At 35.1% G+C, this 72089-nt stretch overlaps 1 pseudogene; it reads right to left on the bottom strand.

Annotated features, from left to right (window-relative positions):
* Nucleotides 1–26053: 26053 nt before the first annotated feature.
* On the bottom strand, nt 26054–26605 carry LOC130850198 (chromobox protein homolog 3-like; annotated as a pseudogene).
* Nucleotides 26606–72089: the final 45484 nt, after the last annotated feature.

The following is a 72089-nucleotide window of genomic DNA, read 5'->3' on the forward strand; positions in this document are numbered from 1 at the left end:
ATTAAATGTTGATAGTGGTCATAATAAGGATACAATAGTTATAAATGTATATTCTTTGAACTCATTTTAATAATATACTACTTTAATAAGACATATATATTAAATAGAATAATTATATAAGCATATGTAGTTAATTCTTTTTTTCTCTCTATATTTTTGTAAACAATTATGCTGTTTTAAAACTATGTCTATTTAAAACTTCCATGCAGATGTTATTAACATTAACTTTTTATTTATTTATTTATTTATTTATTTTCATTTATTGGCTGCATTGGATCTTCATTGCTGAGTGCGGGCTTCTTCTAATTGTAGAGAGTGGGGGCTACTCTTCATGGCGGTGTGTAGGCTTCTTATTGCGGTGTCTTCTCTTGTAGTGGAGCATGGGCTCTCGGCACGCGCAGCTTCAGGCTTCAGTAATTGTGGCGGGTCAGCTCAGCAGCTGTGGCTTGCAGGCTCTAGAGCGCAGGCTCAGTAGTTGCTCCCCGGCATGTGGGATCTTCCCGGCCTAGGGATTGAACCCATGTCCCTTGCTTTGGCAGGCAGAGTCTTAATCACCGCGCCACCAGGGAAACCCAACATTAACTCTTAAATCCAGTAGACCCAACAATCATAAATAGTGAATTAAGTGTAACCTTAAATTTTGTAAATATTTAAGTATTTTATTTAACGCTTATTTTACTTTACTATTCATTAAATAAAACTTTTTTAGGAAATTGCCAGCATTAACTGTGGAATTGTTTTAAAACAATAGTGTAAGTGACCAAAGTAAGAACAGAATATTTTTATGTTGGAGTCATGAGATTTGTTTTATTGAAAAGATAGGCATAATCTATAATTAGTATAAAATATAAATCATTTAGGTAAACTTTATGAAAATGGGTAATTTAGAGAATTTGATATTAGTATCTTTCTTTAAAGGGATTAAATTAAATATTAAATATTAAAAAAACATTTCATCTTTAAAGGGATTAAATATTCTCTTGGTCAGATTTTTATATCACTACTTTGTTACATATCATAGCTTTAAAAGTTTGTTTCATTCATGGTGCTAAGTTTAATATTAGGCTACTACATGATTAAATTGTCACAATATGGGAAATACTTAAGTTGATATTAAGATTTCATTATATGTACCATATCAGAAAATCTCAAAATAAAGTGGTAAGATTTTAAATTTCCACCTTCTCTGAGTTCAAAAATCAACATATTCATGGATTCAGGAACATATTCATGTAAGTTACATTTACATGAACTTTCTAAAAAAGTATTAGAGACTTCAACATTTTAGTGCAGACATCTGTTGAGATCACACATAATTAAGTTGATGGCACTCCCGAAAGAGCCATAAATAGAAATGCTATTCAATAACTGTTTTCAAGTTCATATGTTTAAAAAGACATAGAATTGTCTTTTAGTTCTGTGATTTCAGTGAGAGCCTCAGAGATCAATGGTTACATGCTGTTCTAAGTGTCACGTTGCAGATTCTGAATGGTATTTCCAAGAGCAACCAGAAGAGAGCATCCATATCTCAGAGACTCATGTGGCAAAATGAGTAAGACACACAAGGGCTACCTCACATCTTAAGCCACCTCTTTTTGGGGAAATTATGATGAATTTCCTGTGATCATGCTCAAATGGCTTAGGAAATGACTGGAGGGTAGTTGATATTCCAAGATTCAAGCGTCTGGTGTTCGAATAAACCCAATTTAACTGTGTCCTAGTTCTACAAATTTGTTGTCAGGACAATTTAGGCTAAGCAGTATAGTCATGTACTTATTCCAGAGCACAACAGTCCACTAATCTAATTACAAATGGGTTCTAAGAAGAAGAAAATTAAATTAAGAAAAATTGTTTTGCATAGGGGTGATTTATAGCCTACTTTACTCCCCAAACTAGTCAAAAGTGTGAAATTCAAGACTTTCATAATATGATTTTAATAGTAAAAGGGCAAAAATTAGTATGAAGAAAAGGGGAAAAAAGGCTCATCAAACTAAAAGCAGAAGCTGTACACCTACTACTTTTTATAGTAGTATTTGAATAATAATGCTTCTTTATTCTAGTAAATAAAAAATCCATTATTTTTCAAATGTAGCTGACAGTTCAGTTTCCCTTTTTTAGTGGAGTATAATTTTAACTTCTTGTGTATGAACAATATTTATGTATTGCTGATGTGATTTTTCCTATTATGTATTCATTTCCAAGTCCTGATTATTTAAACTCCTCTGTGCTTCCTAATCCATGAAATTAGTCTTTGGTACTTGAATCAGAGTAGAATGTTCTTTCATATATCTCACCTAAATTAGATCAGGTTATGTCATCATAATACTGCATGCTAAGCTATAACTATATTAAATACATAAATCAAAAAGTGGTTAACTGTAAGTTGCAACATTTTCAGGCTTAAAGCATATTATAGATACTATTGGAATTAGAGTTTCACATACTTTTCACTGAAGGGATTTTAAATCAAGGAGTCCTACAAAATGTGAGATCAATAAATGATTTCATAATAGAGTAAATTATTTGGAAAGCTATTTTTCACATTCTATCATAGTGTCAATCTAAATCAATCCTTCCTACCTTCCTTCCTTCCTTCCTTCCTTCCTTCCTTCCTTCCTTCCTCTTTTCTCCAAATCTAATATCCAGAGATTCCAATTTCCTGTAAAGTAGTTATGGGCTTCATTGCCCCAACCAAGTGCAATACTACTTCCTAAATATATATTTTTGGTCAAATTCTCTCTGATGATCTGATGAAAACTATGTAGACTCTTCACAGAAAAAAAGCACGTGAACATAAAATTATTTTACAATTTTATAGAATTACAAGATTGCTCATCCAAACCCAAATATAGACAGCACAGTGACTGATTCTTGAATCGTTTTTTTAAAAAAAGCTTGTGTGAGTATATTATTTGAAATAATTTAAAATGAACTTAACTTCTCAAGGCAAAAGCTACCCCACTGTATTCCATAGGAGACAAATAGGCTCAAATTTTATTTTAACTAGAAATAAACCCTGACTTCCAACCTACTGAATTATATGCATATTATGTAGAATCATGATTCATCCAAAAATTGTTTTTCAAAAGTTGTTCATTTACTGAATAACTGAACTACAATGGAACAGGCATTGATTTTACACAAAGAGTACGATTATGAAAAAAAAAGGAAGGTAAATCGTCAGTTCCATGCAATCATCACCTCTTTTCTATATAATTATAACATGTAGCATGAGGGTATTAATATCTGTCTCATGAAATATTTCAACAGTGGTAGTAATAATAGATATTAGTTTTTGAGCACTGGTACCAATCATGCTAAGTTCTTCACATGTATTGCCTCATTTAATTTTGAGTACTGAGAGTATAAAAATAATACTGTAATAAAATAATAATACTGCAATTAAAATACATTACAAAGTATAAAGTACAAGTAAATCTGCAAACTTTTCCATAGAAAAAGCCTATGATCTGGAATAGTAAACTTGATCCCTGGATGGTTCGAAGATATTAAATGAAATAACACTTTGTGAGTAGCACGTTTTAAAAATGTTCATGTTTTTGTCTCCCTAAGGGCTTACTTCTCTGCGGGCTGATCCCTGAGGTATAGAAATGCCACTTTAGCTCTGCTTCCCACAGAAGCCGCTTTCCTAGAACCTACAGACCCATTCTTGCCTGGAGCCTTGCAGCTTCTTTCCAGGATCTATGAAAGTAAAAGAAACTACTGCCTGGTCAAGGTTGGCCAACCTCCTTGAAAAGGCTGAGCAAATGCCCAGGATGCCAGGCACCTATATGGGATTGGGAGGGCCCACTCTCTTACCATGGAGCAGCAGGGGGATGGTGAGGAAGTCAAACATACCCAAGATTTGATTGTAAAGATGCTCTGCAGCCCTGAGGGAGAGTACAGTTGCCTCCTTTCAAACTAGCACTTTGGTTGCCTGGCCCTGAAATACTATCAATAGATCTCACCCACTTCTGTCTATCTCACAGCTAGGTGGTACCCAGTCTTCAGCATCTTTGTGCGGTCCAGCAGAGGGGGCCGCTTTTCCATAAGCGAGACCAGACTGGGGAAAGAGTTCCCTCAGGACACCAGAGTGCGCACTTGAGGGTTGTCACTCTGCTCGCAGCCTGCATCTGACACCCCATAACTCCACTGTCACCATCAGCCCTTTTGCAGGTCCTCCCCATGGTGTCAGAAACTACCCCAGAGAGTAGATTCAGCTCTTTCCCAGCCTCCTGTGCAGTGAGCCACTCTCCAGAGAAAGAGAGCAGAAGCAGGAGGGGCAGGAGAAACCTTGGACTGGAATCCCATTGTGACTTTTGGAATAGACCTTTCATCTTTCACCCAGAGGTATTTCTTGGGTGCCAAATGCTGTGCTAGGAAGCTACAACCATGAACAGACACACATGACCCTGCTTTCATGGAAATTACAGTCCAGTGGAGTAGGCAAAAAAATAAACGAGTAAGCAAAGTCACGAAATAACGTATTTTATTGTAATGAGTGCTCAGAAGGAAATAAACAGTTACTGTGATAGAAAAAAAAGTTTTGTCATTTAAGTAAATCACAAGAATATTTGGATTATATTCTTCAATGTATTGCAATATGGAAAAATGTATTTGCTGCCAGGTAAGTTAACTATCTTATATCAAGTATTTGAATAAAAATGTCTCTCCAAGAAAATATACTGTTTTTATTACAACCCTTTACAAAATCCTGGCACTTCGTCAAGTACCCCAGTAGGAGATGAATGTATTCTGAAGTGTAACCAATCTGGAATCCATAGGAATAGCCTTTATCCCACTCGGAATATTCATGTCTTCCTTGCTCTAGCTGTGCTCGCGTGTGTGTACAAGTGTGTACCCATATACACACATGCACACACACACCAGTTCTGGGGGAGAGCCAAAGTGGCAAATTGCCAGAGGCAAAGGGAAGTAGAAAACAAGAAGGGGCAGATAAATCCCCAGGGCCAAAATAGTCTACCTCTCTACCACTTGTTCATCCATTGATTCTTAGCTACAAAATTTATCCCATAGGTAGTATACTCAGGACCTATTTTATATCTCCACTTCCAGTCTCTAAGAAATAAATAGTTCCTGGCATATTACTGTAAAACAGCTTATGAGAATGCAGGATTTAGAAACAAGATATTCAGATTTGTATCCTGCTCAGGTCCTTGGTGGCAATATGAAACTTGCCCAATCTATGGACATAGTCATAGCAATATATAATTTTTCAGGTTGCCTTGCGGATTAGATGAGATAGTAAATATAAAAACATTTTTTATCTTATATATTGCTATAATAGATATTAATTGTAGACATGAAAATTTTGTGTTCTCTATACAAATCTTGAGTAATTTAGGTAAAACTTAGTGAAACACTTGTTTTTAGCCTGAAATATACTCAAAGATCCTCTATTATAATCCACATAGTCCCTTGTTTCCCATACAAAATCTAGAGGATGTAGAGAAAGAACTAGGCTCTTAAAAAAAATCCATATGCAATAATAATTACTTAGGCATATGATTCCAGAATGTTTGGTTATTGTTACATACACATAGTAGTTAGTGCATATAGAGTTTTTTTTTAAAGTCTTCTTCTTTCCCAACATCCTTTCAATGGGCAAAATGAATTATTTTCCATGGAAGACCAGGAAAAGAAATAAAAATTGACTCAAAATGTTGACACACAAGAGGCCAGGCGAACTCGGATGGATTGCATTAAGAAAAAAAAAAAAGAGTATGAAAGCAAGTAGGTCTGCAATAAAACATATCCACAGAGAATAGTATAAATAGGATATCTCATAGCTGATTCTGCTTCCCCTTACCACTTGAGAGACATCTAAGTTTCTCAGCTTCACTTTCAAGGGGATCCAACCTAAATGTTCACACCTTATTTCTCAGGACACCCCTACACAAAATCTATAATCAGCTAAAATTCTAATTGTAACCAAATATACATTGGACAGTTATACTCCTTTATCGTGTGTTTATTCTAGGACCATGTGTTAGTTTTTCATTGCTGCTGTAATAAATTACTGTAAACTTAGTGGCTTAAACAACACAAATTTAATACCTTACTGTTCTGAAAGTCAGAAGTCTGAAATACATCCCAATGGCTGAAAAAAAAAAAAGAAAGAAAGAAAGAAAGAAGGAAAAATGGTGTCCATTGTGTTGTGTTTTCTCTGGAAGGTCTAGGGGAGATTTCATTGTCTTGCCTTTCCTAGCTCCTTGAGCTGCCTGCATCCTTGCTCGTGGCCCCTCTCTGCATCTTAAAAACCAGCAGTGTAGGATCTTCTTATCTCTCTCTATTTCCACAATCTCACTTTATATGATCCTTATTAATATATTGCATCCACTTGGATAATCCAGGGTAATCTCCTTATTTTACAGTTATCTGATTAGTAATCTTAATTTTCCTTTGCCAGACAACATAACATACTTACAGGTTTAGGATTAAGATTTGGACATTTTTGGGTGGCCATCATTCTGCCTTCCACAGATTCTACTCCAAACTAATCTCTCATATTCTCAAACTCAGAACAATATTTTCTGTAGCAATTGCTTATTATCTAACCATGAATTGTTTTGCAGTATTATTTTTATTGTTACTTGTTTATCTTTTATACTTCCAGACAACAATCTTAGTATGTTAGATTTTGTATCTTCTTTTCAGGGCTTGCTGCACTGAGGGGCCAGTCTAGCACTCCAAATCCAAGGATACTTTCATTTCCCCTGTAAGGAATTCTTTGAAAAGTCTAAAATGAAAACATTCACTTTAATCATTTGAGATATTGCACCTCAGGAAACTCATCTGGTTATGTGATGCTTCTTAACAATCCACACATACACTTTGATAGTTCATCAGGAATTCTTAACAAAAGAGGATCTGTGCTGATACAACAGTCAAGGGCAAACAGACATAGTTTATTCTGATGCTGCATTTGTCAGACTTAGTTGCAAAGTTAAGCAGGTTCTTTGTGAAGTATTCAGGCACTGGGAAGTAAGTAGAAGGGAAAAGGTCTTGCTGATACCGGCTTCTACTCCTGCTGGCTTGCATTGCCCAAGTACTCTTGCAGAGATCATCCCTAATTTCAGTAGTTGAATTAAGCGGCACACCTATGTGCACATGGAGATAGCCCATCTGGAGGAAATCCTGAGAGTGGATCCAAACCTGTGCCAAAGTAAATGTTGCATCTAAATGGTCCTCCTCACATGCTTGCCACCGCTGATACAGGCCCAGCCACACACTGAGCTAGACTGACAGAGAATGCAAATTATCTTCATTTATTTGTTGAGTAAAAATGGAGTGTTCATATGTAGCTTGCTTACGACGACATTTCCAAATTCGTTTTCCCTGGAGAGTCTAAATGCTCATGTATATTTAAAATTGAAAGCAATAATATTTCCCAGTTTTAATGTATGATTTATCATTTTTGGAGGGATTTAAAAGCTCACAAATATCACAGAATTAATTTTAGATTTATTTTAGGTAGCAAATGTCGCATTCTGCTCCTTCCCTTTGTCCCTCACATATGTTTTCTCTCTCTAGATATTTAGAATATTTTGCACTTTGTGAACTTAAACTTCCGTTGCAGAAGTGTAGGTTACTAACCATTTTGTTACTACAAATTATGAGATTTTAAACTCTTATGCATGTCATCATATCTTGCTATCCACTGAATCTGTAGGTGTGATATTGCCAAATAGAAGAAGAACTATATAAAAGTGGGTCCATTCAGTTTGGCTCACTCTTCAGGGAGATGACATAGTGTATCCTAGACAAAACAAAGAGGCATATTTGGCACTCGGCTTATTTTATATCAAAAAACACTATTTTTATGTAATTGTCTTTTGTTAATTTTTTTCTTTTTTTCAACAGGGAGGCGGTATTAAGATTAAACATACATATTTTTATCCAGTTTGGCAATCAGCATTAATAGCATTGAGTTCTTTGAAAGTTAATATGTATTTTTATTGATTTATTTATAAATATATAAACATATATATATTTATTTATCTGACAGATGCAACTCCACTGACCCTGGCTGAGTAAAATTATGCTTTAACTAAGACTTAATTGGTCAGAATAAAGGGTTTACATGAGTTCTAGAATAATGGTGCTAGCCACTGTGCACTTTTCAATGTAATCTTGTATTGTGCTTTTCTTTTTTCTGGTGTTATGCATATGTTCGTATACAGATGTAAATAAAATACATCTCTATAATTTTCTTGAAATGCTGGTAGTTCAGCATTTCAGTTTCACTTGAGTTATTATTTTATTGTGCAGGTGTTCTGCTGTATCAGTGGTGAGAGAGGGTCCTGTCTTGATGGGCTAGGTGCTGAGAGGGAGCACACAGGACACCAAATATCCAAAATTCTGTCCTACAGGATGAAATGTAAATGTTTCCCTCTAATATTTAATGAGTGCTTACTATCATAGCCATAGCTCTCAGCCTATATGTGCTCTGTATTATTTAAGTCTAACTTAAAAATAGGTAGTACTATATTAGTTTCCTGTTGCCATTGCAGCAAATGATCACAACCTTAGTGACTTAAAACAACAAAACTTTATTATCTTACAGTTCTGGAAGTCAGAAGTCCATGCAAAATCAGTTTTACTGGGCTAAAATCAACTTGTTGGCAAGACTGTTGCCTACTGGAGGCTGTGAGAGGTTAGCCCACTTTTTCACATTTGGCTTCTATGGCTGCCATTAGTCTTTGGCTGCTGGCCGCTTCCTTCTACAACATGCATTAATCCAATCTCTGCACCTGCTATGCACTACCGTTTTATCTTCAGTAGTCAAAAATCCCTCTGCCCCCCTTTATGCGGACAACCATAATTACATTTAGGGCCCATAGGGAGAATAATCTCCCCATCCCACGATCATTACTTATTTTATCTTAATATCAATTTAATCACATCTGCAAAGTCCCTTTTGCCATTTAAGGTAATATTTATAGCTTCTGAGGGTTAGGACTTGGATATTTTGGGGGCACATTTTTTAGCCTAACACAGGTATTATTATCCCCCTCCCCCGAAGATTTAAAAAATGAGACACACTTACTTAACTTGGTTAAGGTCTCAAATGTTAAAGGGTACAGAATTAGCCAAACCTATAGTCTTAACCATAAAAGTAATAATATAATAGTAGGAAGATCCTTTCCATATTACTGAAAATTTCAAACAGAAGATGTATGAAGAACTGTCAAGGATGCTGTAGGTGTGATTTCTTTATAACCAAGACACTCTGCATATTGTGGTTCACAGACGTCTGGCTTTCAAGAGAAATATTTGTGACTAATAAGACATAGGATACCTAATAGAGAAAAATCTATTTTTGATAATGTTATCATAATTTTATAAAGGATGTTATTTCAGTACTTACTAGGAATGAATAATGTGTGCCAGATAGCTTCTGAAATGGTTCAGCCCTTGATTTTTGGTTTCCATAATGATGTCATTGGAAACAAGCATTAAATAACCCACATGCTCAGTAGTTTTTGCTCAATGGAAAAATGAAAACGTCAGAACACAAAATGAGTGTATTATACTGCTGAGTTAGTAACAACCAGTCCAGAGACGACAGGCAAGCCAGTTTTGCATGTAGAACCAAATTCACTATTTTGAAATTCACTACTCTTCTTCAGAAAGAAACATTCTATGAGTTCAGAACCAGACTTTAAACAAATTACATTCTTGTTTGCAGTAATAACTGATTAAACTCATTGTTTCAAACTGGGTTCCCGAGAGCCAAAACCTGAAACATAAATTTGCTGCATATGCTTATAGAGGGAACACCCTCAAGAAAAAGGGAAGAAGATAAAGATGTGTCTCAGAGACTGCAGCTGTGGTCTAATCCCTCAGAGAGTTCTGGAGCATGAATTACATACACCACAGAGTTGGTCCCTTGAGGCAACAGAGTCTAGCTTGCTGTAGTCTTGGGAGTCAGTCATTGGTGGCAGACTGTGTCTGAGGTTGGGGGTAGAGGTGTGCAACTTACCTGACAACCTGACTCCCAGTCAACATTCAGCCAAGAGCCAGTCTTCAGAGAGGAGTCAGCTGCAAGCTGTTAGGATCTAATGCCCACAGCAATTTGGCTGGGCACCAAAAAATGTCCCCTATATCTCTAGGGTTACAATCCTGAACTATTTTTTATTAAAATATTTATGTCTTTGGAAAATCACTTAATTATTGTATGTCTTATCTCTCCCCTCACTCCAAACACTGTAAATTTCTCTGGTTTCCATAATGACTTATGGCTATGTGTACATAATTTAATCAGTGTGGCTGAAAAGGGTAAAGTTAATGAATGAATGAATGAATTAAAACAATTCAGTCTATCAAATTGTTCGGCTTCATATTATTGACAAATATCCTGTATTAAATTGTCTCTATACAAATAGTGGGTAACTGAAATACTAGTACTGTGTTTTTAAATATCATCCTACTTCGCTTCACAAGATTGGACTACAAAATATTGGACATGGGAAACATTAATCATTTTGTGGTTTCAAAATACCAATTATTATATATTGAATATGTAATAACAGTTTTTATTTCCAATATTATTCATATAAAATTATGACCTGTCAAAAACTGTGGTCACTGGCTGACCCACTTCATAAATAACAGTTTTTTATGCTTACTCCTACATTAGACCATGAAACTTGAAATAACTTTTACCAAGTAAGTTTGTTAGATAAATGATTTTCCTACTAAGTTAATTTCTCAGTGATCCATGACCTCAAAGAAAACAGAGGTGGCACATCAACTACTTGCTATGCATCAGAAGAAAAACTATGGCTACAAGTTCACCATACTTGTAATTAGCAATCTGAAAAAGATTTCAAATGATCCCTTATAAATAGAAAGCTGTGACATTCTCACACTGCAGGCCACCAAGGGCACAGGCATTATTTGATATATTGTTAAGAAAGAAGCCCTGCTTTTAAATGTGCAATATAATATTTGGTTGATAAGCTGCCATAAGCCTATCCAGTATAGGAAATGAAGAAATGAAAAGAAAAAGGTTCTTTTTGATGTCACAAAAAATACTGCATTACTTATTTCCCTAGCTTCATCAATGAAGTAGAGATGACCAGCGAAAGATCCCAGAGAAATCCTACAGACTTCACTATCTAAATTTATATATAATGTTTTGCAAATATATAATGACAAAGCCAGACGTACATTTCTCATGTTTTTCTTCTTGTCCTGATCTCAGTTCCATTTTCCTTTCTAATGTTTCCTTTTTCATTGCAAACATATATGCACATTTGCCAACTCAATACTCTTCAGTTCTCAAAAAATCCATTACTTCTTTTCTTTCTTCATTCCGAGACCAGATTTGGTAACACAAATACGTAGGAGGGAGAAGCAGAAGTTTTGAACACTATCATCCTCAAATTCACCACTGGATCAGAAAAGTATAAAATGCTTCGAATTAATTTCACTCTCAAATCAATCTTTCCCAACATTATGCAAAGAAAATGTGATTTTCCTCTTCCTGATTTTCTAAGTCTCTGGTTGTTTGTATGGATGAAGCAAATATAAATGTACATAAATTATATAAAGAAGCTGCATATAGAAGTTCACATAAATCAATTAAGAAAATTACATGTTGCAATGATTTATATAACCTTAAAATGATTAAATAGAGCTTTGGATTCTCATCTAAATAACAATATCCATTAACAGTCTTCTGTCTTACTTAATCCTCTGACACTCCCAACCTTTCAGCAGTCCAAGACCATAACTCCTGCAAGTACACATATTTTACTCAATTTTCAATACTGTGGGGCCCATCAGTATATTAAGTACTGATTACATGTATATACACTTTTTTTTCTAAGTCAAAGAGCAACTCTGATCCCTAGACAAGTTACCTAATCTTGCCCTAGCTCACTATCTTTATCTGTAAAATGGAAAAAAACATCTGAATCTCAGTGTTTAAGAGGAAAGTCAGACACGATACTTAGAAAGAGATAAACACTGGATAAAAATTGTCCCTGGTTAAAACTTACTTTGGATATTGTTCAAAAGCTAAATTAAAGCAAGAATTAAAGTAACCTCATATTCATATTCTATAAACTTCTGCCACTGATACTACACTCCCTAATTTGCTGCAGCTTTTAAAAATTTGTGTATTTTATTAAAGATTTTATATTGTGTTACATAACTGTTTCATATTATAGTGGAAGAAAGTTTTAAATCCCTCCTCTTTATCTTTCTCAACCATTCCAGGGAAGAAATATGACTAATAGAATTGTTTATGTTTAGAGGTCATTGATAAGGTCATGATTTCTAATGGGCAGGGTAGGCATTTTTTAAAAGGTTCATTTGCTTATATGTGATTTTCTCGCTTCTAATTCCACATTTTTAGTCTTTGGAGAAATAAACTCAAGTATTTGACAATGGTAATTTTTCCAGCTCTTTATATGCATGTATGATGACTACTGATGGATATTTTTTATAGCACGGAGCCATACAAAGCATGAAAAAAAGACTTGGATTTGGAGATAAGCAGAAGGACATTCTTCTATCACTTACCTAAGCCAGGTGCTCCTGTGAATCTTTACCCATTTTCTGCATTTGGGTTTATCAGGCTCTAGCTTAGTGATGCATTAATTGCCTCATGTTACTCATATATAGCTTCCTTAAGAGCTCTCTAAGTGGGAGAGGGATACCAAAGAGAGGTAAAGGTGATTGAAAAAGAAGAATTTGGATAAAATACCATCTACACACAATTCCAGACCTCCTCTTACTCCTAACATATGTGTATGGCTTAAATGCCCAGATCTTGCATCAGTTAAGGTTTAATGGCAGATGACAACGGCCAGGTTCGCTAGTTAGTGTGAAGGGATTTAATATTGAAAAATAGATTTTTGCTGAACAAGGCACAGAGAAGTGGGCTACACACTAGCCTGCCAGAAATGATCCCTGGAACAATCCACAGAACTGACTCAAAATTGTAATTTCTGTCATGACAGGAAGTTGAGGACTTGGGAATTTTCTGCTTGAACTTCTGGGTATAGACCACACCACCATCCCTCCCATGATCTAGGAATCTGAATCAGGAAGCCAATCTCAAAAATATTGGCCCCAGGTACAGACTGCTTCAGCCATAATCCAGGATAGCAAAAGGGGTGCCCGTGCTCTGCCTCTCACCACCCATGTAATCTGTTAAGATTCGACTCTCATCATTGATAGAAAAACAAAAACCACATCACAACAAAGCAAACCACTTACTCCATGATAAAGCTTGCTAGCAAGAACATCGCCTCTTTCCCCACCTAGCAGCATGCATAAGACACAAAGGAGTATGCTGCTTCCTGCTCACCAAGTCCAAACATTATAATGTCATCAATTTATTGTACTCGTGTAAAGTGCCCTGGGATGGTGAGATCATTAAAGTTTCTCCAGACTAAATTACAGCATCAAGTGAGATAGGTGTTGTAGTTCACAAAAGTAGTGAAAGCATACTGCTTCCCAGTCAGTTACAAACAAGCAGATTCTATTATGCACAAAGTAGTAATACCCAGAAAATATGACACTTTCTTCATTATCTATAGTCATGTATTAGAAGTGATCACCAGTGAAAAGATCATGTCTCTAAAAGAGCAACCACTATTGGTGTCACCATCTGACCACATGTCCTATAATCTATATTTCATTCTTTAGGTTCCATCTGTCTTATGTATACATGAGGAGGTGAAAGTTATCAACACCCCTGAATCGTTCAGATTTTTGATAGTGAGATTAATCTCTCTAGTGGCCCTGGAGATTATGCTTTAGTTTATTCTTTCTATAAGGAGAAGAAACTTTAGGGGCTTCTTCTTGGCTCCTCTCACTATAATAAACTTTGTGAAATAATTGTGAAATAAAATATTTTCATGAATAAGAAAGACAATGTGACAATTCTGCCTATGCCAATTATAAATATGCCAACTACAGAATCAGGAATATAGGCTATATTCAAGGAACCACTGTCCTTACTACACTTTGAGACAGACTCAGACCCAAATTCCTTTTACCCTCTGACCTCCCCAATCCCCCAAACTGGTGGGTGGGCCACATTGGTATTATGGATGCTTAGAGAATACTGTCAGCCTAACACCAGTATCTAGAGACACCTAAGTGGTCTTGTGTAAACATATCCCTTTCCCCGGTACAAACATTTCCTGTAAAATGGCTACAGAGCTCTTTGGGGGAAGGCTAGGAAGAAGATGTATGCTTGTGAATTGGCAGTCCTTTCTCATGTGTACCCACACTCTCCATTCAAGGTCTCAGAACTGTGAACTGACTAATGTCTCAGAACTTGGAAAGGAGCTATGAACCTACAGTGGAGGTTTACATCAAAACTCTGCTCAATTAGACCTAGTGAAGTTTTTTGTTTTTTGTTTTCTATATAACTCAAATTTGAATATGAGAGCTGCCAGGCTATTTTACAGACAAAGACTGATCAACTAACCCCTGTCAAAAATCCATGTGGGTCAAACTATTATGATACTTATGCTGGCCTGATATCTATTATAGGAGATTTTCTACCTTGCCAGGGGGGTAAGTGCTATTACTTGTCCACTTAAGCACTTTGCGTATTGAATTGTTCACCTAGAAAATGAAAGAAATTATTATCCTTATTTTTAAGTTAAAGATATAAGTACATATACATGAGTAAATTTAATATAAATTTATAAAAACAATGAGGACAACGAGTGCATTTCAGACCATGGAAGAGATACACAGGAGACGGTGAGAGGTACATGCTTCAAAAAGAAAGGGAATGCCAAGAGAATCCTGACAAAATCATTTACATGAAAGGTGTACAAGTGAATGTCAAGAATACTTCAATTATAGAGTCAAATGAGATAAAACTTTAGTAACTAACAAAGCAAACCTGCACCACTCTGAGGAGAGAAGTCCTTCCGGCTAATGCTTATGCTGCAGGAAAGATGCAAAGGTCGTAGCTGAGTTTCTTTTGCAATTAGTTCTCATACAGTGGTAAACTGATGTTGATGCTTCATAGGCTGGAGTGGAGGCAATGATTGTAGAAATAATGCATGTCTTGCAAGTCACAAACTTCTGGAAATTAACCAAGTCACCTCTAGTGACAGCCAGGAGAGCATGCTGACTACCCCAAGAAAACCTGTGACCCTTTCCCATAATGCACCATATTTTTAAAGACCTTTGTCTTCAGCAACTTCAAGGCATGCTGTTCAGTGTTCACTGGAGCTTGTAATTATATTACCTTGTCACCTTTAGTTTGCCAGACCCTGACTTACATAACTGTTAAACAATATCTTGTTAAAATCGGAGGATTTGATATCCCTGAAAACAATAGGAAGCAATTGAGGGAAATCTGGTAAAGGATAAAAACATGATCCAACATGTATATTAATAAAGATCATTTTGGCAGAGTGTGGCATGACGGATTCCAGGTGGACACAAAAAGGCTGAACATATGGAATCGCTTAGAAGCTAACAAGGGTAATCTAAGTAAGAGATTAAGTCCTGACAAAGAAGGGATGGACTTGAAAAACACTTAATAGGTTGCTTTAGTAGATTTAATGAGTGACTGAAATGCCAACTTTTGAAAAGAGGAATCTAGGATGATTACCAATTTACCCTCTAAATAACTGGGATGATGGTGGTGACATTTATGAAGATTGGTAATATGATAAACATAAAGAGAAATACTTCTTAATTTGTTCTTTTCCCCTCTGCAACCTCCACTGTGTGTTTGTTTCCATTCATATACACAGAGATTAATTGAGTGGGAAAACTGGACGGAGCTTTACTGAGGAAGGAGCTAAGTGATAAGGATTCAGTTTAGAGGAGAATTAAACAACTTTTGCCCATGACACTGGAACTTGAAATAGTTTTGAGCTTCTTGGAGAAAGTGTATAGGCAAAGAACCCTGGAGAATCTATAAGCCTTGAGCACAAGAAAAGATATTTTATGGACTCTGGTAGCCCAGTGAGGCACAGGGTTGGGAGAAGATGCCCCATCTCACCACACCTCACCAGTACCATTTATGTCAGGAGGACTGAAACATTTGGTAGCACTGGAGAAAGGATTGTAATAATTATACTGCCAATTTCATGGTGGGCAGGGGCAACTATGACTCCCCAAATAGCTTTGTAGGCATCTCCCAAGAAGAATGATCACATGTGTTTGTGGGAGCTGCAAGACATAGAATAAAATTGTAGACATTTATAAAAAGTTTCTTGGTCTATTTACAGAAAATACTTAGGGTATAGGACTGATATTGAATATATAAAGATTTGTAAAAAACTAAAGGAAGGTGAGGACTTCAGATTTTTCATATGATATTAAGATAAGAGCAGATTATTTAAGTGGAGATCTTTAGTATGCATGAGGATATATGGATCTGAATAATTTTTAAATTACTTGAAGCATTTTTTTCCTTTATAAGCATCAATTAAGTTTTTAGCTACAGTGTGTTTGGCCTTTTTAACAATGTGTGAGATGAATTTGTAGCAAGTCTTCCAAATATAAGTTAGGGGTATTTCTAGGACCCAGGAAATCTGAGATTTAGTGCCTCCTTGGAGATCTAGATCTGGAAAGGTTCCCATTTAAAATGGAAATGAGAATGAAAATCATATGTTGTGATCTGCCTCTTTCTCTCTCTCCTCATTTATTTCTCCTCCCTTTGTTCCCACTGCTACCCCTCTCCACACACGTGCAAAAATGCTCATTACACTTAGTCTCTCGCTTTGGGGAATTTGGAAAATTCCAGGTGCCTAGACTGGCTTTGTATGCATGATTTCCAAATCACAGAATAGATAGATCCCTAAAATTAATTTAGCATAAAACAAATTTTTTTTTAAGTATAGACCGGCTTGATACAAATATCTCTGGAGGTGTGCACATAGGGCCTAAGCATGTGATTATATGCAGACTGATACCAGAATGCAGATTTGGCTTGAGAGAGTTTGCCAAAGAATAGTCAAATAAGTTGTTTTGACATACTTCAAAATAATACAGTTATTCCCAGATATTCATTGGCACTGTCAAAAAATATTAGAACATCTTCTGAGAAAGGGGAGGAAGGATAGTAATTAAATTACCATTCTTTATAGAGGCCACTGAAAATCTAGAACTATCCTGAATATTAGGCAGATTTTAGTCTGCAGGTTGAAGCAGTTTATTTCAACTCACTTAACTTCTAAGGGATATTTGATGAATTAGCTGGGCACTCCTAAGGAGTATTTTGAAGATAATCTTCAACTTACATAATATTTTGCAGTTAAAGAAAATCTACATTTGAGTTTCTTTTTGTGGGTGGCCAAACATATCGAGTATATGTGAAGTTTTTAATCCAGTTTCACATTCCAAAAGATAAAGCTTGAAAACGACCAAAGGCTCCTCAGATCTATTTCCTCTCTGCTGTGCTGTGGTTAAGAACTCAGTCCCTGGAGTCAGACCACAGTTGAATCCTAGTCTCATCACTTGTTAGTAGATCTTGTTTAGGAAAGCCTCTTAACCTTTCTGTTTTTTAAACCTGTAAAATAAAAATAAAACTGGTATCTCAAATTACTATAGTGAAGTTTGAAACATAAAATTGTCACACTCTGCATGTATCAAGCATTCAATAAATGTGAACTATCATTGTCAACAACATTTCCTATTCTGCTTTTATTTTCTAGATTCACAATTTGCTATAAGGATTATTTCACAGATGTCATGGTTCTGAATCTGAGTTCAGGGAAAAAGGAAAAATACATAAATAAAAGGTAGAAGGCAACTGAGGAAGATATCAACAGGAAAATGTGGCAATGGATTAAAGTATATAACTTGCAAAAAAAGTCATTTTAATTGAAAATTAGGCATATTTGAAATTATCTAGAGTATAACTTTTCCACTAAAAGATGGAAATAGTCAATGATGTCAGGAAACTAGCTCTCAGAAACCTGTCATATCAAACTGACATAATTATACTTTAAAATATTTCATTTTTCATGTGTTAACATGAAAATCTTATACTAATGTACTTCTTTTTCCATATACATGTCCTATTTCTACTACATGAAAAAGAAATAATGCAATATTCAGTTTATATCTTAACATCTTTAGTCTAATTTCAAGCCCTAGTGTGGAGAGTTTAAAATTAAAATAGAAAAGTACTGCTTTTCTTGTTTCTTCTTTTGGGTGGACAAAAATGGTGTATTTTTAGTGCATCTTATTTGAGCAAGTTCCTTTGTAGGACATTGATAATTCTCACATACAGTCTTAAGCACAAAGATAGTTCAAAAGAATTTTTTTTTAATGTTCTATGGTTTTTGACACAGTTTGGAATAATCTAAAAAATAGTAACTATGTGGCCTCTTTCAGCAAAGTTGCATGCTGTATGCAAATGGTTATAAAGGTAGTCGAAAATAAGTCCTTTGATAGAAATTGTCATATTTTAAAGGAATTGAGCATAGGGGAAACTTTATACTCTCTTTTACCTGCAACTTAATATCTAGAATCATCTATATCCATCACGATCATTATGTTTTCCCTTCCTAGCTGGTTGCCATTCAAGTATGCCTCACAGAAAATTCTCATGCAGTTATATTTTCTGCGGGAAGGCACTATAAAACCGTTATCTTCTGCAACTAAATTCCCTTTTCAAAAGCTTGAATTATTTCCTCTTTCCTTTCTTTAGTTGTGCTTCTTGAACACTGTCTCCATAAGAGAAGTCAAACCTATCATAAAGCACTTTGTTTATGCCTATCAAAATACACAATCTAGAAGGAGTCATGACCTTGGCAAGTCTGCCCCTTTTTTGTTCTGCATGTGTCTTCAACTCAGGTTTTATTTTTTTCCCCTAAAGATTTACCATAACTTATGTTTTTATTTTGTTTTCTTTTTTATTATTTAGAACTTGGTTACCATGGCTTTGTTGTTGGACCAGTGGCATGTGGATGGAATTTTGCTTATTCTAGAAGGTAAGTACAGACAACATTCATCTTCTGTTTAAGAACTCCAAGATGATGAAAACTCCGTAACTTCTGCTGGTTTTTTTTTAACATATTTCTGTCCAGGATTCCATGTTTTATGTGACACTATTTTACTTTCATTTTTTAGTATGTTTGCTCTCTGATAATTATCTTATTCCATTAACATTTTTTTGATTCTGCCAATCTGAGAATCTTTTGTTTGTACCATTGGAAATGATGACATCATCATCGGATTGTGTGATGATTCTTTTATGTCTATCTTGTCTGTCATATGCTTTCCCTCATCATTTACTTTCCTTACACACGAGTTATCCTGTAAGCAATGATAACACTACAACATTTTTTCCTTGGCCCTGAGTCTTTAAGTATCATTATCACTATTCTAACTTTCCCTGAAAGAGTAATTAACATGAAGCAAAGTTTTTAAGATGTGCTATTAAATCAATTTAGTAAAAACAAGGTTATGGTTCTAATAATTTTCTCAGTATCTTGAAAATTTCTCATCTTGCATGTAAAACACAGGAATCTATATTTTATGAAAGAAGCAACATTGACTTTGTAGTAACTTTGAACAACTGATTCAGTTTTTTTCTGTCTCTGATTTCATATCTGCCCACATGCAATAACATAAGGCTGCATAAGAAACTCATTCACATTCAGTGCTGTAAAAAATTGGGAGAGTTCGGAGACAAATTGGGCTAATCTGTTTCTTTAATTTGAGGGGAAATTTCCAGTAACTGCCCAAAATAAACACTTCAATGAAACCTCTAATTAGATCAATATTATTTTACCATTGATGAACTACTGCTTAAATGTACAGATTTATATTGTATTTTCCAACTAAGGTTTGTTCTTTCTTGGGTTTGATATGAGATAAATTACCTCATTCATCAATTGAAAAGAGTTTAAATCCTAAATTCTAATGACAATTATCATGTTAAAGTACAGAAAAAAATTAGAGAAATCTATAAAAATAGTTTTCCACTTCCTTGCCTTTAACTATGTAACAACCTCAGTAATAACTTACTGCATATTTATTTTATTATAATTATAAATGCTGATTTTAATGTTTAAACTATGAAGGAAACTAAAAAGCATTTGCAATCTCACCAAATGTCACTGAATATTTATGACAGGAAATTAGAAGTCACATTAATTTCTCTCTCTGTGCTGTTTCTGCCCACAGTAATAACATGAATAATGCTCTTAAACTGAATTATTTTATTAACTCTTACAATAATGACTAAAAATAACTGGCTCAAATGGAACTTTCCATTAAACTGAGTACTTATTTATTTGTTTGTTTTTTATTCAGTCATTCACCAGTTACTTATTGGACCCTGATCATAAGCCAAACATTGAAATAGAAAATGGGAATAGAAAAATATATGGATGTTATTCCTACACTCAAATTGCTCATATTCCATTGGGTCAACATAAATACATACAAAACTCATACTGTGATGAGTGTTCTAATACCAGTGTGATAGAAACATAATAATGTATTCCAAAGGAGGAGTGTTATCATAGAGAAGTTGATATTTATTCTGGACTTTATTAAATAAGTAAAATTTTACCAGGCAGAAAAGAGTAATAGCACAGGACAGAGTAATAGCACAGAATTCTAATGGATGTGGTAAATTTGAGTGCTATAAGCATTGACACCCACAACATGCATGGTGGTGTTTAACAGAGGATGAGGCTGGAAAAGAAGATTGAGATAATACTGTTCAAGGGATTGAATATATTGCTTAAAATTTTTAGATTTTGTTTTGCTGAAAATGAGAAGACAATAGGATATTGTTCAGATTCTCAGGAGAGCATGCAATACACTCAAGATTTGACTCCTGACACCCTCTTCAATCTAATTGCCTAGATTCACCAATAAGTAGTTTATATTTTAGCCATCTTTGAGTATAGCTCTCCAGCACATCTGTGGCTTTATATTTTCTATGACTGGGACATATTTTCCTTTCTCTCTCTGGCCCTCCTTCACTTGGCTAATTCCTACTCTGTCTTCAAACCTCAGATTATACATCACCCCCTCCAGGAAATGTTGACTAATTTTAATAGATTGTTAGATTTTCTAGTTAAGTGCTTAAACAATAACCATATCTTTATCAAATTCCTGATATATTTATGTTTTTTTCCTCTCCTATGATACAGTGAGCTAGTTGAGGACAAGAACCATGACTGTGTTCCCTTTTCTCGACACCCTCTCCAGCATTTATTGTTTCTAGATTTTTTGATGATGGCCATTCTGAGTGGTGTGAGGTGATGCCTCTCTGTGGTTTTGATTTGCATTTATCTAATGATTAGTGATGTTGAGCATCTTTTCATGTTTTTGTTGGCCATCTGTATGTCTTCTTTGGAGAAATGTCTGTTTAGGTCTTCCACCCATTTTTGGATTGGGTTGTTTGTTTTTTTGATATTGAGATGCATAAGCTGCTCCTGTATTTTGGAGATTAATCCTTTGTTTGTTGCTTCCTTTGCAAATATTTTCTCCCATTCTGAGGGTTATCTCTTTGTCTTGTTTATGGTTTCCTTTGCCTTGCAAAAGCTTTTAAGTTTCATTAGGTCCCATTTGTTTATTTTTGTTTTTATTTCCATTATTCTGGGAGGTGGGATAGCTAGTGGGAAGCTGCTGCAGAGCTCAGGGAGATCAGCTCCATGCTTTGTGAAGACCTAAAAGGGTGGGATTGGGAGCGTGGGAGGGAGGCTCAAGAGGGAGCGGATATAGGGGTATATGTATACATATAGCTGATTCACTTTGTTGTACAGCAGAAACTAACACAATATTGTGAAGCAATTATACTCCAATAAAGATGAAAAAATTGAAGGAAGAAAAAAAAAAAAAAGAAAGAACCATGACTGGTATAAAAACTCATACAATGAACAAACCTGAACTATTATCTTCACCATGTGGTCAGGAGTAACATGACCAGTAATATGGCATATAGATGTTGTGCACCCCATAATAGGATAACTGAGAAGGGCACATCACTTTTCTGATACCCTTGCAAAAATGCGTTACCTAATCTAATCATGAAAAACCATAAACAAACCCAAATTAAGAGGCATTCTGCAAAACAACTGATCTTCAAAATGTTCAGGTCATGAAAAACAAGGAAATACTAAGGAGTTTTCACAGATTGGAGGAGGCTAAGGAGATATAAAAACTACATGCAATGTGGGGTCCTGGATTGGATCCTGGAACAGAAAAAGCTATGTATATTAGTGGGAAAACTGGTAAAATCTGAATAAAGTCAGTAGTTTAGTTTATAATATTGTACCAATATTAATTCCTCAGTTATGTACTATGATTATGTAAGATAATTACAGTATAGAAAGCTGGTTGAAGGGTATACAAGAACTTTGTACTATTTTTGCAACTTTTCTGCAAGTCTAAAATTATATCAAAACAAAAAGGTAAAAGGAGCTCCTTAAATATTTGTTAAATAGATAAGTTATTGAGGCATGGTGTTCTGAACTGTAAATCACTATTTCCTCTTCTATATTTCCAAGTAGATTTACTGAATACCGATACCAACTGTAAAATAGATAGCCAGTGGGAAGTTGTTGTATAACAAAGGGAGTTCAACTCGAGGATGGAAGATGCCTTAGAGGACTGGGATGGGGAGGATGGGGAGGGACTCGAGGGAGGCTTGGGGGGGGAGTTGAGGGAGGGAGGGAATACGGGGATATGTGTATAAAAACAGATGATTGAACTTGGTGTACCCCCAAAAAATAATAAATAAATAAATAAAATTTTTAAAAAAATATTGAATACTGAGCCTACAACTTGTACTATGTTAGGACTCAGAAATCTCTTAATAAAAGATGAATAATAACCACTAAACCTGCACTTTAATGTGCTGTTACCAAAAACTTTTTAATTAAATGTAGTTTAATATAGTGTTAATTATATATATAAGTGTATAATCCATTTGCACACATTTTAATTTCCCAGGGAGTTTTTTGGTGTGTCAAAGTGCTGCATATGTAGTATTACTTTAGTAATCTTTATTAATATCAAATTAGTAAATGTTGCATAATATCAGGTAGCAACAAAGGAGCTATAATACCATGAAAAGATTCAATTTCTCATAGAATGAGCTACGTTGGGTAGCTTTTGAAGATCAAAGGACAAATTTCCTCATGAATGTCAGTCATGAAAGTTCTCAACAAAAAATTCAATATAATCAAACCATTGCGTGGGAAACAAACGAAAGACACAGTTACAGTCTTCAAAGACGTTATTTTTTAAAGCAATCGTCCAAAATATACTATAGGTACACAGAGTTTTTGAAAATTATCCTCAGGGGGGAGTAAAAAGAATGTCTTGTGATATGTAGTAAATCAGAACTTCAGATTAAAAATGCGCTTGTAAAATGTCTGCAAATATAAAGTTCAGATTTATTACTAATTCCCTCTTATTCTAGACTAGTTGGATATTTGGGGGTTTTGTGACTATAATACGTGTAACCCAGCTTATAGAAGCTAAAGGTCACTCTCTGTGTTGTTTCATTTTCACAGACTTGCTGACAAATAAAATATTGTACACAGATTTAAATATTCCATTAGATGTGACAGAAAAAAAGAGGTTAACATAAGCATTTTAGAAGTAAAAAAAAGGTTGAAATTACTAAGATCATCTTTTGATATATCATAAATTGTTAAGATCAGTGTATATTTCATCTCACTTCCACTTCTGCTCCTCTTAAGGTTTTAAACTTTATTTTTAAAACTATATATCACTCACAATTTGGTATTTGCCTACAATCTAAAATTTGCTCAAATTAAGGTCCATCCTATTTATGCGGGACAGAAATTGGGAGACAGTGCTTTCCATGGACACTCCCTGTCTCAGTTTGTGACTCCTTATGAAAGGACCCAATGTCTCCAGAAGTGATCTCTCAAAGTTAAAGGCTGTGCTTAGCTTCTATGAAAGTCAAACCTCCTTCTGATATAACTGTTTGAATATCACAATTTTTGTCACTCTACAAGTGTCCCTGTTTCTTTGTTTAAATTTGATTTTATTATTGTAAGAACACTTAATATTAGATCTACTATCTTAAAAAACATTTAAATATACAATATGTTATTGCTAACTATAGGTACAATGTGGTACAGCAGATCTTACAAACTATTTATCTTGCTTAACTAAAACTTCATGCCTGTTTTTTAGAAGCTTGACATTTCCCCCTCCTGCCAGATTTGATTCTATGACTTTGACTATTTTAGAGACCTCAAATACATAGAATCACACAGTATGTATCTTTCTGTGACTGGCTTATTTCACTTAGCATAATGTCCTCAAGGTTCATCCACTTTGTCACATTTTGCGTAACTTCCTCACTTTTATAAGATTGAATAATATTCCATTGTATGTATATGCCACATTTTCTTTTCTTTTCTTTTTTTTTAATTATTTATTTATTGGCTGTGTTGGGTCTTTGTTGCTGCACACAGGCTTTCTCAAGTTGTGGCAAGCGGGGGCTGCTCTTCATTGCGGTGTGCAGGCTCCTCATTGCAGTGGCTTCTCTTGTTGCAGAGCATGGGCTCTAAGCATGTGGGCTTCAGTAGTTGCAGCACACAGGCTCAATAGTTGTGGCGCACGGGCTTAGTTGCTCTGCAGCATGTGGGATCTTCCTGGAGCAGGGATCGAACCTGTGTCCCCTGCATTGGCAGGTGGATTCTTAACCACTGTGCCACCTAAGAAGTCCCTGCCACATTTTCTTTAACCATATATCTGTTGACAGTCATTTAGACTGTTTCCACATCTTCGCTACTGTGAACAGTTGTGCAGTGAACATGGGAGTGCTAATATCTCTTTGAGATCTTGATTTCAATTATTTTATTTTTTTATTTTATTTATTTATTTATTTTTAACAAATATAAAACTATTTATTGACCACTGTTCACCAGTATTTACAATGAAGTAAACAATATACAGTTGAATAACATTCTGATTACTACAAAGTTATTGTTTTTCCTGGCTTCTGCTGAACCAGTAACCCCAAATACTGAGAAGACTGAGCGTACACGTAAGAAATGGGTTGGGGTAAAGTTTGAGAAAAACATGCAGATCAAGTTTAGATCAGAAAAGTTTGTTTACTCATTTATTCCTGCAGATCCTATATTGCCAACATCTCTAACCATCTGATTAGCTTTCCATGAACAAGTCTGAGACATTACATGTATCACAGCCTTTCAGTAAATATAGCACAGGGATTTCAACTTCTTGTAAAACGATTCACCAAAAGGAACCTTTAAATGTCCGGTTAACTAAGTCTTGCTTGGCTAATTAAAACATACCAGATATTTGCTAGTTTTTTCATTTGGGTGGGGAGGTTGTTGATAGTGATAAAATTTTCCTTTTAGGGGTTTTGCATATAAAAGTACATTTATATGACTGTAGATATGGATGCAGATTCTGATAGGACTGCTTTAAAAAATTATCCAATTTAAATTGTTTACATTAATTTGTCTACTTAATTTCAAAATTATTTAATTTGAAAGGTTAAGACTTAAATTTTTCATTTTAAGTTGAAGTGATTTCTTATACTGCTCAAAATGATGGAATCCCAGAAACATGGGCTTATTCATGGTTGTGAAAAGCTGTTTTTGTTTTGGTAAATGTATTTAAACAACAACAAAAAACCCCAAACCATTTACATATATATTTTATGTATACACATTCAAAAAACGCAGAATGGTCCTTAGGCATATATGAGTTAAATGCAAATTCTAAATTCTGATTGAGTAATGACTATGGAGACTTCCCCCAACATTTAGAAAAGCTGTTCTCTAATGCAGAGGAAATAACATACCGTGGTATCAAATATTCTTTTCTGCTAAAGGAAGCAACTACAGAAAGCTTTTATTTGTTCAAAGTAACCAGTGCTACAGATGCAAAAAAACAAACAAAAACCCAACAACTTCCCCAATACTGCTTCAAAAGAACATATCAAACTTGATTTTCATTAGAATGTAGTTATTTCTTCACACTAATAAATAAAAAAACCAAGACACAGATTTTATATATATATATAAATATATATAAAAAGCAATGCTAACAATTATTGAGGTTCATCTTCTGGACAAGAATGCCAAGTTAGTCTCTCTTCATAAAAAGCAATTACAATTTGAAGACACTTCATATTTGCCTCCTTTGCCAGCACCAAGTCTGCCTCATCTGAATCCTTCCATTTCATGAGAAACATCAATTCTCCACTGCTGTCTGTGGCACCAATTATTCATTCTGGATCAAGACCTCTGGCAAAACCTCTTGGTTTATCAGCAGCATCTCTTTTCTTCTTTGATTTGCTATCATCAGATTCACTGTTAGATAAAGATTTTCTTTTTGTTCCATCTTTTTCTTTACCAGCATTTTGAGAATTAAGAAATGCTTCAATTAACTCTAGACAATCTAAATTTTCTTCAGGTTCCCAAGTATTGTCTGCATCTGTAAATCCCTTCCACTTCAGGAAATACTCCACCTTCCCATTCACTACATGTCTGTCCAGTACTTTTTCTACTACAAATTCTTCAGGTTCTGCCTCTTCAGCTTTTTTACTCTTCCCATTCTGATTCTTCCCCATTTTTTGCAATGTAGTTTTATTGGAGGCCATTTTTTATTGCAGATTTGAAGAGCTATTATTCACCACTTCCGAGCTGCTCTGGTCCCGGATCTGCGGCGTCTCGGGCCCTGCGCCACTCAAGCTCCAGCCACATCCGAGCGGGAGGGGGCTGGGGAACTGCGCTCGGGGCCGCCGCGGGGTGGGGGGGGGGGGAGGGGAAGGTGGCACCACCCATGCCAGGCGGCCACGAGGGGCCTCAATTATTTTAGGTAAATATCCAGAAGTTAGAAATCGAGATCATAACAGTAGTTCTACTAGATGACAGAATAAGTTTTAAAAAATTAGTGTAAAATAATAGCTTTAGTTAGTATGTTACTACCTTATAAAACACAATAATCGTCTAATATGGGTAACTTATGTAAATCCCATTCTGTGGTGTATGTGACCTTCCTAGAATAATGAAAAACTGGAGAAAATATTGGAGCTATAAAGATGTTTTAGTTTTGTTTCCTCTAATTTTATTTGGCTGTTGGTTTATTTTAAGTGTATAAAGGGACATCATAATTATACATTTTATATTCCAGGCTAATTAAAAAGGAACTTTGAAATCTTGCTGTTCTATAGTGGGTTTGAATAAGTTACTAAACAGCATAATTAAACGCACTGATAAAATAATTTATATAAATCTAAAATTCAATTGTTACCTTGTTTTTACTTCCCTGAATAATTTCTCAGTGATGTTTAATATACAATTATCCACAATGTAAAAAAATAAAAATTCCTCCATAGTCTTAAATTCACACATATGCAAATCCTCTTTTAACAATATTAAAAAGTGTGATTGACGACGGACAACATCTCCTAACCACAAAATAGGAAAGACACCTATATTTAACTGAAAAGAAAAACTCTCAGATTTTGAAGAACATGGAACATCTGCAGGGATTTATTCCATTCAACAGCACAATTTCTCCAAGACCCCAGTTCTCTGGGAACATAATAACACATTCTTTGCACTTTGAAGCTCCTGTCTCTTTGTGTTTCCTGCCTGTCCCACATTCCTTATATTCTCTGAAGCATCTAATAGGGGCACACAGTTGGAAACACACCAAATCAAAAATTACCTAATTTAAAATTTTTCTAATTATTTAATATGAAAGCAAGGAAGTGTGTGTCACTTTTCTGGGGTAAGATTTGGTTTTCGGTAATAAGTGACTGTGATAAACATGAAATGCCTGAAGAAGCAGAACCTGCTAATTCTCTAAGTGCAGAAAACAAAACAAAACAAAACAAAATATGGGCCTGATTAGACAAAGACCCATCTGATAGAAGTTATCCTTAATTATCCTTTTCCTTTCTTTTCAAGGGACATTTTTGGAAATAAGTGCTTTAATGTCTACTTGATGTGATGAAGGACACAAAAACTTGAGGACATCATAACTTTGTTTATTTTCCTAGTATGCTGATGTTTCTCCATATCCAGTTTTTATTTTCCATCTTCTAATAAGCTGGAGAAAAAAACACTATGAGTGAGAGTTCTCCAAGAGCTACAAAAAAAAAAAAAAAAAAAAAAAAGAAAGAAAGAAAGAAAAGAAAAGAGAGAGAGAATTTAAAACTCTAATTTACAAAGGTATTGCTATTTTCTAAATAAATCTCCTTTTATTTAAGGCAAACATCTTGGCAAATAGCAAGAGTAAATACATTTATACACTTAATATATTTTGCTTCCTTAAATTAAATAACTTAAGATTGTTAGAGTGCTAAATATTGTATTTCCATTAGCACAAAAATGATTTTAGGAGTAAAAAGGTAGCACACCAGAAACACACACACACACACACACACACACACACACACACGCCCCCTCTGACGATGACTTCAAAGTTTGGAAATGTTTACATCTCTATATCTTTCAATGATTTGTTCTGTCTTCCTAGCTGAATGAGATAGAAATTCATAGAGAACACTCAATGCAAATACCCCTGTCTCTCTCTCTTTCTGTTTTTCCTGTGGTGCTGTATGCCATGGAAGTTAACCTTCCATATCTGACATTTTACATATAAAAAGCATACCAACTTTTACAAAGTGCAAGAGGAAAATATTGTCCAAGTCCTTAACTAGGTCATGGAACCTAGTCAGTGAGCTTCTGTAGGTTTTGACAGCTGTTCCTGGCTGTAGCTCTGCTGTGTGCATAGGGGCTGCACCTCTCTCCAGATGCCAAGTAGCAGAACAGCAGGGTGCTGATGGCAGTTAGAGCTGTGACAGTCAGCCAGCTTGGTAAATTTCCCCAATTGGAAGGCTACTGTCTTCAAAAGTTAGCTTTGGGTACTGCTTTCTCTTATGTTTACAAGAAGACCACAGCCAAATGCCTCGCCTGCCCATCTGTGCCATATTAGACATCTGGACAAATTTGGCCCTTGTACACACATCAGTGTGACGGCTCGCAGATTTGTTTTGTCAACATTCACAGACCACTGGTCAAGATATGGTTCTCAAAGAAAAGTCTCCTTACTTGTATTTCTATGAAGCCCTTTGCTTTGGATATGACTCATAAATTGGATACAAGAGCAGGTTTATGTCACGGAGCTTTTGGAAAGTCTGTTCACCCTAAAAATTCCCTTGATTACTCAATTTGCCAACATTTAAGTGCCTTCCCTTAGCCATTACATTAATTGTTGTAAGCAGTACCTCATTGCACTAAGTCTCTATAGCCATTTACAAATCACACAACATAATTTCAGGTGGAAATTCTTGAGGATGAGATTTTTGCCCCTCAGCCATTTTATGAAATCTTACTAAGAAGCATTTAACAAAATAAACATAAATAAATGTTTTATATAAATATTTTCACTTCAGTGCTCTCTTGTCCTCTGTCTTTTCAATCCACAACCCCTTTCCTCACCCCTTCTCCTGTACCAGCCAGCATTGACGTTATAAGCAATTTACTACAGGTTCTGGACTCACGGTTGAAAATGACCTCCCACTTTCCAGTACTCTTCTGATTCAGAAGCACTTGGCATGCTTAGCCACACCTTCTCTTTGCAGCTCTTTTTTCTTATTTGTGCCTATGACACTTGAAGTAGCTAGTTCTCACCTTTTCCAGTGTTAGTCTATTTTACTAGCGCCTCTCTTCTCCTCACACTTGAGACTGGCATTTTCAAAGTTCTGGCTCTGTCTTCTTTGCTATCTTATTCTGTTCTTGACTCTCTCTTGCCCTTATCAGGGGGTTTCACACAGTGGAGGCGTAATTTGTCTCCAATCCTTAAACCTCCTAAACTCAAGTAATGATAAACTACGTACTAAACACGTCATGTAGTACATGTAGATGGCTTCCTCAGTGTTTAAAAAATATTTTAGCATGTAATGTGTATTCAGTTAATTTTTAGTTCTCTTATTACCTTTTGTGTTAGTTTACTATTGCTGCTGAAACAAATTACTGTAAATATAGCCATTTAAAATTATTAAATATTATTTAAAATTATTAAATAACTTTTTTAAATGATTTAAAATAAAATTACTTTACAATTTTATGGTTCAGAAGTTCAAAGTGGGTCTCAGTGAACTAAAATCAAAGCTTCAGCCTGAGTATATTCTTTTCTGGAAGCTCTATGGGATAACTGATTGCTCACAGTTTTCAGATTCTAGAGGCCGCACTCATTCCTTGGCTTGTGGGCCTCTTTCTCTAGCTCCAAGGTGAGCAACAGCAAGTCAAGTCATTCTGACATCATAACACTCTGACCTTCCCTTCTGACTCCCTCTTTCATTTTTAAGGACCCTGAGGTAACATTGGGTCCACCAAGATAATCCAGGATAGTGTCCTTATTTAAGGTCCGTGGATTAGCAACCTGAATTCTCTCTGCAACATTTTTTCCTTTGCCATCTGACCTAAGATATTCACAGGTTCTGAGGATTAGGACATGAACATTTTTGTGGGAGGTATTATTCTGTCCAGCACACTTTATCGTCTTTTTGCCTACACTATTACTTTAGTGTAAAATTTTCTTGATCTAATCTGTAAAAATTTAGTATAAAAATATTTGGAATTTTATCTCTGAATCTTGGGACTGGGGAGATTTTGGAGGGTAAAAATTTCACTTTTTGGGACCCTTCTGAGTCTTTGTGCTATGCTGAGTGTGTGACACTGCTGCTGGTGATGAGTATAAAATGAAGAAAGTGCTGTATGGAGGGAGCATGGGCACCGCTGGTCCTGACTACAAAGTGAACTAGATAATGCTTCAAGGGAATGGGGGTGGGAATAAAAGTTTCTGACTTCTGTGGGAACTTCCATAATAAATATAGGCTCTTTCTTCATAGTTTCATGTTCAACATAATCATCTACTGACAGCTTTATGAAATTAGAAGTTATAATGACATTGCTTTCATTAGATGTATATATTATGTATGTGTGTGAGGATTGTGTTTTTAAATGTTTAGAAAATATTCATTTAGAGCTTACTCTGTTTAAAGCTTACTAACAATTTCAAAGGATGCTAAGATGATAGGACACAGCTACTGCTCTGCCCTCCAGAGGGAAGAGAAAGACACAGAGTAAGAGAGTCCCAATGGAGCAAATGAGGAGAGCAGCAGCTCTACAAAGGTAACACTCTTCTTAGAAGAGTGAAATATATGACAGTACTTTCTGCCTTTAATCTTCCCTGCCCTCCATAGGAAGAGAAACAGAAGAACTCCTACAAAAATAGTTTAGACTCTATCATCTGTTTCATCTTGCCCTTGGTTCCTTCCTTATCTTGTTTTCTAGTTCTGTTAGTCAGGATCTCCCTTAAGTATTGGGATTAAGGTTCTGCCTTGTTTTTTTGGGTTTTGAAATGAGATTTCAACCCTTATATGCTAGTCTTCATAGTTGTTCACCCCATCATTCATAGCTTGTCCACAGAAAAATTACTCTCTAGGGTATTGTCTACTGTTTGGTCCCTCAGTTCAGATATTTAACTGCTAAGATTTCTGTGTATTCTTTGTTATTGACTTTCCTGATTGTCTGCCTTAGCCTAATGAGATTGTTTTCGTTTCTGATTATCAGCCATTTCTGCTAGCAAAGCCTTGGTTCTGACCGGAACTATTCTTTTTTTTTTTTTTAATAAAGTACTGGTCTTTATTTATTTTTTTTTTATTGGCTCACGGGCTTAGTTGCTCCGTGGCATGTGGGATCTTCCTGGAGCTGGGATCGAACCCGTGACCTCTGCATTGGCAGGCGGATTCTTAACCACTGCGCCACCTAGGAAGCCCTGACGGGAACTATTCTTAATACAGTATGTTTGTTTATTTTTGGTATAGAATGTGTCTTTTCATATTAACAGGTCTCCCGTGTACCAAGTATTCACATAACACATTTAACATTACTGCAGAAGATAGAATATTTGTTAGTAGAAACAAAGGATGCTAGAAATACTTTCCTCTGTACCATTTTTCTAGATTCCACATATATGCATTAACATACGATATTTGTTTCTCTCTTTCTGACTTACTTCACTCTATATGACAATCTCTAGGTCCATCCACATCTCTGCAAATGGTACAATTTTGTTCCTTCTTATGGCTGAGTAATATTCCATTGTATATATGTATCACAATTTCTTTACCCATTCCTCTGTTGATGGACATTTAGGTTGCTTCCATGTGTTAGCTATTGTAAATAGTGCTGCAATGAACATTGGGGTGCATGTATCTTTAGGAATTATGATTTTCTCCAGGTATATGCCCAGGAGTGGGATTGCTGGGTCATATGGTAGTTTTACTTTTAGTTTTTTAAGGAACCTGCATACTGTTGTCTCCATAGTGGCTGTATCAATCTACATTCCCACCAACAGTGCAAGAGGGTTCCCTTTTCTCCATACCCTCTCCAGCATTTATTGTTTGTAGATTCTTTTGATGATGGCTATTCTGACTGGTGTAAGGTGATACTTCATTGTAGTTTTGATTTGCATTTCTTTAATAATTAGTGATGCTGGGTTGTCTTTTGGTCTTTTTTATGGTATCTTTTGCTGTGGAAAAGCTTTTAAGTTTCATTGGGTCCCATTTGTCTATTTTTGTTTTTATTTCCATTACTCTAGGAGGTGGGTCAAAAAGCAATTGCTGCAATTTATGTCAAAGAGTGTTCTGCCTATGTTTTCCTCCAGGAGTTTTATAGTGTCTGGCCTTACATTTAGGTCTTTAATCCACTTTGATTTTATTTTTGTGTATGGTGTTATGGAGTGTTATAATTTCATTCTTTTGCATGTAGCTGTCCAGTTTTCCCAACACCACTTATTGAAGACACTGTCTTTTCTCCATTGTACATTCTTGCCTCCTTTGTCATAGATGAGGTGACCATAGGTGCATGGGTTTATCCCAAAGATTCTTCAACGTATGCAAATCAATCAATGTGATAGACCATATTAACAAATTGAAAAATAAAAGCCATATGAGCTTCACAATAGATACTGAAAAAGCTTTTGACAAAATTCAAGACTCATGTATGATAAAAACTCTCCAGAAAGTGGGCATAGAGAGAACCTGCCTCAACATAATAAAGGCCATATATGACAAACCCACAGGAAACATCATTCTCAATGGTGAAAAAATGAAATCATTCCCTCTAATATCAGGAACAAGACAAGGTTGTCCATTCTCACCACTATTATTCAACATAGTTTTGGAAGTCCTAGCCATGGCAATCATAGAAGAAAAAGAAATAAAAGGAATCCAAATTGGAAAAGAAAAAGTATACCGTCACTGTTTGCAAACATAATACTATACATAGAGAATCCTAAAGATGCCACCAGAAGACTTTTAGAGTTAATCAATGAATATAGTAAAGTTGCAGGATACAAAATTAATACACAGAAATTTCTTGCATTCCCATACACTAATAATGAAAAATCAGAAAGAGAAATTAAGGAAACAATCTCATTTACCAATTTCAACAAAAAAAATTAAATCTTAGGAATAAACCTATGTAAGGAGGAAAAAACCTGTACTCAGAAAACTATAAGATACTATTGAAATAAATCAAAGACGACACAATCAGATGGAAAGATATACCATGTTCTTGGATTCGTTTGACTTTCAAAACACAGTATAGTATTGGTTCCATAATACCACAATGACTGCTCCTTCTCTTTTGTCTTTTGATGATTCTTCCTTTTTTGCTCAATCTTGAAGCATTGAGCTTTTTATCCTTATTTGCTCTATCATATACTATCTATAGACCAACAACTTCAATATTGACATCTTTATGCTAGACCTTTTCCCCAGATTCAGAGAGAGTCCCATGTGTAATAGACATTTCAAATTTAATACTCACAAACTTGAGATTTGATCTCTGCCCCTCAATCCTTCTCCTGCTTTAGTCTTTCGCATTTCAATTAACGGCAAATTTTTCTTCAAAACTGCCCAAACTGAAAGAACGTGGAGCCATTCTTGATTCTTTTCTTTTTTTCTTATACCACACCTAGAGCTTCACTAAATTCTGTTGCATATACCCCATCACCTCTATTGCTATTATTCCAATCTAGGTTACAATCTTCTCTTATCTGGATTCTTGAACACTGTGTCCTCCTAACTGATCTTAACACTTCTGCCCTTATCCTTCAGTCTATTTTAAATATAGCATTTAAAAGTGGAACCATATTTTTCCTGATAAGTAGTAAGTCAAATTTTATTATTTCTCTCTTCAAAAGCTTTCAATGGCTTTTTAACATGTTAAAAATGAAACCCAAAATCCTGATAATTGTTTACAAGGCCTTAAGGTATCTGAGTCCTGTTCACCATCTCATCTTATACCCTGTACTCTCCCCTCACTCATCCTGTTCCAGCTACGCTGACTTCTGCTTCCCTTTAAGACCGCAGAACTTCTTCCTCCACAGGACCTTTCATTTGCTCTTTCTGAAATTCCTGATGCCTTCCACAAATACCAACAAGGATCTGCCTATCATGTTTGTCTTTTATGAGCCTCTATATTCAAGAAAAAAAGGATGAAGTCTAAACTTAGCTTGCTTAAATTTTTAAAAATCTGCCATCTTACACTGTATTTTTTCTAACACACTTTAAATCTGTGGCTTTAGCAAGCTGCACTATTTATTATCTCTCATTTCTTTTTGCATTTAGTGTGATAATTAAAAGAGGTAGACTTGGGCTTCCCTAGTGGTGCAGTGGTTATGAATCAGCCTACCAGTGCAGGGGACATGAATTCGATCTCTGGTCCTGGAAGATCCCACATGCCATGGAGCAACTAAGCCAGTGCACCACCACTACTGAGCCTCCGCTCTAGAGCCCACGAGCCACAACTATTGAGCCCATGTGCCACAACTACTGAAGTCCGTGCACCTAGAGCCCGTGCTCCACAAGAGAAGCCACTACAATAAGCCTGCAACCTCAAAGAAAAGTAGCCTCCACTCACCGCAATTAGAGAAAGCCCGCACACAGCAATGAAGACCTAAAGCAGCCAATAAATAAATAAATAAATAAATAAATAAATAGATTTATATTAAAAATTATTTTAAATAAATAAATAAAAGAGGTAGGCTTGCATAATGGTAAAGAACATGTCTGCTGAGGTGAGACTTCTTGAGTTTGACTCCTTGATCTCTGCTACTTAATAGTGTGATACTTTAAACAGGATACTTTTACTCTCTTTTTTCCAATTTACTTATTTGAAAAATGAAGAAAACATAATACCTAGTTCATAGGGTTATTGAAATAAGTGAGTTAAAACATAAACAACTTAGATCAATATCTAGCAGTTAGGTAGGCATTAAGTGTGCATCTGTACCTACCAACCATTTTGACTGATGGGAGGAATCACATTCATGTGTCAAATTTGCATTATAATACAGATTGAGTTGTTTTATATCTAAGTGACTCCATGCTGATTTCTTAAATTCTGTGAGTCTCATTTTCCATATTCAAAAGTGAAGGTAGTGTTGTCCTCTCTGCTTACTTACCAAAGTGGTTATGAGCAGCAAGTTTGTGAAATGACTTTGAATTCCTACAACTACCCCTTGCCATTAAACCAATTATCAATTCTACTTTCATGAGTATGTATTTTTTTATTTATGTAAGAATAAAAATGACTACTGTGAATCATCGATATCCTATTTTTAGTAACATTAATCACTTTTATCAGATACAATATTAAGTGTGTAAAACCTTATTGAATACCAGATGTAAAGACATGGTACCCCTGACCTCAAGGAATCTAAAATCTAACTGAGTTATGAGATATAATTATAGTAAAAAAATAAAAATTCAGGGTAAAAATAATAAACACCAGTTGGAATGTAGCTTTAAGCATTTATAGGAAAAAACACATTTTATTCATTGATACTAAACACAATGCCTGACAAAATTTATTCTTTAACTTTTAAATTAATGAATGAACTAAAAATGCAATTCAATGGATTTTAAAACTATGAATATCGAATTCAGTCCAAGGAGGGAGAGATCATTTTCTCTTTAACTTTCAGGAAAGCCTTATTTTAGACATTCAATTTGATCTACATCATGAAGTATAGTATTTATATTAACTGAAAATGAATTATCAGTGAGGGGGAAAATGTGAACCAAAGAAGGTGTACAAGAAAGAATAAAGTTTATTAAGAAGTTAAGCAGATGAAATGGAAAGGCAATGATTTATTTTTTTTAAAGAGTGAGCACAATGGTGTCAGAAGACCTTTTTTTTTTTTCTTTAAGCTCTTTATTGGAGTATAGTTGCTTTACACTGTTGTGCCAATTTCTGCTGCACAACAAAAGGAATCAGCTGTATTTATATATATATCCCCATATCTCCTCCCTCCCATGATTCCTTCCTGGAAACTACTTATTCTCCTTGTTCAGCAAATTGGAACAACTTGAGCAAGTGATTTGACCTCTGTGAAGTTGGTAAGTAGTGGCTGATGATCCTTAGTTCATACAGCTAACATAAAAATGAATGAATACTATGTAAAAAAGATTGTGAACTGTGAAACTCAAAACAATTTTAATATTAGCAAGAACTAAATTCCCCCTAAAAGTAAACGCATAGATAGAATGACATAAAAATGAAAAGATAGATTTAGACCACATATAATCAGTTTAGATTATTGAATATTCAGGAAGTTACTTTTTTATTAAAGTATAGTTGATTTACAATGTTGTGCCAATGGAAGTTACTTTCTAAAGAAAATATGACTAAACTGATTTTGTTGTTGTCATTTAACAATAATTAAGCTAACTGGAGATACTGGAGGATTGAGTGAAGTAAAATATTTGAATAAGAAGACCAGTTAAATAGTCCTTGCAATAATCCTTGCGTTAGATGATAAATAGCTGTAGTGTTATTAGGCACAATGAATTTATGAAATATGGAAAGGATAAACGTATATAATATTTCAATACTGCTTTGTATATAAGAACCAGGTAAACTGAATATTACACAGTGATAATTTGGTACAGGAGTAAATGAGAAAGTAAGCAAGATGAGGGTGAAGTTAGTTTGAGATCTGGGTAAGAGTCTGAGATGAAGAAAATTTAAGTTGAGATAACAGAAAAATTCAAAGGAAATAATAAGCAGCTCCTAAAGCAAGAGAAGGTCAGGTTTGAGAGAAAGGTGTCCCAATAAAGTATTGAGGGTATTAGTCAAAATATAATTTTAAGATGAAGTTCATTTACAAGGAGGTGTATTCAATTCTTTGGGTTTTCCTTATCTTGACCCTTGTTACACCTCCTCCTTAAGAAATTACTCTTTTCTCTCTGATGGCAGCACTCAGATTCATTTTCTCTATTTCCCAGGATGTCCTTTACACTTTGTCACAGATCTTATGAGCAAAACTGGTAAGTACTAATTACAAGAATTCAGAGATTTTTAGAATAGTTCTGTTTTATCGCTACCAAGAGAAATAGCCATAAAGGATCAAAGGCATCCAAGGTACAATTGAGTGAATCAAATCAATTCAGTACATCATAGAGTAAAGTCAACAGCCCAAGGCTCTTTGATAATTAACACCAGAAGCTGTAAAATTACAATTCACATCATGATCAAACAAGGCATATTTTATAATCAATCAAATATGCCAATATGATTATGAAAATACACATGATATCATAAGCAAGTACAAGATGTATCCAAATTAAATTTGACAACCTCAGATGTTACTTGTCTTTTTCTTTCTTCCTTCCTTTCTTTCTTGCTTTCTTTCTTTCTTTCTCTCTCTTTCTTTTTCTTTTTTTTAAAAATTTATGCCCACATTTTTCTTCCAGGTTGAAAGTACACCTTTCAAATGTGGAAAAAATTTTTTGTTAAAAAAACAAAAATAAACAAACAACAATGACAGCAAAAATGTCAAACCTTTGTTAAATTTCAAATGTTTATAAAATTGAAAACCCCAGGTCTTTCTGGATTTGTGTTTATTGTGGCTGTTTTCTTCACAGAGCCACCTGCAAGATCAGCTTCCAAAATGTTCCCAGTTGAAATTTTGACATTATTATGAGGGCTAAAACTGCAATTTTTACAGAGAATTACTGCTCTAACTTCTTCGAGTGCATTAATAGAACAGACAAGAAATTGAGTCTTTAGGCTAAAGAGAAAAAAATCAGATGCCTTTCTTTCCCCTTATAATTCAAGCCTGCATAATAATGATGATAATTACAAGGTGATAGTGAATTAAATACTCATTTGAGCTGGAACTTACAAGAATAACACAGAGCAAGAATGTTTTAATAATGTTTTTTAAAAAATTATGCAAATCAAGGGTCATAAAACTTCTTAAAGTAATTTTAACTTAATAAACTATTTCATTCATTCCATGATGATAAGATAGTTTACATTCACTACATACAATTTTTAAAAGAATTTGAACATTTTACTATTCATCATAGGTTGGTTCCCCAGAAATCAAGTCAGACAAAGATTGGTGTACAAAAGGTTTATTGGGGAGTGCTCTTAGGATCAACAGCTGAGGAAGATGACAAAAAGAAAGAAGCAAGACGAGAAGTTGAGCTGCAATGCAATTTCAAAGAATGTTTCAAATAATCCAGAGGGTCTGAAGCTAGGATGGCCCTTCAGAACTTTTTCTAAGTGAACTAAGGGATGGGACCTTTTTATCCTGAGTCAAATAGCCATTGAACATGGGCTTTTCTGAAAGGGGGGAATGATTTCTAGCACTGTGGCTGTTCTTTGCCAAGGCAATGTGAAGGGGGACTGTCTGCTGGTACCATTTACAGCAGCTGGGAATATGCCTTCATCATGAATTGGTGATCAGGGAGGCAAATCCGGGCATTCACAAAAGCCCAGCTCTTGACACCTGGGGTACACATTTTTACATAGGTTCTGGGAGCAGCTCCTCCAGGAGGATTCTGGGTGGCCGCTTTCCTTTGAGGAAACTGATAAGAGAAAGTTAGTGGGATGAACTACAGCTCTGCTGCTGCCACTGGTCTTGGGACCACTGATAATCATTATTTCCTCCTTTTCTTTACATTCAAGACTCCCCTCACTCTCAGCACTTCTTATGATTTTAGAGGTCTGCCTGGTGGCAGGAAACAGGCCTTCATCAGTGAGAGGTCTGAACTTCTGGTCATTATGCTCTTTTTAGCCTGTTGCTGCTGCCTTTTTTCCATTTAGTGTCAAAATTGTTCAAGAGAGCACCTGAAATAGAACCCATTATGGCAGTGCTATCGGCTTCTGATGATTAGGGTCAATTATCCCAGCTTAGTGGGTGACTTTTTTTCTTCTCTGCTGGCTCCTTGGCACGAGGACTCTGAAGCCTATAGTTAGTGGAACTTTCCCTGTGTCCTCCTTTGGGAACCAGTGCCTCTAAAGCCACATAGAACAGATTTGCAGGGTTAATTACTAATTTTGGCCCTGGATTCTTAGATCCAGTTGTTTTACCTGTTAGAAGTACTTTTTTTCCTGCTTAACATCCATATAGAGTCTCAGAGATTGGTGCTTCAGCCTCACAAGGTCCTGTCTGTGAGTGGGTGATACATCTGTACCTTCAACAGGCTGCCATTCTATCAGGCCAGCAACTTCTGACTCATACAATATGTGTGTCCAATTTGCCCAGTGGATCCAGTGATCTTATACCCATTCCTATTCACCCTTTGCTTTGTTAGTCACTTGGTCTAACTTGATGTTATGTGGGCTCCTGTGCAAGTGGGTCAAAAACACTGTAACTCCTTGAGTTATGATGTTGGTTGAGTCTTGTGAGCAGAAAGAGAAAAACTGTATGTAGAATATGTGTACATCCCTGTCCAGATTCTTTGCTGCTAGTGTTGGGAAGCAAGGAGTCCAACCTGCCATCAAGTAGCTGTTGGTGTCCTCAAGGGATGCTGCTATATCAGGGACTTGGCATTGGTCTCTATTTCTGGCAGGTTGGATGCTTGGCAACAGCAATAGCCATATTAGCCTTGTAAGTGGAGTCTGGCCCATGCATAATCTCCATCCATGCCATTATAACTACTCTTTTAAGGCTCAGATGAGTAGGGATCACTTCTGCTGCCACCCCTGGATCCTTGGACACAGATATTTTACTTTTAGTGATGATATAATACCCAGTGGCAAAAGCTGAATGAAGTCAAATGTCTGAGTAATTTTGACTACCTGATTGTTTAATCTATTTTCCATGGAATATACTCTTTGGTGGTGGTGCAATATAAAGATTTTCACACACAGTTCCCACTTCCATATTTATATCTACATGCTTCTTCTCCAGACTGCTGATTTACCAGTCATTTTTACCCAGGACCCATGCCCAGCTAGTCAAACCATTTTTTTCATTGTTCATGAGTCCATTTATATTCTAATTTTGGCCACTTCTCTTTCCTCACAAATGGATCGCCAAATAACTGTCCAGAACTCTACACTTTAGGAGACTTTTATCCTACCACCGTCTTTGAGGGCCACACTTGACTGAGACTCTGGTACAGCTAACCATTCATTTATAGTTTGCACTCACATACTGAGCTGATCCATTTGTAAACTAAGCTTGGGCTTCTCCTTTATCTGTTATCTAGCCTTAGGTGCTTACCAAGAGAGAAATGCTCGTGCAAAAGTGGTGAATAATATGGGAATCTGGGCTACCTGCTCATGCAAATTGCTGTACCCCCAGCCCTGCTCACGCTTAATCCTCTCATTTTAAGACAGATGACTGTAGAGCTTCTTGACTTTATGAATTGTTGAGTCTAAAATAAATCATCATTAGATGATCAATTATAGGCTCAAGTCTCATGGGCACATGTTACCTCAGGGCCAGTCTCTGCACATCTTTAAGAGCCCAAAGTACATCAAGGCCTGTTTTTCCAAAGGAGTAACAGTCGTCACTGAAAGGGACATGGTCTTCTTCCAGAACCTTAGGGTTTGTCCTTGTGATTCACTCATCAGGACTGGCCTTAAGCTCCACATGGTGTTTTCCCCATCATTGATACTCATAATACCATAAGAGTTACTTACATCACAGCCCAGACCTCCTGCTAAGCACTTTCCTGTTATAGGCCCCCTCAAAACTGGAAGCCTTTTGTGTCACCCAGTTTGTGGTTCAGACAGTATTTTCAGGTGTGGAATATGGCACTCTCAGTGTCTGAAGAGATGTATTCGGTGGTCAGCTTCCTTTGTGTGTGTGTAGTTAGCGTACCTTGTCAGGGATATCCCAATGTGTTTCAGATCACTGAACCCGTGAGAACTTTTCAGATATACCAGGCCCCTAAATACTCATGAGGTCTGTCACCCACCCTGTGGACCACATGTGTCTTACTAAGACCTCTAATATACTAGACACTAATTGCTCATATTGTTCAGTTAGCGTGATGCCATTGACAGAGTGGATCCATGTGATGTTCTATAGGATGTCTAGACTGTCCAGGTCTCATTGGACTCTATTATTACAGAGGATGGGAAAGCTAACAATCCTGATACATCCAGGTGAGAACAAACAATCTCTAATCCTTTTTTTCTGATAGGAAAACACACACACACACACACACACACACACTCTCATCCCATGTATCAAAGACCATATGAATCTAGTCTGGCAAAGAGACAATATCTGCTACAACAGATACAACTGGATGAGGTTGTTGTAGGTCAATGTCATCCTCCAAAATCCATCTTGTTTTTATAGGTGCCAGATTGCTGAATCAAATAGTGAGAACCACCACTTCTTCATTCTTTAGGTTTTCAAAGGTGGCACTAAATTCTACCATTCCCCTCGGAATGCAATATTGTGATTTACTACCTTGGCCTGGGTAGAGGCTATTTCAGAGCCTTCCAGGTGGCTTTTCTGAGTACAATTGACTTTCCTTCATAAAGCAGGAAACCAATGTAATAGTTATACTGACTCCTAAATATATTTGTTCCAATTTTGCACTTGGGGAACAAGAAAGAACAGAGAGTGAGTCCATTGACTCACTGTGAACTAGACTTGGGTCAGGACTTTGTGTATTATCCAATTCCTATGAACCTTCACTCTAAGAGGGGACTCAGTCCTCAGATATCAATGTTAATTAAGATCTTGTGTCCAAAATTCCTAAAATATGTGGGTATTCCCTTTCCTAGTGTATGGTTTCCCAAATAGATGGCTATGGGATCATTTCAGGAAGGACTACAGAATACATTATATATACTTCTTGCAATGTTGCACCTTCTATTAGAAGACCTAGATTCTCCTTCAGTCTATGTGTCTGAAGTCCATTGGAATAGATCCAGAAACTGGATCACATTTAAAAAATTTTTTAATTAATTAAATATATTACTTTTATATTGAGGTATAGTTGATTTATAATATTATATAATTTTCAGGTGACAACACAGTGGTTCACAATTTTTAGAGGTTATACTCTATTTATAGTTATTATAAAATATTGGCCATATTCCCTGTGTTGTACAATGTATCTTAGTAACTTATTTATTTTATACATAAGTTTGTACCTCTTAATCCTCTACTCCATTCTGTCAAATCTATACCAATTTGATAGACTTTCTCTTATCCAACCTATGTTCTATAACCGTTGCTCCTCAAAATACAGCCCCATATTTGTTTTCCCAGCTTGGGCCAGTATAGGCAGACTACAGTCTGTGGGTCCTTTGGACTATAGTTGCCTTCTTTCCTTGTGAAACTCAGCACATCTACAGTCACATTATACTGCTGTTTCATTCTAGGTATTGTCCTTGTGGCCAAAAGTGAATTTTCAGAAGACTTCCTGTTGTATTAGAGAGGAGCGGCCCCTGGATCATTTTCAACAATTTGGGGAAGGCAAGAGTCCTAATGGGGGAAGGTTGGGACACTTCTGTATATTCAAAGGATTCAAGGAGACTTGAGGATTCAAAAGTTTGGGGTGCATCAACCCAGATTTCCCTAGCCCATTGGCAGGGCCATATTTTTTCTCCACCTGGGCCTTTATCTTAGCACAATGGATCTGCCAAAATTTGAGGGGCTTTAATACCTTTATGCTTAAGTCTTAGACCTTGTCTACAGTCGTTCATGACATTTTGCACTATGAAATGAATACCACTTTCTGTGCTACTAAAGAGGCTTTCTGAACTTCCTACTGAGCATTTAACTACCAATTTATGGTCCTCAACCTTTATTCTACTCCAAAATGTCAATTGAGCTTAGTGACAGCAGTCCAATTCCACTATCTTTTTTTTTTTTTAGCATTATCTTTATATTTATTCTTTCGTCTGTATTCTCCAAACTCTTGGTGCATCATGCCAGATAGTGTATTCCTTTTTACTGGTAGCTCATCTCAATTTGCCACTAATAAAAGATTTAACAATTGAACTGCAGACTTGTGCTAGATGTCAGTTACAGTCCCCTTATAAACAGCATTGGAGTTTTTATTGCCATGTTGACCTAAAACAAATAGACTGTCATATGTTTCTCCAGCAAAGCTGGGTTTATTTGGGATCAACAGAAAATTGCAGTTTGGGGTCTGCAACCATAGTGAGCCACATGCCAGTCCAAGACCGCAAGGAAAAGGAAAAGGAAAAGGAAATTGGGAAGGCTGTAATAAACAAAGAGTCCATGGTTTTTCATTGACAGGAAAGAAGAGGAGTCTTTCTTCTTGTTGGGATCTGCTGTCCTCCCTGCAAGTGAGAGCTCTCCCTTCTGGTCTCCCAACTCTATTTGATCGAGGTTTCTGTTTATTAATATTTTACAGCCATCTGGGTGGCAGATGATCCAGCTTCAAAATTCCATCTAAGTTTGTACTCACTTGGGTCACTTCCAGAACCACCTGTTGTAGATTAGAATCTACTATAAACAAACTCTGATATACAAATTAGTGAGGAGGAATCACAAGCTAGGTAAAAGAAAGAAAGGAAGTATAATTGAAAAGAGGGAGAAGTTGGGCTGTGATACCATCTCAACAAAGACCTCAGCTGATCCTGTAGGGAGCTCTGACTCTAGGATTATCCTTCAGATTTGTCCTGGGTTACAATGAGATCTTTATATCCTTTGTTGAACATTCATTTGATTCAGGCCTCCTTGGAAAGGAGATGACTTTAGGTGACATGGCTCTTGTCAGCCAAGATAGCTGCGAAGGGGGTTAACAACCAACGCGATCTGCCAGCAGCACTTCCAGCAGTGAGGGTAATAAGGTCTCTGAGTCCTGAAGGGAGACTTGCACACCACATCCAAATGCAAATCTGTAGTTCAAACTCTCAATGCCACTACACTCTTCAATTAGGATTAATCACATGTTAGTATCATCAGAGTTTAATAGAGTTACTGTCTTTCATTGTTTTCATTTCATCAAAGTCCATTCACTTCCCTACCCATTATATGTGGTTTCTGCCCCAAATATTTGCCCTGACCTATTTTTGCATAGGGTAATTGAAATGGTTAAATAAAGTTGTGTCTTGAAAATAACATTGAAATTTCAAAAAATATGTATAGAGGTATATTACTGCTATTTACCTCTAACCATATTTGTTCTTATTTTTTGCTCTACTTAATTTTCTTTTATAACACATCAGATGTCTAACCTAATAAAATGCATGTCTTGTCTATACAATTTTAGTTAGTTTGAAAGGGACTTTGAAGGCTTAGAATTAATTTTCTTTTCTTCCAAGTGGACTCTAGGAAATATAAATACAATCAACATTATTTTCTTTTCATTCTTATAATTCCTGACAATGAAAATGAGGTCAGTGATTTTACTTTCATGAGCATGAACCACTTTTGTCTTTGATTAGAAACCTGAATCTTCTCTTTGGCCCCACAGGAATTACCATAAGTAGTGTACTTAGCATATTTGACACCTGGAGCAGATTATTTTTTTAACACCTTACTTACTTCTCTATATGGCAAAATTATTTTCAGTAATAATCATGACATAAGATGAATAATAATAATGGGCAGGAAAGAAATACTAACAGGGAAAATTTATTGGAATTGAACTTTATATTTATATGTGTTGAACTTTATATATATAATTATATAAAATAAAAATAGTATGCAATAAAAATTATGAACTTTTTTAAAAGTAATAGTGTATTTTTCTAACAGGGAAAAATAAATATATACCTACATGTTGGTTTGTCATAGTAATGAATAATGACTACAGTTTCTATTTTTGAGCTATAACCTCTGGAAATTTGAGAATGACCTCATCAAGATTGACCTCTTCACATAATCATGTTCAGTAGATAGTATAGCCAGATTTGTCAATCTAGCTTTGCTCATAGTTGACTGAAGAATGCTTATTATTAATTTTTATTTCAAAAAGTTTCACATGAAGAAACAGATATGCAAATAGTTTTGAAAAGTCTTAATGATGTTTGGCAGAAATTTATAAAAATCCCATTTCATAATGAATTTTAGAAATGGGAATTTTAAGTCTTTGTTTCTTCAGGATCAGTTATTGCAACTTTCAAATGTCTCTGTAGAAAAAATATGGAGAGAGAGAGAAACACTAAAAGGAAAAAATAAATAAAAACTCCAAGTAGTCACATTGAATGACAGCATGAATTTAACTTGTGTTCTTTTCTGTCTTTTTTTTTTTTTTTTTAATTTTTAGCTGGTTGGGTCTTTGTTGCCATGCATGGGCTTTTCTCTAGTTGTGGCGAGCAGGGGCTGCTCTTCGTTGCGGTGAATTGGCTTCTCAGTGCAGTGGCTTCTCTTGTTGCAGAGCATGGGCTCAATAGTCATGGTGTGTTGGGTTCTAGGGCACTCAGGCTCAGTAGTTGTGGTTCATGGGCTCTAGAGTGCAGCTCAGTAGTTGTGGTGCATGAGCTTAGTTGCTCCTTACTCCTCGGCATGTGGGATCTTCCTGGTCCAGGGCTTGAACCCATGTCCCCTACATTGGCAAGCAGGTTCTTAACCACTGCGCCACCAGGGTAGTTCCTATGATCTTTTCTTTTGTCCTTGAAATCATTGTGCTATCATCATTTATTTTGAATTAACAGTTTAATACCTGAAATATGTAGCAGTGGAAAAGTTAGAGACTTGACTCCCAAAGTGAGCTTAAACAATCCCAAATCTTAATGAATTTCAAAACAAATGCACATAGTTGAATCCACAAGAGTTGAGGGAAAACTGTAAAACTCAATTTAATTTCCACATAAAATATGTTTAGTAAATAATAAATATTAGGTATGTGCTAAGTTGAAAATTGCATATATATATAAACATGCAAATATAAATATATGTTTAAAACAACAACTGCAGCAATTGCTTAAGGAGCATTTTATCACTAATGTAGTTTAGAATTGCTAGCACATGTATGTAATAAAAAGCCACCCATGTTTAATTGATTTTACTGTTATTTTAAAATTATTGTCAATCATAAGACCATCCAATACAGTCAACCCGGTGGCCAGAACAATTCACATCTTTCTCATGTGCAAATACATTCATCTCTTCCCCAAGAGTCTCCTTCCATTATATCACCAACTTGAAGTCCAGGATTTTATTGTCTGCATCAAGATTGAATGCAAATGAAGCTCCTGAGGTATGGCTCTTTTCCAACTGAAGATCTCTAAACCAAAGAGAGAAGTTATTGCTCCCAAACACCCAGCACCAGCATCATTGGTGAAAGAGGAATGGGATTAACACATTAGCTACTGCCATATGAAATGGGAAGAAATAAGAGGTGCTAGGCCATAGCTGGACCAATGTTGTCAGAGTTCCTGGAAGGGCTTCTCTGAAGCTCTCAGCTTCACCTTCCAAGCTCTTTGTCCCAACCCCACCCACGTTCCCACCCTTGCCAATCTTCCTCTTTTTTTTATTAAGAAATTGCCCAGATTTGCAGTTGAAGGACTTTTTCAGTTGGCCTCCTATAAATAGAAGTTGAGTCTCAGAGGCTTGTATTCATTTGGTCTCTTTCTTTTGCATTTTTGTTGCAAAGTGGACCACTTTAAATTATTTGAGACATTTTTATATAACCATTTATAACTCACTCCTTTAGACAAAAGCTACTACACAAGTTCCTTGTGGTAAGCTTCGCTTTACTTTGGGCTATAAGTCCGATGCTGTGGGAAAATATCTTTATGACTCTCAACAAACACTTTTTGTTTAGCTAAGAAGGTCTACAGGCCCTGTTTTGAATCATTCAGAGGTCTTAACAAAGGTTTCTTACAGGCACGTTTTTGATATGATGTTTAACCTAAAAGAGAATTTTTACTGGCAACACACTGAAGCCACTTCTTACATTAAGAATCATTTGCCCTATGGAGAGGCTGAGAACAAAACCGTATGTTTTTAACCCAGCAAGCTCTGGTTTAAAATATTTTCTTTAAATAGAACTTGAAATATGAATATTTCCTGATTTTGGTACATTAATCTCTTGCAACACCTTATCATGTTAAATAAAACTAATCAGTACTTTCAGAGTTCTTCCTAGAAACCTTTTTAGTCAGATCCACAATTAAACTAAATTATCTTTTCTGTTTTCCGAGACCATAAGCAATATTCTTACTAGTTATTCTTCATTATCTCTCTCTTTATTCTCCACTGGCAGTGTCCTTATTTCCCTTCCAGCTTCTACTTACGGCTGACTCCCAAAGCCCACACTCCATGTTTTAGGAGTTTGTTACAGCAGCACTCCACTTCAAGTTATCTAGCTGCCAGTCTCTGAATGAATTATCAATTGCTATAGTCAACCATAATTTAAGCCAAAGTCAGAGACTACTTATTGCATATATTTAACTTAATTATCCCAACAATTTAAGAAGCAGATTTTATTACACTGCTTAAATTAAGTAAGGAAATCTGTCTACCTAGTTCTAGGGCTGAATTTTAGTAACTCCAAAATCTCTTATGGGTAGAAAAGCTGACATTTTCTTCTCTATCTGCTCATTTTGTTTATATCTTTTGAAAAATTAATTTAGAAATTAAATACATCGGTTATTAGTCCTCTCAAACCACAGCTTGAACCTCATTAATTTACCATATGTATCCAAAACACATAACAATGCCAAGAATATAGTGGTCTTTCAATAAATATTTAGGTGAAAAAATTCTGAATGCACGCTAAAATATGAAGACTCCTTGGAGACATCCTCAAGAAAGGATATCTGCAAACCAGACAAGATATTTCTCCCAACATTTCCCAAACACTGTCCTTTAAATTTCTCTGAAACTCATGGTTGTGCATCTAAAACCAAATAATTCACTATACAAAATAAATTTTATTGTCTATGACATATGAACCTTGGTGTATTTATATGAATCTATTCTTAAAACGCATTTCAACATACATTCGGGAAAATCTTATAATTAGGGATCTTAACTGTATCTTAAAGTCGGGGCAAGATATGAAGTCTAGCAGATAGATTCCACTGCTTCTCCTTTAGCAACAGCAACCCCTAACGAACAGTCCAATTAACTTTTCAAAATGTAATGGTTGAAAATCAAAGCAGCTTGAAAGTAAAAAATTGTATTTTTTTTTTCAGAATAACAATGGAATGTTGCCCTTGATTCAGCCTTCTAGATCCTAGAAAATGCTAGTCATCTTTTTTTAAGATTACCTCCAATAACAAAAACATATATACACATATACTGAAATAATATTCAAATTAATATCTAATTTTGAAAAGGAGAAGTAATTACGAATTTTTTGGTGATTAGCTACATAGGAAAAATGACAGGTCTATACATATGGAATGTTGAAATTAAAGCAAATTGAATATATGTGGTTTTGATAACAAACCAATAGACTTAATAGGAAGGGCTTAGAATATGTGGGTTTGGTTAACAGCACTATTTTGAATGAAAGTCAGTATAAAATTTGGAATTTCATAAAATTACTAATTTATATACATATATAAATAATTGTGCTTATTTATTTTTTCTCTGAACATTTATCATGGCATATGTACAAGTTTAAAAATACATGTCTTGGAAAATAAATTCTACTTTTCCTTTTATGTATATGCCCATTTTGTCTAATGGTTATATCCATGAGCAGGCAGATTCCAAGATGGCCCTCAAGATTTCCACCTCCTACTGTGAAAAGTCTTGTATAAGCTCCTCCGTTCATGTGTGGGCAGGACCTGTGGTTATCATGCACCTTTCTCCCTTGGTATGTTATATTATATGGGGAAGGTGAATAGATATTGCTGATCCAAATATCAGTAATTAGCATGACTTTGGTTTAATTAGAAGGGCTTTGGCAGGGGGTGGGGGGTGGGACGTGGCCCTGACCCAGTCAAGGTGAACATTTAAAAGAGATCTTACTCCTTCCTTGAGATGAGAGAAATTCTCCTTCTGACCTTAAAAAGTATCTACCATGAGTTCTACAGTTTCAAGGAAATGAATTGTGCCAACAACCACCTGAGATTTTAAGAGGATTCAGAGCTTCAGAAAGGAACGCACCACGGAGTGATGTCATCAAAAAAAAAAAAAAGGCGGCAAAGGAGACTGCAGCCACTATCCCCCAACAAAGATCAACAGTTAGACAGCTGTCAGCAAACAAAAGCAGTTCTAGAGCTCTGAAGTCCAGTTAAGAAACTTCAGCAACACAGTGAAACAAAAAAATCTGAAAATAACCACATACACAAAAAGAAGGAAAACAGCTTCATTTTGCCTCTATCACCCATTCCTAAAGCTGACATTGCTCACTGCCAAGAGAGAACTCCCCAGCTAGAAAGAGTTCCTCTCGCCAGGAAAGGAAGCACAGGATGAGCAACAAGCTTCCCACACAACAAACTCAAATCACATAAAACTATTTTGGGTTCGTGGCAGTCTGCTTCATCTATTCAGAAGATGAGTATATGTGGCTGAACTTAGTCTTAAGCTATGAGGGCTTATGTTAAAATACAGAGAAAATAAAATTTTAAATACATTACATTTTAAAACAAAAGAGAGGAATAGATTGAAGAAGAATGACGCTACCAGAAAGTCTAGGCAGAGTAAAGTTACTGCAATTGAGAGTAAACCTTAATTCTAAATTTCTAACTAGTCTGTCAATATTATCATCAAAAGAGAAAAATATTTTCTTGGATCTGAGTCTTTAATCTGTAAGTTTCATAGAACTAATTTGTTCTATGGTATAAATTAGAGTTCTGATTATTTTCATCGATTAAATTGATTACTTTAATCATCAAGTCCCATAGGCATATATTTCTCTAGGTCTAATTTAGATTAGGCAGTCTCTGAGGCATATATTCACATACATCGTGGAAGCTCTAGCATTCTGTGTTTCGGTCTTCTCCAGTTCAACACAGCCTCATAAAATAGTTCTACATGTGAGAAATGAGAAGGATTCAGATTACCAAAGAGAGCTGCACATGGCCACAGAGTAGATACCCTTGACCCCATCCCACACTGCTGGTCCAGTATATTTCAGAAAAATCCTATGATAAAAGGGAAGATATCTAGCTTTTCTTCAGGGCTGATTCTTCTACATGTGTTCCTACCTTCATTTTCATTTTTCTTATCCCCACTGGTATCTTGTTCCATCAGTAATTTCAACTTCTGCCTACATTGTAAGCACCACCTGTTTAAAAAAATTATTCCTCTTCCAGTATTTATGAACATGCTCTCCTATTGTAAAATAAAATAAAATCTTTCATTTGACCCTCCCTTTCTCCTCTAGTTTCTACCACATCTTTCTTCTTCTCTTCACTTCCAATCCCCTAGAGTAGAGATGGGAATGGAGAGTACAAATTCTGTTAACACTCTCTTATTTTGCTGGCACTTTTTTCTTTTCAAGTAAGAGTTTATATTTCCTCTTCTCATGCCTAAATCTGTCCAAATGCACATACCATTGCTTCCATAGCTTCCTGACTTAGCATTTTCTTGTTTTCATAACTATATCTTCCACTAGATTTTAAAATTCTTAAGAGTAAGAACATTTACTCATATGAATATCATCCCCATCTACCCCAGTGCTTCTTACAAGGTGAGCACCAAGCCAATACTTTAAAATAAAATTTGATGAAAATACAGTTTTCCTGTATGTATATTCTATATGTTTAGAGCTGCTGAATTTTCACAAGTTGGGCACATCTTTGTTGTCAGGACCCAGACTAATAGAACATTGCCATCATACCAGAAGCTCCCTCATTCTATTTGTAGTCACAAATTCACCTTTCCACACTAACAATTACCCTGACTTTTAACAGCATAGATTAGTTTCAATAAGTTTTGCAGCTTATAAAAATGGAAATAAATTGTTTAAACTCTTTTGCATATAAAGTCTTTTATTCAACACTGGTTTGTGAAATTCATTCCTATTGTTGCTTATAGTTATAAATCACCCATGCGTTAATATATTACATAATATTAATCTAATTAAATATTGATGAACATTTAGGCATTTTTTACTTTGGAGCAATAAAGAAAAGTGCTGCTAGAAACATTTTAGCAAATGGCTTTATGTATATATACACACATCCATATATATATATATAGTTGGATATATATCTAGAAAATAATTGTTGGTTCATAATGTGTGTATATATCCAGCTTTAATAGACAAAGCCAAATGTTTTCAAAGTGGTTGTAACATAAATGTAACAACATACTTTCTTGACTTACTAGACACTAATACACATTACTTTTACCATTTCCCCAATACCACTAGAACTTTAAATCTTTAAACTCCATTTACCCATTTCTCATATTTCATGTTATTGTTGTCAAGCGTAATAGTTCTACATGTAATTTAAACTCCATGTGTTGCTTTCTCTGCAGTCTTGTGAGACTCTGAATAGAGGACTGTGCCTGAATTCCTGACCCTTAGAAACTTTGAGATAATAAATACGTTTTAAGTCCTTAAATGTATGGCAGTTTGATGTACTGCCTAGAAAGGTATCAGACAACTGTGTTCTCAACTGGAGGCTCAATTAAGTAAGAATCCACGGTCAAGCTAGTTAGGTTGTTGGTGGAATTAATTTCCTTGCAGGAGAAGTACTGAGGACCCAGACTTCTTGCTGGCTGGGGACTGGAGGCCACCATCAGCTCCTAGAGGCCCCTATAAGCTCCACAAACCTGACCACAGCTCCTCAAGATTGGCTGCTATTCCTTGCCACATGCCACAGGCACTTCATTAAACCAACCAGGGGCGTCCTTAGAGCAAGTGTGCTTGGAAGAAGGAGGCTTACATAACATAGCATGATCTTGAGAGTGACGTCCCTTCCTTTTGCCATATTTTCTTGTTTGGAGGCAACTCAAAGATCCTGCAAGGGGATGGCATTATACAAGGACATGAATACTAGAAAGTAAGGAACTTTAAGTATAGCCTTAGGGTCTGACACATTTTACAAGACAACAAATATTGTTTAGCATTTTCCATAGTCAATTTATTTATTTATTTATTTATTTATTTATTTATTTATTAGCTGCGTTGGGTCTTCATTGCTGTGCAAGGGCTTTCCCTAGTTGCAGTTAGTGGAGGCTACTCTTCGTTGTGGTGCACGGGCTTCTCATTGTGGTGGTTTCTCTTGTTGTTGAGCACAGGCCTTAGGTGCGTGGGCTTCAGTAGTTGTGGCACGTGGACTCAATAGTTGTGGCTCACGGGTTGTAGAGAGCAGGCTCAGTAGTTGTGGTGCACAGGCTTAGTTGCTCCATGGCATGTGGGATCTTCCCGGCCCAGGGATTGAACCCATGTCCTCTGCATTGACAGGTGAGTTCTTAACCACTGCACTGCCAGGGAAGCCCTCCATAGTCAATTTTATTTACCCTTTCTGATGTTCTTTCCTTCCTGCATTTTCATATTTCTTGGTTTTTTTCTTTTCTTCCAGGAGAATTACTTTTTGTTATTTAGGTTTTTAATTGTTTCGCTCCTATTCAGGTGTGCTTATCAAAAAAATTATCTTTGCACTTGTCTAAAACTATTTTTAGTCTCCATTTTAAGATTATTTTTTGCTGTAGTATAGAATTCTATAATGCAGTTATTTTCTTTTAGTGATTTAAAGATATCATTCCACCACCTTCAGACTTCCATTATTTTGCCCAAGAAGTCAAAGTCAGGTCATCATTCCTTTGAATGTAATGTTTCTTTTCTCTAACTGCTTTTTAAATTTTACTGAATGTCTTCTGTTTTGTTCTCTGTTGCCATTATTTTTACTCTCCATGCTTCAGTTGGAGTATTTCAAATTCAACAATTCTGTGTTGAGCTTTGTCCAAACTGCTTTCATTATTTCAGATAATATATGTTTTTATACCTCTAAGGTCAAGTTGATACTATTTCAATGATTTGCTCAAATCATCTGTTTTTTTTTTTTTCTATTTTCCCATTTTCCTTCCTTATTTTCTTAAGCATATTAATAAATGTTATTTTAATGTAGCTATCTGCTAACTCCAATATCTGGATAAAATGGGAGTCTACTTTCTGCTTTTCTATTAATTTTTGGTCATATGTGTTACCTATTTTCGTATCTAGTAGTGTTGAATTGTATTCTGACCATGTGAAAGAAAAAAAAATTACAGGGGCTCCAGATGATATCTCCATTCAGAGAAGCTTTCACCTTCCAGTTGAGGGACTGGTCAGTTCAATCCTATCAGAAATTAATCTGGATTGAGACTGGGTACAATTTCAGTAAAACCAAGTCTACCTGTCATACACTCCTGTTCTTAGTATGTGCCCATCCCAGGCTTGTGTTTGAGAGCTTACTAGGTCTCTATCGCCACAGAAATTAAAGATTATGGGGTATCCAGCCCTGCCCACCACATTGGAATGTTCAGTTTCCAGTCACCTCTCCAGCCTCATATCCCAGGAGATTATCCCAGATAGCTTGAAATCTGGCAAACACCTAGCTGTCAGCAACTACAGTTAATTTGAGGCATGCTCCCATCGTGGCTGCTCTTCGCTTCCTAAATACAGTGAGACTGAGGAAGTTTTCATTTTGCATTATTTTCTTTTTTTATATAAATATTAAGTTCCAATTTTAAGCCTCACTTGCCAGCCTCCTGCACAGCACCATCATCAAATACCCCCAGTAAAAAGTGGCCGGATATTATCAGCTTCCATTAAATAATTCTTTTGTCTCTGGAATTTTGGCTCCTCTAATATGTATACCTTCCATACTATTCTGATGACTTTGATATGACTCTTAGAATTTTTAAATTCATCAGTTTTTTGGTAACTGTAATAAGAGTACTAGTCTACAATAAATTAGTCCATCCTACTCAGAAGCAAGAGCCAAAAAATTAATTTAGATTTTACAGATAAATTTTCTGAAATTATATCCTTTATTAATATATTATCTTGGGATAAGAAAATTGCCTTATATTTTACCTATCATTATTAATAGATTTTCAGCTTTTTGTTATTCATAAGGGGTGATTGTCATCTTGCCAATTTTAAAAGTTAAAAAGATTCTGAGGTGATTTAGGAAAAGACACTGAGTAACGGTGAAATGACTCTAAATGGAGCCAAGTAATAGAGAACTTGTGATGTACTTTCTAAGAATACATTCTTTTAATATCACTCATTTGCACTCACCGGATATTTCAATAACTGTTTGACCAAATTCTGCGTACCTTATCCAAATTTTAGGGTTCCAAGTTTTGTATTTTATTCCTGGAACTTTGGCTTTATTATGAATTCTTTCCATGTCGAACAGTGGTTTTATAAGATTGTATAAGTAGTACTGCATAGATCAAAGCATGAATCTAAAGTTTCATGTTCTTTCAAAATCTTTTACAAAAACAGTGGCTTTAGCATTTCTATCTAATATAAGGTAGATAAAAGCTTGGGTTCTGGAGCCAGACTGACTGGGTTGTACTCTCTTCTCTACATTTTCCTAGATATCTAATTATGGGGAAATATATTCATTGACCTTTTTATGCCTCAGTGTCTTCTTATGGATAATAGGAATAATAATATCTTTACCATATTTTGCTTTGTGTAATCAAAGACTCAATAACAGAACATGAAAAGACATAGGACAGTGTCTGGCATATAGTAATTTCATTAAAAATAGGTTTTTAAAAAATTATTATTACCTATACAGTTTTTCACATAGCCTAATTTATAGATATATACTCACAGTTGTTAGCACAGTCTACTTTGTCTTTCTAACCTCTAAAGCTATAGAGAAATGTAAGTACTGTTAAAAATCAATGAAACAATATTTTATAAGATATTATCAGATCCTGCAATGACAGCCATTTCTTGTTGCTTATTCTCCCATTCTTTCTAAGAAAACTCCTATTTTTTTCAAATAGAGGGGATGTGATAAAGGTCTATCAGAAAGAAATATATTTATCAGTATCTCTTAGAGTTATAGGTGGGTAAAAGACATAAATTAGTAAGGGGGGCTATCTACAAAACTTTTAAAGAAATACAATCTAGGTGGTTTGTATGTTTTGTGTTTTGTTCTTCCCATTTTCCCTCATGGGAGTCCAGCACAATGGCTGAAGGAGAAGCAGTTATCTTGCAACCACAATTTGAAAGTCATGAGAACAAAAATTCTGTTACAAGGATGGCTTGATTGAGCTAGAATGTGACTAAGCTCCTCTTGGCAATTACAGACTAACTGGAGTCGAATTGTCTACACCTGCATATTGCTTGTGAGAAAAATAAAATTGTTACTTGGTTAAGCTATTGTAAGTCTGGTTTAATTATATTCCAACAAGAAATGCAAGAAAAGTAGGTAAAAGAAATTTGAAATCCGGTCTGAAGAATATTGAATTCAAAAATGAATCCTATAGAAAAAGAAAGGTTGCTGATGATAAATTTTGCCTATTTAATTCTCCTTTCTTCTCTTGTCTTTCACAAGCTCTGACATTTCTATAAATAATTCTTCAAATATTAGAGATCTTATAATTGTTATAATGGGTTAAATAGCTGTCCACACACCCCAATTATTATTTTGTTCATATATCCCCAAGATACGTTTAAAGAAAGCTTGATTGTTCACCCAGAAGACAAATGTAAAGGTTATTTATATATGTGTGATTATTTTTGTGTTTCCTTACGCTCATCTAAAATAACTTTGTATATCTTATAAACTCTGCTTATTGAGAGTGAGAAAATTTATAATTTACCAAATATAAATTACATTATATCACTGACGTATGAATGTATATGTATTGTTCTAACATATCAGGATTTTTCATACATGCTACTTAGTTGTGAAATTATGGACCTGAAAGCCTGTCTCAATCTCCTTGGCCTTAGTTGATTAAAGTTAGTACAGTTAATATTTTATTTTTTCTTCATTGATCCTCTCTATAAGCTCTCCTCCCCTCAAAAGATTTTAACGGCTTTCCTCTGTGCCTTCTCTACTTTCAATAAACTTTTGTTTAATTTGTAGAAACTAAAAACCATTAGTGTTCTTCAATCATCCATAGCTAAAGGGTTCAAAATCTGCTGTTTCCATCATTACTCCATCGTCATCCAGGCTTACTTTCCCTCCCCTTCCAGCAGGCAAATGGCAGAATCCAAGGAGGTGGATACTGGACCCTGTGATGAGGAAAAAGTGATACTTGGAGGCAGCAGAGGCAGTGTACCTGGCATCGGAGAAAGCCAGGAAACTGTGAGAGTGGTTGGAAAATTAAGGGCAATATGTTTATTGAGGAAATAAGTAAACATATTGAGGATGATGAGAGCTAGATTTCTCACTCTCTGAAAAGGATTAACAAACATGGAGATGGGTAGTTTACATGTAGATGTGTGTATACATATGAATACATGTATGAATATGTGTACATGTGTATGTGTATATATCGATATATGCATAAATGTTTAACCATATAGATAAATTCAATATGTGTATGCAAATACATTGATATATGTAAATTATATGTATGTGAGTAAAGGGAACATTGGAGTTTTTTGTATAGTTCTTAAAATTTTTCTACTTTTATCCAGATTTGAAGCTATATCAAAATAAAAAGATACTTTCCAAAAATAAACTCTCTCAGAAAAAGATATATTTTTTCATAAATCTCTAAGCAGTAAGTCCTTTTAAGGGAAGATTGTTGATATAGCCAAAGAATTCCTAAAGCAAAATAATATAAAGTAGCCAATATTAGTTTTTTCAAAATCATACTCAACAAGCAATTCCTGAATCTTCATCCTAAGTCAACCCTGAAATTGACTTAAAAAAAGCTTTTTTGGTAAAAGAATCATGGTTTTCTAGCAAAGTTTTTAAAATATCACCTAAAATATTTTATGAGTTGGAAAACAATAATATCTAATTCCTAAAGAACTTGCCCGTGTCATATCTACTCTTAGTATTGAATAAAAATATTCCGAGGTTCTCTTCAAAGATCTTGAGATGAGGATACTTAATTCTATAGCATTGCAAGAGTGTACTTTTAAAATTCATATTAAGATGCTTAAACTTTGGCACCTACAATTCTGTTACACTGACTTTCACAAAAGACAAATAATGTGAGTAGAAAAAATTGCTTATCTCAAGAACTACATATATAGGACACTGACAAGAAATATTTTTGATTGGTTGGTTAGGTAAAATCATTTGGTATGCTTTGCCCTTTAGCTATAGCCAACTTGCTGAAAGTGAACAAATTAACAACAATATAACATCCATTCATGAAATATCAATCCATCCTCTGAGGTTACTCTTTTATAATATTATGAGATTTAACTAAAATAGAAACTTACTTTTTAATAATTATAACAATAATAAGAGGTTGTAATTTACTAAAGATCTATTATATTTATAGTGTGTACTCTACTTATATTATAAAATAGAGTATTTATAGTAACCTTGAAGAATGGAGAGGAAAGTATTTTAATATTTTGTAGCTACTGTGTCAGGCAGTATTCCAGACACTTTAAATACGTTACTTCATTTAACACTCACCTGACTGTGTTTGAGAGATTTGGAATTTTTTTTAATAAATTTATTTATTTATTTATTGGCTGTATTGGGTCTTCATTGCTGTGCATGGGCTTTCTCTAGTTGCAGTGAGTAGGGGGTTCCTCTTCATTGCAGTGTATAGGCTTCTCATTGTATTGGCTTCTCTTGTTGCAGAACACGGGCTCTAAGCGTGAGTGCTTCGGTAGTTGTGGCTTGCAGGCTCCAGAGCACAGGCTCCCTAGCTGTGGCACATGGGCTTAGTTGCTCCCATGGCATGTGGGATATTTCTGGACTAGGGATCAAACCCGTGCCCCCTTTATTGACAGGCGGATTCTTAACCACTGCACCACCAGGGAACTCCCTGAGAGGTACAGAATTGAATCTGAAGGTCACATCACTAGTAAATATCAGTGTAAGGAACTGAATTGATATATGATATTAAAATTCAAACTCATTTAATCATAATATGTCGAGTATAACAATATAATATGCATTAATTAATTAAATAAAACAGATCAATTTTCTTAGAAAGTGAGGCTCATTTAGTCCAAAATATGTCTTAAGTACCTTCTGATTGCAACGTAATTGAGGTTGTGGAAAGTTTTTAAAATATTTAACTTATGGTTCCTATTCTTTTTTCACTTACAAGACTATTAGGGAGAGAAGACAGAAACATGAATATCTTTAATATTAGATATTTTAAGTGCTTAAGAGTGTTTAAGTTTAATTCTCTAGCATTTAAACGCCAGGGATAGTTTCCTCATTGTTGTGGAGAAAGCACTCATATAGCTAATCCAGTTTTGTTTCTTTCTCAATATTACCTAAGTTAGAACAAATTTCAAAGTTCTAGATACACTTGGAGGGTTTCTCTCATTCTAGTAATCCAAAAACATGTATCAGAGCCTTCTGTTAAGACTTCTCTCCCTTAAAGGAACACTTCTAGTTAAATATTGAGACACTCTTTTCCCACTGATTAACAAACTATTTCAAAGTACATGACCAACATAATTTGACTCTCTTAACTATTGCAGTCATCCATCATTCTTGGAGTTTTTCATTTTCATTTCTTTTCAGGCGTTCAGCTCTTTCATTAATGTGAGACATATTTAAACCTATAGTATCAAATTTTTACTATTATTTATAATGGGCTGATCAAGTAATAGATTCTGAGATTCCTGAGATTTGCATACGGGACATTTGGCAGGCGGAATGTGTCAAGAATACCTTTGAAGGAAGCAGGATTTGGCAGAAGGAGAAGATGAACTCTAACTCAGTTGCAACAAAGATCTCAGCCAATCCCACAGAGATCTCTGAAGCTGGGGATGGCTTTCAGGGACTCAACTTCGAGTTATCATTCTCTTAATGGCTAGAGAAATGAGTGTCTTAATCCTGAAGAGCAAATTGGAGTATTTCACCTTAGTTCCACTACAATTGCGAATGGTTTTAATCTAATATCTGAATTTCTGAGGAACACTTGAAATTTATAACATTTGATAAATATTGTATTTTTTCATATTGTGATTTTTATATATTTTAGTGTTTCTGAAATTGGGACATATCTTATAATCAATGTGTACATTTAGTTCGAAACCGGTATTATACTTTACAAGAAATTCCGTTATAAAATGGATAATATAGAGTATATGTCAAATGGTGAAATTTTAGGTAATGTCTCATACCTGTAGGGATATATCCGGCTTTAAGAATCCCTTTCTGTTAAAGCAAATCAAGTATGTAACTAACATTTTACTTATGTATCCATGGAGAGATCTTTTGCTAGAGTTTTGCTTTGTGGTCTTTCAGAAAATCCTGGGGAACTGACTTTTAGTCATGTTGATTCAAATCCTATTAGGCTAACCTGGCATCACTGTTTATGTCTGAATATACATCATGTAGATTATTACCATCCACAAGTCTTTCTGTAGCCTTCCATATCTTGCTTTGTCTTCTCAGTGAACATTTTCTATCATTTTTAATTCACTCTAATTACCAAAAGTATTCGGGTGCTTTTGGAATTCCCTGGGCTAGTACATCACTGCTCTGACAGGTCATTTCTTTAATTGAGAAGGATATCTTGAAACAGAAGTAGTAGGGTTAGTAATTTTCAACAAGACTCATTAAAGAATCTCTAAAATCATGTTGACCAGTGAAGTCTCCTTAAAGTCCTCAATTGGGAAACTACACTTACAAAATATACATCTAAGAGTGTTCTTTAATGAAAGCTGCAACATAGTCCTCACATGGAATCAGATTAAAATAGCGTCACACATCTGGAATCAGCATCTGTTTTCTTAAATTTAATTTTCTAAAATTTCAGACAACCTATTTCTAGGATCATACTTTCTTTTTCTTTATAAACTAGTATCTAGAGAATAAAAGTCTCTATGACCCCTACACTCCCGTCTCCAACTAAATGCTTTTAAATACTTACATAAGGAATAGTAATAGCATGAACACCCCAGTGAAGGGTTAATTCCATTTCTATGATCTATAAAAGGACAATATTTGATTCCTTTCACAGAAAGCAATGACTAAATTGATTACCAAAAATACTAATAGCATGATATTTCACTCTCTCTTTCAGGTTCTGGTTTTATATGAGCATATCTTTTCAACATTGGTACCAAACATCACTTGTATAAATTTAAAAATATATATATTTCTAGGTATTTATGTATCCCTCACTATAAATCAAATGGTTTTTGTGTTTTTTGCCAATGTTAAAATTTAAACAAACAAACAAAAAACAGTTGAGATCATGTGTGGTTGATCTGATTCATGTCACTATGCTGATGTTTATGGAAAATGAATGAGTCCATAGAAGACATAAAGGGTTAATTTAAGGGGAACAAAAAGTCAAGATTTGCACATGCCTTTGAGTGGATTCACATTAGAAAAAGCTTTCAGTTCTAGGATTCACATCTGAATGTAAGTATCCAGTATGTCACAATAAGTTACAATTGATCTGAATGTTATACAAGTCCAGTGGCTCACTGTAAAACCTCAAATGCTGGAAAACACATAAGCAGTACAGGAAACTTTGAGACTCAGAGAAATGGTAAGAACAGTAATTTCTGGTGAGAGAGGAAAAATGGAAGTTAAAAAAAAATAAATCCATGAAATATTTATGGGTTTTGCACGTATCATTTTAATAAGAATGCAAATATTGTGAATGCTTTCTACTCATACAGTACTGACATTTACCAAATAGAATTCTGTTATTTGACCTCCTTCTGTAAACATTGACATTGCACTCACATTTATAATAGATTTCTGTCTGTTTTACTGCAGTTGAATGTTTCCACCGGGAATGTTATTAGTTATTATGGCTGAAAATGCACCTGCACCAGCTGTGCGGCTAAGCATAAAGAAGGCACCAGCCAAAATCCCGGAGTCTCTTAACAGACCTTTGCTGCATTACTGCCATGGATCCAACATTCATCCTGAAACAGCAGGGAGGAAAACTTCTTCCAACACTTAATTTCCATAGAAATGAGGATCAGACCTCTACTCTTGCTTTCCCTCATAGCATTATCTATTGTTTCCTTTCTTGCATCCTGATCTTTATCCTTCATCCATTAGCTGTAGAGAGTCTCATGTTGCATTAGTAAAAACTATTGGAAGAAGCGGATGAAGTCAATTGAGTCATAGGAACATATAAATGTTAAAAAAAATCAATGCAAGCAAGTTTATTTAGAGAATGGGAGAAAGCAAGAGCTTAGTCTATGTTTTTCAAACTGTTGAATTATTAACACAAATTACATTACTGAGATGCCCTCTGAGATCAGAAATATCTTCCAAAAAATTTCCTACTTAGATTAAGCTCTTGAATAATTATATTTTTATAATCTTGTGAATGGTAGAGATGGGGACAAGAGTCAGGGCAATTTAGAGTAAAAATGCTAAGAACAGTTTATGCAGTAGCTCAAGCTGAAAGAACTAATAAAACACTAACCCAAAATATGAATTAAAATACATCTTTCACAGATATTCTCTTTGAATCAATAAGGATATTTATAGATACTAACAGGTTTTATTATACTATCAACTGGTCTATTTTTAAATAAAATAGTTGAAAGAGGTTATTTTAGATGTTATGCATCCAGTAGTCAATTTCATTGTGTTTAATTATTTTTGAGTTAGTTGCTTTGAAGATATTTCTCAATCTCATATGATAGTTCAGTCTCAACTTTGATGACACTTTTGTGGGTTAGGTTAAAATGAGCATTTTATTTTTCTGATAATCACTGAATCATTTTTCGTTGTTGTTTGTTGGAGGAGGTCATGGAGAGGATGTGACTGCTTGCTGACCCATAAGCTAGACCCTGGCAATCATAGGCCCCTCAGCCTCTGTCCTGTCCTTGGAATGTGTATTCCACTTGTGTTCCCTACACTAATACCTGCCTCAAGGACACAGCCTTGAGATAGTGATGTGCTGTTGAGACCATCAGGACGGTATACACAGCTGGACCCAGTTAAGGCTTCTATATAAACTTTTTATATTCTGGCAGGGAAGTATACAGATTTACTTGTCTTGTGGCCACCCAAAACAAGCCTCATATGTAAGTTCTCTTGTTTATTAAACCTTATTTCCCAATCTGGAGTGGTCTCTTTCTTTGGTTTCTCATTGCCTTCCATGTACAGAGGCCAATTTCAGATTTCATCCAGAAGCTCCTTTGTGAGTCAACATTATTCCTGCTCACAAAATTATGTTTTCTCATTTCATTTCATTTGTGTTGCTTCCAAACAATACATTTATGACTACTTGAAAATCGGTGACAATAAATACATAGATGCTAGTTTTCAGTCAAAAGTTTAATTAGTTAATATGATTTATTCAATATTCTGCTAATATGCTTTAAACACTATGGTTAGGGATCATATTTGGCACTGGAGAAATAACCCCTGCTCTTTAGAAACTTTAAATACAATAGGGATGACAGGTAAGCAGAAATGCATTTTAAGTCACTCTGATATATGATAAAGTGTAGGATACCTTTTCGTTTGTTAGCTGAAGGTCTGTGATTGAAAAGAATGAAATTTCGTTAGAGGAAACATTATATGCAAAGGCCCAGGTACAGTTTGTAGTTAGAAAAATACAGTAATAGTCAGGACTTCCCTGACAGTCCAGTGGTTAAGACTTCATGCTTCCAGTGCAGGGGGTGCAGGTTCAATCCCTGGTCTGGGAATTAAGATCCCACATGCTGCGAGGAACAGTCAAAAAAAAAAAATATATATATATATATATAAAATAGTGATTATTATTTTTATTTTCATCCTGAAGAGTTTTTTATACCACATTGTAAACCTCACACCTGAAATTCTGAAAGGTTTTTCAAAATTTAGGAAGCTATAAAAAGTATGAAAGGTGATTATTCCAAATTAGAATAACGTGTGCATGTGTCTACATGCACACATTAATATGTGTGTTTTATTCGATGGTGTTATAAAAGAAATGCAAACAAGCAAAATCCTGTAACTTACTTTCCTAAAATTGTTTCAGAAGCCCTTTTTGCCCTCATAAAAACAAAATCAAAAGCAAGTGATTTCTCTTTCCTCCAGATATTTTCAACGCTAGAAACTTCCACACATCCTAGTTTTTCTGCTTCTCCTAGTCAATGCTTGTATTTGAAAGAAGAACCATGTTGCCATAAAAAAGAGCACCTGCTCTGGAGTCAGGCAGGGAGGGGTAACGTTATGCCCAGGCACGAATTAATTTTTTTACTCCAGTCAAATTTAATAAAACTCTGAGCTTTGACTTTTTCATCTGTAAAAGAATACTACCATACATGGTTGCAAGAATTAAGGATGTTTTAAAGTACTTTTCATCATAGGAATGTATGAACTCATTACCATGATGCTTATTTGCCTTGATTTCATCTCAGTAAAATAATTTTGAATGATGATATTGGACAACCTAATATAATTTCCATATATTGGATTGGCCCTATGCATTTCATTCCTTTCATTTTCCCTTTTTCACTTTATAAAATAATTGACTTATAAAACATCAATATTATTATTAATTAAATACATATTCATTTGAGATATAAACATGAAAATAGTAAAAACTAGGTATAATATTCCTGTGAATATTGCAAATGCAATAAACAAATGCAAAACCTAATGCATTTTGATCAAATGTAGAAATGAAATGTAGAACAAAAGAAAGAAAAATAGTTTATCTTCATTGATTAATTTCTTTATCAAAGATTAAGAAAATTTCAAAGCAATTCTCTAGGTTCTTGTAAGGGAAAATGTGAAGAATATTTGATAGAAATTATGATTACTACAGTTCTTGACAGAGGTAGAACTTCATATATCCTGGATATGTAACAAGAATTAAGTGTATGAATGTAATTCAACATAATATAGCTGCAATTAAAATTAGGCCAACTATTTATGGTCTTGGGAAAAGCAGCTGATCATTGAGCAAGAATTAAATTATTCTTAATCACCTCATGTGTGGCACAGCAGTTGCCGCACTCACTTAATCAATGCATTCCCGGGTCAAAGTACTATTCTTATTACCTAGAAACTACTGTGGTTTATAAGCAGTTCCATGCTGCTCATAGCAACAGAGGCAAAAAAACGGTAGAAAATAATGATACCAAATTTAGAAGGCCAAGGCTCATAAATATCCTATACAGTATGTTCAGTTGTCTTTAAAAATGCATTATATCAACTAAACAATTAATGCAACCAACAGCAGAATTAGATTCCTGAACCAGAAAGAAAAATTTCAATCAAAAAATTAATTTGAATACAGTGTAAACCTTGTACAAATCTTTTTTCTCTCAGAATGGCGACTAATTTCATAAAAGCTAGACAAGATATTATAGGAAAGTCAGTTCTTAGGTACAGATCAGATCATATTTCCACAAACTCTAGTGGAATTTCCTGTTCTGTATCTTTAGACTATTGTGTCTCCAAGTATTGTTTTAGTAATTAGTTCTATGACTAGATGTTCTTTCAGAAGAATTTTCATTGCAATTACAATGAAGTTGCAAATAGATCTATTTTATATCAGAATAGTCCACTATCTAACTATTTAGTGAAACTGAGTCCACTAAATAGAATTACAACACAGTTTTATTATAACATTAATTTTCAAATTAGCTAATCGGTGAAAATACCTTATGCCAGCTCATTTATCATTACAGGAATGATGATAAGGTAAAACAAACAAACAAACAAAAGATAGCTAACTTTTTAAAGCATTTTTTCTGCACCAAATATTGTACAAAATATGAAAAATGTCAAATTTTACTTAATATACAGTACAACCTTGAAGTGGGTGCAGTTATTACATATGTATAGTAAATGATAAAAGTAAGGTTGAAGGAGTAATCTACTCTAGGTCACAGTCATTACCTGATGGAGTCAGAATTCAGACTCGCATCCATATTGAATAAAGTACATGGGATTTAGCTCAGGAGGAAAGAATACTATAGAAAATTTCCAGTGTTCTATAGTTTGATTTTTACATTTATTAAAATGATATGTTTAATGATAGAACTGAAACTACACAGTACATTAAAATCACTTGTCCTAGGTTAAAGTAGAAGATAAAATGAACTCACATCTGAGCAACATCCTAAAACATGTATTCTAAATCTATCCTTAGCACTACATAACTTGAAGAACTATCATTTTGAAATATTTAGGACTGTGTTTTCTCATTTATGAGACAAGAAGATTAGACTAGCTGATATCTAACATCTTCCCAGATCTAAGGTTCTCTTATTATTCTCTCAGAATTATCAAAGAAAGAGCAACAATATGGCCATGAAACAGGGGCTGGTGAAGTGTTCCTTGTAACCCACGTATTCCATAAAACCCATGAGTGATTAAAGAATTTTCTCTAAATAATAACCCAGTTATTAATATCTGACAATAACATAACATCATTGTAAGATCACTCTGACAAGACAGCAGAAATGGCAGCCCTTGATTTTGAATAACATAGAGAATGAGGAAAGGGGAGTGTCCAGGCTGGAACAGTTGGGTGAATAGAAGTAACCTTCTGAAATGGTGAACATTGGGAGGGGTAAGTTTGAGAGGAACAAACGTTTTATTTTGGGCATGTGCTATTTGATGAGGTGTGTTAGGTACTGGATTAGGCATTTGATTTGAATTAAACAATATATTGAGATAATGAGAAAGAGTATTTTAAGGCCTTAAAATATATTGCCAAATTCCCCTTTAAAGGGTTTGTATAATTTATCATGTCCATAGGCATAGTGTGAGTGGCCATTTACCATACTATTGCCAAGAGCTAATTAATATATACAAAAGTTTTTGCCAATTTTTCAGGTAAAACAATTGACATTCCTCAGGGAAGAAATATAATATTGCTTTAGAAAACTTAATCTGTGGTGTAAATTTTATCTGAAGAGGGCATAACTGGCTATAAAAGGGTAAAATAAATAGAAATTAGAAATCATGAGTGGTAACTAATGTTCGGGTGGCAAAACATAGAAGACTCAATTTTAGATTTGGTCAATTTGAGTTGATTGTGAAATTAAAATTACCTATCAGAACAGGTATTGGTGACGGTGTATTAGTTATCAATTGAAGCATAACAAATGACCAAAAGCTTAGAGATGGAAAATAACATACATTTATTATCTCACTATATCCATAGGTTAGGAATCTGAAAGTGGCTTGGCTGAATCATAGGCTCAGGGTCTTATAAGACTGCAGTCAAGGTGTCAGCTGGGCTGTGTTCTTTCTGGAGCCCAGTATCCTTTTTTAAGCTCAAATATTGTTGGTATAATTCAGTTTCTTATAGTTGAAAGTTGAAGGATTGGAGGCTCTCTCTCTCTCTCTTTTTTTTTTTTTCCTGTCAGCCAGGGTGCTTGTAGGAGCTACCTTCTGTTCTTTGCTGGTATGATCCTCTTATAAAATGCAGCTTACTTATTCAAGGCCCATAGGAGAATCTCACTCTACTCTGCCAAAATAGTCTCATCTGATATAACCTGATTAGGGAGTGAGTATCCCAGCACCTTCCTATACTCTGTTGGTTAGAACAATTTACACATTTTGTTCATACTTAAGATTAGGAGATTATAAAATGGCATGATTCATTGGAGAAACCTCTAGGGAACATTCATCATCACACCTCTCCTTTAGGGTACCAATATGTATTGTGTAGGTTCTGGTTAGGATATGTGTGGCTACAATTATCAGAGTCTCTTTATAAAATTAAATTAAAATTGGAGGGAATATTATCTCACAATGTAACAAGGATAATGGTAGGGCAATTCCAACCTTGATGTTTTAACTTAGTGAAGTAGCTAATGGTGGTGGTGGCTGTCATCTCTCTCCTATGTCATTCATAGCTTCCATGCTGTCTTTCTTCTCATGGTTACAAACTGGACTCAATCAGCTGTAGGCTTCATGTATAGACATCAAACAATAAAGAGACAGAATGTCTTTCCTTTACTTTTAATATAGAGGAAAATTTCTCAGAAGACTTCTCAGATCCCATTGGGTTGCATTGGATTACATAACTAGCCCTAACAGAAAGGTGTCTGGAAAAGCATGTGGCATCTTCAGATGCTAGAGTTTTGGAAGGAAGTCTACCAACAAAGCTGGAGCATGAGAGCATGGCTGTTGGGTGTGCCAAAGACAGTGTCTCCCATATTATTAAAACATAATTTTTAATAAAAATATCATCTTTTATCCAAAGCCTGCATGTAGATATATTTTAGTATATCCAGAACTTGTAGAACAAACAACTCTTCCTGAAAGACTCCTATCATCCCATCAATAAGAAGCATCTGTTTTATTTGTTTCAACTTTGACTCTTGCAGAGAAATCTGTTTCTAATCTTTTACATAATAGTTCCTCTGAGAAAAAAGAAATACCAGTGAGATATGTCCCACCCTTTTCACCCCCAAACTTACTAGAAACAAACTGCTGTCCTCAAGACTTCAAAGAACCTCACAATTAGAAACCCTGATAAACAACTATGTTTTAGATCTCCCTTCAATAAGTTCCATACAATGTGTTATTTCAGTTTCCCATCTAAGGAAGACTTTGCATGCAAGATGACAGCATGTGCTTGTTTAAAATGATGCCTTGGCTCAAGTCAAATGGAACTCTCTCCTATTATTCCTACTTAAAAGAAAAATGTCATTTGAAATCCCAAGATAAGGCAACAAATTGGCCATAATTCAACAATATCTATGGTTTTATATGACATTTGGCACATTTGAAATCCTCAAACAAAATTGAAGTTTCAAATTACTAGACTATCATCCTGCAGCATGAAAGTTACTTCAAAAGAGTCTCAGGCACTAATATATTTAGGATCCAATTACAGGCTTTCTGTAAACAAGTAATTTTCCTAAGTAGCTAATAAAATTTTGTGTCTTCATTCATTGTACTGTTGTTGATAGATGGCAAAGAAAATACAAATATGTCAAAGTATACTTTTTCTAGCAATTGAGTATTTCAGAAATTCTGTTCTTTCTTTTGCATTATGGCTTGAAACTTCTATTGCTGGTTTTCATTGACAAAAAACATTGTTTCCCAGATGTGACAACAAAAAACAAAAAATTTAGAAAACAAGGCTTAAATAATTAAATGTTTGAAACAACACATAATTTAAAATAATAGCAATTGATAAGTAGGATAAATGTTATCCAAAGTTAGCATATGTTTTATCTTAGAAGCCAAGTGGAAGAAATATTTTATCTATTAAAAAGTACTTTCATATCATTTGCTATTTATTTGTCTTCTCACAAAGTGGTGCTTCTCTTTTTGTTGTAGTTGTTATTTTAATCTAAAATGACTCTGGATGTTACCAGAAATGACACCCCAGTGGTCAGAAAAATGTGTATGTGTATGTATATATGCACACACACATAGATATATCTCCCAACTTCTTTATTCATTTATCCAGCAATGGACACATAGGTTGTTTCCACATATTGGCTATTGTATATAATGCTGCAATTAACACAGTGGTACAGATATCTTTTCAAAATACAGTACTGTTTTCATTTTCTTCAGGTAAGTACCCAGAGGGGGAATTGCTAGATTATATGATAGTTCTATTTTTAAATTTTTGAGAACCCTTCTTATTGTTTCCCATAGTGGCTGCACCAATTTACATTCCCATCAACAGTGCATGCAGGTTTCCTTTTCTCCGCATACTCACAACACTTGTTATTTCTTGCCTTTTGATAGCCATTTGAACAGGTGTGAGGTGATATCTCATTGTGGCTTTGATTTGCATTTTCCTGATGATTAATGATGAAGAGCATCTTTTCATGTGTCTGTTGGCCATCTATATGTCTTTGAAAAAATGTCTATACAGACCTTCTGATCATTTTTAAATCATGAAAATTTTTCCCTTTGAATTGTATAAGTTCTTTGTATGTTTTAGATATTAGCCCCTTATCAGATATATGATTTGCAAATACTTTCTACCATTCAGTAGGTTACCTTTTTATTTTGTTGATAGTTCCCTTTGTTGTGCAGAAGATTTTGAGATTGATGCAGTCCCACTTGTTTATTTTCACTTTTGTTAACTTTTGGTGTCAGATTTAAAAAATCATCACCAGGACCTATATCAAGAAGCTTACCACCTAAATTTTCTTCTAGTAATTTAATGGTTTCAGGTCTTACTTTCAAGTAGTTAATCCCTTTTGAAATAATTTTTGTGTATAGTGTAAGATAGTGGTCCCGTCTCATTCTTTCACATGTGGCTGTCCAGTTTTCCTAGCACCATTTATTGAAGAGATGCTCTTTCCCCATTGTATATTTTGGCTGCTTTGTTGTAAATTAATTGACCAAATATGTATAGGTTTATTTCTGAGCTCTTTATTCTGTTCCACTGATCTATATACCTGTTTTCATGCCAGAACTATCCTCTTTTATTTTATTTTTTTTTTTTTTGGCGCACGGGCTTAGTTGCTCTGTGGCATGTGGAATCTTCCCAGGGCAGGGCTCGAACCTGTGTCCCCTGCATTGGCAGGCAGATTCTTTATCCTCTTTTAATTATCATGGCCTTGTAATATAGTTTGAAGTCAGAGCATGTGATGCTTTCAGCTCTGTTCTTCCTCAAGATTGCTTCGGCTATTTGGGATCTTTTGTGGCTTCATACAAATTTTAGAATTATTTGTTCTAGTTCTGTGAAAAATGTCATTGGAATTTTCACAGGAATTGCACTGAATCCGTAGATTGCTTTGGGTAGTATGGATATTTTAACAATGTTAATTCTTCCAATTCATGAGTACAGAATATCTTTCCATTTATGTGTGCTCCTTCAGTTTCTTTCCTCAGTGTATATGATTTTCAGTGTACAGGACTTTCACCTTTTCAGTTAAATTTATTCCTAGGTATTTTATTCTTTTTAATGCAGTTGAAATGGAACTGTTGGGACTTCCCTGGTGGTGCAGTGGTTAAGAATCCACCTGCCAATGCAGGGGACATAGGTTCAATCTCAGGGCTGAGAAGATCCCACATGCCAAGGTGCAACTAAGCCTGTGCGCCACAACTACTGAGCTTGTGCTCTAGAGCCTATGAGCCACAACTATTGAGCCCACGTGCCACAACTACTGAAGCCTGCATGCCTAGAGGCTGTGCGCCACAACAAGAGAAGCTGCCACAATAAAAAGCCCACCCATTGCGACAAAGACTAGCCCCTGCTCACCACAACCAGAGAAAGCCCACGTGCAGCAACAAAGACCCAATGCAGCCAATAAATAAAGTAATTAATTAATTTAAAAAAGAAAAATGGAATTGTTTTCTTAATTTCTAATAGTTATTTATTAATGTATTAAAAACAACAAATTTCTGTATATTGATTTTTATCCTGCAACTTTACTGAATTATTAGCTCTGACATAATTTTTGGTGGACTCTTAAGGTTTTCTATATATAGCACCATGTCATCTGCAAATAGTGACAATTTTACTTCTTCCTTTCCATTTTGCATGCCCTTTATTTACTTTTCCTGCCTAAATTGCTTTGGCTAGGATTTCTAATACTATGTTGTATAAAAGGGATAAGAGTGGGCATCCTCATCTTATTCCTGATCTTAGAGGAAATGCTTTCAGTTTTTCACTATTAAATATTATGTTAGCTGTGGGCTTGTGATATGTGGCCTTTGTTATGTTAAGGTACTTTCCCTGTATACCCACTTTGTTGAAAGATTTATTATAAATGGATATTGAAGTTTGTCAAAAGTTTTTTCTGCATCTATTGAGATGATCATGTGATTTTTATTCTTCAATTTGTTAATATGGTCTATCACATTGACTGATATGTGGATATGAACCATCCTTGAATCCCTTGAATAAATCCCACTTGATTATGGTATATGATCATTTTATTGCATTGTTGATTTTTGTTTGCTAATATTTTGTTGAGGATTTTTGCACCTATGTTCATCAGAGATATCGGCCTGTAATTTTTTTTTCTTATGGTATCTGTCTGGTTTTGGTATCAAGGTAATGCTAGCCTCATAAAATAATTTTGGGAGTGTTCCCTCCTCTTCTGTGTTTTGAAAGAGTTTAAAAAGGAATGGTATTTATTCTTCTTTGAATGTTTGGTAGAATTCACCAGTGAAATTGACTTGTCCTAACTTTTGTTTGTAGGAAGTTTCTAAATTACTGATTCAATCTCCTTACTAGTAATTGGTTTGTTCAGATTTTCTATTACTTCATGATTCAGTCTTGGAAGGTTGTATGTTTTTAGAAATTTATCATTTCTTCTAGGTTATCTAATTTATTGATGTATAATTGTCTCTCAGGGATAAGTCTTAAAAGTTAGGGTACCTGATGGTACCCCAAACCCTTAACTCCTCAGGGAGAAGCTCTGGGTTTTGAGTTACCTCCTGAAATGAGAGGTGAGATTGTCTCTCAGCCTCTCCTACGCACTTTGATATGGAGTCCTTCTTGTTTGCTTGATGTTAAGGGGTTGCTGCACCAGTTTTTAGGATTCTTTTCAGAGGAAATTGTTCCATATATACCTGTAGATCCAGTGTTTCTATTAGAGAAGCTGATTTTAGGACCTTCCTCTGTCACCATCTTGAACTGGAACCCCAGCAGTACTTTAGCTATGTCTCTCTATTGACACCATTATTTACATTGTATTATCTTTACATTCCTGTCCTAGGTATAAGCAACTTGAGGACAGATATAAACCTCTTCATCTCCAAAAGCCTTCTTCAAGTAATTAATGTTAAATGATGTTTAATGATTACATGGATGATTAATGATATGTTGAATAAGTTGTACTTTTCTATGGGTGATTTTCTAATACCAAAGACAACTTATAATGAAGAACTTCAACCATTAGGATAGTTATTAAATGTATCTTCTGCTAACATCCA

The sequence above is a fragment of the Hippopotamus amphibius genome, chromosome 3 (genome assembly GCF_030028045.1).
Source record: "Hippopotamus amphibius kiboko isolate mHipAmp2 chromosome 3, mHipAmp2.hap2, whole genome shotgun sequence".
In the NCBI taxonomy this organism is placed as follows: Eukaryota; Metazoa; Chordata; class Mammalia; order Artiodactyla; family Hippopotamidae; genus Hippopotamus; species Hippopotamus amphibius.